At 45.2% G+C, this 70,430-nt stretch overlaps 2 protein-coding genes across 2 annotated transcripts; one reads left to right on the forward strand and one right to left on the reverse strand.

Annotated features, from left to right (window-relative positions):
• Positions 1-9,471: 9,471 nt before the first annotated feature.
• Positions 9,472-17,521, forward strand: PTCHD3 (patched domain containing 3). The gene is made up of 4 exons (XM_074900074.1): positions 9,472-10,306; positions 10,564-10,685; positions 12,259-12,404; positions 14,827-17,521. Exons 1-4 carry the CDS (start codon positions 9,575-9,577, stop codon positions 16,425-16,427), a joined length of 2,601 nt encoding a protein of 866 aa, XP_074756175.1. The 5' UTR covers positions 9,472-9,574; the 3' UTR covers positions 16,428-17,521.
• Positions 17,522-33,005: 15,484 nt separating this feature from the next.
• On the reverse strand, positions 33,006-46,869 carry LOC141957028 (phthioceranic/hydroxyphthioceranic acid synthase-like). Its single transcript, XM_074897967.1, has 6 exons — positions 46,809-46,869; positions 44,472-44,625; positions 42,466-42,626; positions 39,756-39,959; positions 39,471-39,652; positions 33,006-39,192 (listed from the first exon to the last, which is right to left on the reverse strand). Exons 1-6 carry the CDS (start codon positions 46,867-46,869, stop codon positions 33,634-33,636), a joined length of 6,321 nt encoding a protein of 2,106 aa, XP_074754068.1. The 3' UTR covers positions 33,006-33,633.
• Positions 46,870-70,430: the final 23,561 nt, after the last annotated feature.

The following is a 70,430-nucleotide window of genomic DNA, read 5'->3' on the forward strand; positions in this document are numbered from 1 at the left end:
ATATTAACTGTCTCACACTTAGAGTGCTCCTGTGAGACAGTTATGTTACAAGCACAAACAATACAAAACCTCTCCATTCTTGCTGTACCACAGCGTTGATACTGAAATATATCTAGAAAATGCACTTCCTCTCTTAAAGAGAAAAAACACAGAACATCAGACAGAAGTCCTTGATTTGAAGCACACAAGTATCTGTTGCTACTTAATTAGCAGAAGGATTTTAGAAGATGGGAGGCAGAAAATATGGGGGGTAAGGGAGATAAAAACTAACAGAACATCAAACTCTGAGATTTGTAAAGTGACTTTGTATTTGATGTGGTCATTCTATCTGACAATGTACTGAGCTGAGCTGAAAATCCTGTGCTTGTGCCAAACACATCACCTACACATTGTAGCCAACAGCCAGTCACTATGAGAAGTTGTGACAGGAGACAGAGCTGCACCACAGTATTTCCAAGAGAAGAAACTTATGCATATTAATTGAGGCTAAAAAGGAACAGTGAGCACAAGAGACCCAGGAAGACCTTCTGTTTGAAATCCAATACTGCCTAGGGACCTTCCTCAACTTAAAGTTGAAAATAAATGTTCCAGAGGATAAGTTCAAATGGGAGTTTGCCTCAGGAGGATTTTCAAGTGCTCTCCCAAGTTGCAGGAGTTCAAGAAGCTGAAATTCTCTACAGGTGTCTGGTATATTGTAAGTAAAGCAGGTTACTCAGTTACTGACACTTCTGCAAACACTCCAGCTCCCCAAAAAAGTTTAAATCCGTATGTCAATAAAAATATATAGGCATAGGCACAGATAGTCACACAAGCAGACTTCCATAGGTGCATCAGCAACAGAAGAAGATATTACTCTGATATGCACAGTCATATGAGATAACTTCTCTAACTTCCTGTTGGCACACAAACACTGACATAGAAATGCAATGATTACATTGGTTGTGTGGTTGGCAGAAATTTTCTGTCTCAGGGAAGTATAGAACTACCTTCCTGTAAATGAAATGGGGAGAGTTATGAAAGGTCATCCCTTACAGGGATAAAGAATAAATTCTCATGTTGTCCCCTTTGATATCTTTGCCATGTATCTGAGCTCTGCTGAATCAAAGTTCAGTTTGTGCTCAGATCAATATTCCCTGATACTGAAATATTCAAAATAATAAGTTAGTGTTTCAAAAACTACAAAGCCCAAACATACATTGGCTGATCAAAGTGAGAGTAAGAGAGAGGCACTACAGTTTTACTCTTTCTCCATGAATAACAGGCACTTACAGTTCCTGAAGATCTTCAAGACCTGACTGGCCATTTTATGAGGAAGCTTATAAACATGTATGTAATAAAAAAGCAGCCTACAAAGATAGCATACTCATTATTAAGACACTGACTAAAGAGGCAAACTTTTTACAGTTCTCATGGAAGTAAGTTGTGAAATCATTTATGTGCATGAAGGAAAGTGAAATGTTATGGATTTTTTACAAGGAAGTACAAGTACAAAAGCCAGTCAGGTTCTTCAGCAGCCTCATCATAGTTACATTGTACTCATAGCACTCCAGGGACTTAAAAGTATAATTCAGAGCGGTCCTCAAGGAAAACCTCATGATTCTGAAATCACAGTGGAGATAGGAACTTTTCTTTATGTCAGCTTGAAAAGAAACATTCCCAGAGCTAAAATATAAAATCTGGCAGCTCACCTTGCCTTTCTGGTATCCTACACTGATAAGCTGAAATTCTGTCCATCACTATAAAGTACAATAGAAACAGCGTATCATCCAGACAGTTAAAATACTTATGCAACTTCATTCTTCCTAAAAATAAAAAAGAAAACTCAGATGAACGTAGAAGTTCCTGAAAAGCCTCACACCAGGATGGCCTCAGAACATGCCTAACACATATTGACAGCTTGGAGACATCACGTAAGGCAGCAACAGCTTTTTGCACAACACGGCTGCCTCTGTGTTGACGTTGACAGCATAACACCTGAGGTTACCATATTCACAGCAAATACCAGTCTCATCATCAAGCAGAGGAACAACAGCCACTCATCCTGCCAGCGCCAGCAGATGGCAATTTCACAGAGTCACTGTGCACTCCCAAAGCAAGGAAGAGCAGACCTTCAACATGATTAAGTATCTGTTTGTTCTGCGTCCTGGTGCCAGAATAACTTCTGGGTTTTCTTTGGAATCATACATTCTAAAGAGATAAGCTTCCCTGGAAGAAACCAGTAGTACACCTCCCATCTGGCTCCTCTCATCACCAGGCCACACCCATTGTTCCTTTGTGGGCATTTTCACAAAGGCCCCAGGAAACAAAACTCTTTCTTGCACACTGGCTAGTGAGGGCACAGAGGGCACACATCTCCCAGCTGATAGCCCACAGCTTGACAATTAGGCTGTTCACTTTGGATGCAGGGGTTTGAAGCGCTGCATTTCCCATGTCATCTGCAGTCAAGTAACCATGTAAGGGCCACACACTGTCACTGCTTATCACAGGTAGCAAAGTCCATGCATGCAAACAGAGGCAGTAGCTAGGCAGCCCACACAGCACTCCTGCCTCATCCAGATGGAGGGAAACGACAGGGCAAGATAGGATAGGATAGGATAGGATAGGATAGGATAGGATAGGATAGGATGGGAGACAACTTCCCTGTCATTGTCGGGTGTTATGGTGGGCAGTGTAAAGAACAGGTTAGTCAAATTTCCTTCAGAAATGACAGAGGCATACCCCATGCTGCGTTACAGTGGAAGGATTGGCACAAAAGAATTTGTGATGTCACTTTTTAAATTTCAGGGTCCAGTGCATCTCAAACAATTGACAAAGCACTTTCCATGGGCAGCCTGGATACAGAAATGCCCCTCTGTCCTGGCATTCCAAAGAGAGGGGCAGAAATAAGCCATCTCTGCTCTGACTGAGAATTTGAAACTACAAGCATCTATCTCTGGTGTAAGCACAAAGCTCTACATTTTGAAATTAAAAAACACAGCGCTTGCTGATACTTGGTTGTGTCGCACTTCATCAGAGAGCAGGAGTCTACCACTGAGCTCAAAGACTTTATGACAGTAGATAAATTCAGTCCTGAGCTTTCTGAGAGACAATCTCGACCATACTGGCATTCGCAGGAGGCTTTGCCACTTTTCTAGACTACCTCTATAGTTGTAAGAATCAAATTGAAACTTTTTTACAGTGAGGCTTGACAGGTACTGACATAGGTTGCCCAAACAGGCTGCAGAGTATCCATCTCTGAAGATGTCCAAAGCTGGAATAGACAATGTCCTGAGCAACCTGCTCTACTTGACCCTTTCAGCAGGACAACTTGGACTACATCTCCAGACACCTCTCTAACCTGAACTGTTCTGTGAGCATGAAATTTATTTTACTTTACAACAAATTATGACATTCCAATTTCCCTAATTTTTTATGAAAGCAGACAGCTGAGAAATAAAAGGTAGTTAAAGAACAATATTAACATAACATAAAATAAAGCAAAGCAAAAATGTCACATCTCATTTGTAAGCTGAACATTCCAAAGAGTGGAACAATGATTATTTAGATTAGAATTTCTTTATATTAGAATTCTTGACAATGTCTTCAAGAAAGCAGGAAAACTTATATGGAATGCTATCTCATGGCATGCTATTTCAAATAACATGATTTTAAAAGATCTTTGAAGTTGTATATGGAAATTACTTTAGGCTACAGGGATTTCTTGAAAGGACAGAAATCACAGAGATATTTTCTGCCTAAGAAACACAGAGCAGATAGGGATTTTCATTAATGCAAGCTTGGAAACAAATACATGTTGCTGATAAACTAAAAGTGTGTTGACACCTCCTCCACCTTATTTCATAAGAATTTACACAGAAATTTTATTTTAAGTCTATATTCACCACCCAGACAAATAAGCATGAGTCAGCAGTGTATGAAAGTGCATCCACAACGTAATTTCGTGGTGGTGACGACTGACCACATAGTGGCCTGAATTAGCAAGTGTAGCCAGCACTTCAAGGGAAGTGATTCTCTTCCTCCATTCAGCACACTTCCTCCATTCCTCATCGGCAGTGCTGTGCCCAAAGTTGGAGTCCCCAGGACAAGAGAGCTATTACTGGAGTGAGAGCGGTGAAGGGCCACCATGGTGGTTGGGTCCTGGAGCACACAGTGTACCAGGCCAAGAGAGCTACATTCAGTCTGGAGAAGACCAAAGGTGGGGAGGATCTTCCTGCTGTCTTCAGCTATGTGATGGAAAGGGGCAGAGAAGACAGAGACAGATTGTTCTCAGAGATGCGCTGGGAAAGGACAAGGACCAACTGTCACAAGTTGTATCAAGAGAAATTCCAGTAAGATATTGTCAGCAAAAACTGTTTACTCATTCAGGGAATTTCCATGAATGTAATTTACTTGCCAATTAACAGGCTATTAATCACAGACTCTGGTATCAAAGAAGACCAAAACCAACCAACCAACCCCTGGAAAAAAAATCCCTGCTTCCCCTCAGACACCTCTTCCCCTCACCCCACTCTTTTTGCTCTTCACTCCCCTCACCACAGCTACACTCAGCCCCTTTGGTGAGGCAGCGGAAGGCGCAGGAGACTGGGGCCAGCGTGTGCATGGTGGTTCCTTCCCTGGCAGCAGCCCCTTTTGGGCTGCACCTCTCAGCTCCTGCTCAGGCAGCCCCTTGGCTCCAGCCCCTGCCCAGACATGGTCTTCTCTCTTTCCTCCTCCTGCACCAGCCTGGTCTTTTTTCCTGCTTCTCCTCTTGCTCTGGCCTTGTTTCTCCCTTTGCTTGGTGTTTACCACCCTTACTTTAAGACATTTTCACAGAGGTGCCACAGACTCCCCCAGGCATGGGCTCAGCCGTGCCCTGCAGTGGGTCCATTGGAGGCTCCTGGAAACGCTGTGACCTGCTCAGGGCAGCCCCTGGCCTCTCCTCACAGAGGCCACCCCTGCAGCCCCGCGACAAAACCCTGACATTTATGAGGGGGAAGAAATCACGATGCAGGTAGTCAAACACCAAACAGGTTGCCCGGTGGCTCTGGAGTCCCCATTCTTGGAGGTATTCCTAACGCAGCTGGACACAGCCCTGAGACACCTGGCCTAACACCCACGCCAGCCCTTCTCTGAGGGGCGCCTGGAGGAGAGGGGTGCCAGAGGGCCTTTCCAATCCAAATTATAGCGTGATTCTACAAACTTGTTTCAATCACCTCCAGTCTCAGTGAATGTTTGGAAAACAGAGGAATACAGAGATAGACCAGAACATTTGTTCTGTGCATTACTGAGGACAGCCTACCCTTCCAAATAAACAGTTATTCTGCATTAGGTTTGTGACCAAAAAGTCAGGGACACACAGGCAGAGCAGGAGATGGAGCCTGTACCAAGCAGCAGGAAATGGAGACTGTGGAGACAAACTGAAAAAGAGCTTTCTAACACAAAAGGTTGCGAAGCAGAGAGTCTCACCAGCCAGCCATACGTTGTTTCTTAATTTCAAAGCAGTGTGCAGAAAGTCCCACATGCTAGAAAAAGTGTTTGATCTCCCTGTCCCGCTGTCTCTTCAGCTGGAGTCTCTGGTTCAGCCCTGGAGCCGTCATGGCATTCAAGACGTGACCAAAGCCTCGTCTGCCTCTGCGAGCCTTCCTGGGCTGTGCCGGAGGGAGATCTGGGCTGAATTCTCCTTCTGCTTTCTCCTTGCTTCTTGCAGGGTACAAATGCCCCGGTGCTGGTCAGTGGCCCTGCTGTGGAAGAGAGAAGGGTCTGGCACCTGGGTTTGAAGGTGGGGTTGAACCCAGGTCTCCCACCCTCCTGGGAAATGGCCTGACCATGGGTGCTGTGGAACAGGGAGGAAACTCAGCCACCTGAAAGGGACCCGCTTGTGTGCTTGTTTGTCAGTTGGTTTCCTACAACTGCTCTTGACTGGTTTATGTGGGCCTGAAATAGAGGATGTACCTATGTTAGGCACATTCTGACACCATCTAGAGATGAGGCCACTGGGCATATTAGAAACGAATTGATTGTATTTCCGGGTCCCCACACATCTTGTCGAGATGCAGGAATAGCACCAGCTACACCTCTCAGCTCTCTTCCTGGCATGTCAGGTATATGTCTGCAGTGCTTGTGACCACTTCATTAGCACTGGGAAACACAAAGAACTGTGAATATTTACCTAGGTGGCAATATTTCCAAACAGTAATTGTCTGGAACCTCACTTTGAAATGTCCCTGGGCATTTCACAGCAAAGACATTGGCCGTGCTTTGTATACACACGATGAAATCACACCTGCATTTTATCACAGTCCTTGTGAGGCGCTTTCCACCTGTATTATCAACTTGTATCAAATCGATTTGAGTCTGTTTTCACTACCAAGAAAAAGATTGCAGCCACACACACCGTAATTCTGTTTAAACATCAGAGTTCAAAGATAGCCTTCCAACCAGGAAGCTCGAATTCTCAGATTTCCTATCTTTTCATCTTTTAATATAACCGGATCCAAGTCCCACGATTCTGTGCACACACAGAGAGAACCATCATGACTTAGCATCTGGCCTCCAAATCCCTTCTAAACCAGTGGGAAACACAAACTACCTGAAGAGCCAATGCCCCTATTAACCACAGCACACGCCCAGCAACCACCAACTGTATTATGAAAGGAAGAGAACAACAGTTGCTTTCTTTGAAAGCCTGGCAGTAAACGGTGGCAGTATCACCTGGGTATTTATCCAGTAGCCTAGCAGAAAACACCTGTCCATTGAAAGGGAGATCTGGGCTCAGCTTCCTCTTCCTCTTGAGTAGGCTTAGATCCCGTGAACACAACATAACTGCCAGGAGACAGGTTGAGCCTTCGTACACAAATGCAAGAAAAGCATGACTTGCCTGGAAGTCCAATGGTCCCATCCCTGGCCCTGCCCCAAGGAATATTTCAGACTTTATCCTATTGGAAGCTAATATTAAAATGCACAAAGAGACCAGGGAACAAGGACAAGAACCCAGATTCTTGGCAAGAAGACTGGCATGTACCTTCTGCTTGAAGTCCGCTCTGAGTTGAGACTTGCTGGAGCCGCCTTGCCACGCCATAAGTCAGCCCCCAGGCCTCAGAAAGAGTTAACCTGAAGGCACCTACCGGTGCCCAGTGCACTGGGTATCCTGATGGGGGAGCTCCTGCCACCAGGCCATTTCCTACCTCTGGATCATTACCAGAGCTTGTCTCCAGCTCCTGAGGAGCCAGAAAGAGACTGGCTATGATAAGTGGTCAATTTTTATTTTCTACCTTACAGAGCTTAAAAAAGACAGTAACCCCTTATGGCTGTTTTTTACCATGGAAGCATTTATCTGGACACCATATCCTCACATCTGCTGCAACATATGTGGATCATCCACAACTGGTCCACTGCCAGGTTATCCTAGAACTCTTCTTGCACCTGGCTATGGGGATAGGCGTCTCTCTGTAGTTCACTTCCAGACACAGTTCTGTTTTTCTCTGGAGTTATCTCCACATGAGAGAGGCTGTCTTCTTCAGCTGGGTCACTCCTGGACAAGAATTCACCAAGTGTCTACATGACATCAAATACCTTACCTCTTTTTTTCTGAGGACAGACTCCTTACTCTAACATGATGTAATCCCAGAACAAAATGGGGAAGATGCCACCAGCTTTGGGGTCTGATTCATTAAAAAGGTTGGATTTCAACAAGTTAGGAGCTAAAGGAAATAACTTCCAAGTGCCTGTCTCCCACAGAAAAATTCAGAACTGATGTACCTCCCTCAGTATATCTGTGCACAGAGGAGGGAATCACCAACCTGTACTAGATGCTGGGCACAGCGGGCGATCTGTAACGCTGCTCAGAGCCTGGCTGGCTGTTTTACACTCACAGGTAGCAAGCCTGTCTCCTTAGGATGAGAGAGAAGAGATACCTGCAACTTTTCTCTGCAAGTACTGGCAGGAAGGGGGTAAGTTGCTCCTTCCAAAGAAGGGCAAGAAGAAGAAGTGCCTGTCTGCGACGTTTTAGCTAATTGGCCAGACAACTCTCCAGAAGTGTCACATCTGAGCTTAATGTTCTCCTCAGCCAGAGGGCACTCAAATCAGTATCACTTACCTGTGTCCACATCGCCAAGCTGCAGGGTATTTTTTGGACGTGGAAAGATGCTTTCTGTCACTGTTTCTGCACAAATCTCTGGTGTTCCACACCACGGAGATGTCTGTGGCTTCCCATTGCAATCACTAAACCTTGTTTCAAAGTCCTTTATTTCTTCAGCTCTCACTTACAAACAAGTTTTGTAAACTTGTTTACTGAGACAGCAAACGCAGCAAGATGAATGTACCTTCTGTATTTTGCTCCCAGCCAGATCCTTAGTGGTAAAGCAACGACTGCAGCAGGTTTGGGGGAACACTAAAGAGCAGTGGTTCTCCACCTGTGGTCAGCAGACCCCTGGGGGGTCCGCGATGTCATCACAGGGGGTCCATGGAGGCTTAAAGCAGGGGTGGGGATCGTCCAGCCCAGAAACATTTGGTCTGGCCCACAGCAAGCACTGCGCCTTCCCTTCCCACAGCCCCCTCCCCGCAATGCTCCTCTCATACTCAAGCCCCCACCACCACCTGCTCTGACGCACTAGTACATTCCATGCCAGTATGGTTCATGGGACCCACTTTCACCCGGCAGTTTTTCTCTTCAAGACATTTCCTTAACCCAGTGGCCCTCTTTAGGGCCACAACGGGGCTGAAGTCTGTTCATCCAAGTGGTGGTGCTGGATCTGTAAATAAAAACGTATGGTGACTGAACACAGACAAACAAGTGGGGAGGTGAGAAGAATTGTAAAAGCTTGTCATCCAACTGTAACGTGAAAATTGGCATCAAATTCAGAATTATCACGTTAAAATACCATAAAATGGTCCATTTGAGCAAGATGAGTGCTGATGCTATTATTTTAAATCTATATGGAACCATTGCAATAAAGGTATTAGGAGCGTGTGCATTAACAGATTAACTTTTTTCCCCTTCTCTCCAAATCTGAATACCCTTCATGAGAAAACCGAAATCAGTATTTGATGCAGTCTCGTGCTTTAATTTGTGAATCAAGTCTTGGTGGTCTGTGGCCACAAAAGGTATTTAAAGGGGGTCTGTGGTGAAGGAAAGGTTGAGAACGCCTGCTCTGGAGGATTAATCGTAGGCTAAACAGGGCCTGGCTAGGCCGGGCCTGACTAAGCCGGGCCTGGAGCCTGCACCACGGGAAGAGCGCGGAGGCAGAGCGGGGCTGCGGGCAGCGGCCGGCACCACGCGCGCTGTGACGGCTCCGAGACCGCGCGGCGCAGGGCCGGGGCCGGGGAGGCGGCGGCAGCAGCTGTCAGGCCTCCCGCCCGCGCTTCCTCCTGGCCGACACCCGAGCCCGGGGCGCGGCGCGGAGGGGGGCGGCTCCTGCCCCCCCCTGCCCCGCGGCGGGAGGCGGCGGAAGCCCCGGGGAGTGGCAGCGGGGGCGGGCGCATCCGCCTGCCCCGCCGCTGTTAAACGCCCGTTCCGCGGCGGCGGCCCCGCTCCGGCGCAGGGAGAGACCGCGCCGCCGGGCCCCGGCGTAAGGCCGCCCGGGCCCCCGCCGCGCCCATGGCGAAGCCGCCGCGCCCTGCGGGCGACAGCTGCTGCCGCCCCACCGACTGCGTGGAGCGGCCGCTGAGGCGGCTCTTCGCGGCGCTGGGGAGCGGCGTGGCCGCCCAGCCCTGGCCCTTCGTGCTGGTGCCGCTGCTGCTGGCGGGCGGGCTGGGCTCCGGATTCCTCTTCCTGCCGCAGCGGCAGGCGGACGACATCGAGGGGCAGTTCACGCCGACGGGGGGGCCCGCCAAGGCCGAGCGCGACTTCGTGCGGCGGCACTTCCCCACCGATGACGCGGAGCGCTTCTCCGCCCCGCGGCTGCCCACCGAGGGCGCCTACGCCTCCCTCATCGCCGTGGCGGCGGAGGGGAGCTCGGTCCTGGGCCCGGGGGCGCGGCGCGACGTGCTGCGCCTGGACTCGGCGGTGCGCGCCCGCGGCTACGAGCAGGTCTGCGCCCGCAGCAGCGGCGCCTGCGACAGCCCCAACCCGCTGCTGCCGCTGCTGGGCGAGGCGGCCGCCCTGGAGAACCTCACCTTCCCCGTCTACGACGGCCGCTTTCTCGGGGCCGCGCTGGGCGGCGTGCGGACGGCGGAGGGCGGGCGGGTGGTGTCGGCGCGGGCCCTGAAGCTGGTCTATTACCTGCGGGAGGACGACCCGGCGGCGGCGGCGGAGAGCCGGCGGTGGCTGGAGAGCTTCCTGCAGGACGTCCCGGCGGAGCTGGCGGCCATGGGCCTCGCCTTCGTTCAGGTAGGGCGCGGGCGGGCGAGCCCCGAGGGGCCCGGGCTGCCGCGTCGCGGAGAGGGAGAGGAGAGGAGAGCAGGCGAGGCGAGGCGGTGGCGGGGCCAGCCCGCGGGTCACGGGGGCCACGGACACGCTGTCCGGCCCCCGGGGTGCGCTGGCCTCCGAGCCAGTGTGATGGTTGGTGTCGCCCGTGCGCGTGTGGAAGGCCCAAGCAGAAGGGGCAAAGCGCCTCAGCGTTTCTGGCCTTGTTGTTTTAACGGCAGGTGACTTACTTTACCTCGCTCTCCAGACAAGAGGAATTTGAAGGAAATGCCAAGAGCATCATCCCACTCTTCTCCATAACCTATTTCCTGACGATAACCTTTTCAATCGTCTCATGCCTAAGGTAAAACGCCTCCTAAGGTAAAACGCCTCCTAAGCTGTGGGTCACTGCAAAGTGACCGCTGCTCTGCTTCACCTTGCTAGTGTCAGTTTCTGCTCTTGTCAGGTGAAGCCATTCTTCAGGCTGTGGACTTCACGGGATGGGACGCTTAGCAATAGGCAAAATGTATTCCTTTGCTGTTTCTCTCCTACTTGTGCGTGGTTCCCAACTGCTTAAATTGGGTCCGTGACACGTGCCAGACAAATACCTGAACAAGCATTCAGTCCAGAGATGCATGGCTTGAATGGTTGTAGCCACTCATCGGTTCTCTGAAGCCATTGGCCATTTCCGTATCCCCCACCTCATAAGCATCCTCGGTGCAGCTGGTGGCTTTGAGACTATTTAAACCGCTGAAACAACCCCCTACCCTTTACCTTTCAAAGAGGTCTGAGATGCTGTAGCTTTGACACTGAAAAAGACTGTGCCAAAGGACACACTTTCAACGATGGAAGGGTTCTACTTTACCTTGGGTGGGAAGGGGACCAGAAGCGTGATCCAGCCAGCCTGGCAGCAGCAGAATTCCACACAAGATCTTCTGCTGAGTTAAACTCACTGGCTTAACTTGGCCTACCCAGTGGAAACATTCACCAAAAAGATGCATGAAAGTCAAATAGATAGAGACTAATTCTTTGTAAAGATCCGTTAAAAAGGAGAAGGAAGCAGGGGAGGGAGGAAGAAGGATACCGTGTTAAAATCTGTTTGCACTTTTATTCTGCCACCTGCTGAGTTATGTTACAGATGAAGGAGCACTAGCTTCCCAGATTACAGCAAGACTGGGTGCAGTTTTAGGTGTTCTGCTTGCTAGCAGAGCTGAGCCTCCCTGCTGTCCACAAAGAACTGAGCTCACCCTTCCTTGGTGCTGGCTACAGTCATTTGTGAGCACAGAAAGGACAAGGGTGGTTTTACCAACACATGCCTCTTGCCTTGGAAGCGAGAGGCTCTCAGAGTTCAGAAACGGTTGACAGCCTGGAAAATGTTACTAATCAGGCAAGAGGTGACTACCCCATCAGTATGGTGCAAAGTCTCCCCCTGGCAGCATTTCATGGGGAATCCTTGAGTCAGCCCTCGGGGGCGTCTTGGCAAATGGCTGACAGCCAGTCTGTCTGCTGAGAAAGCTCCTCTGCACAGCACTTGCTACCTGGGAGATGCTTCCCTACTACACTGATACGCTATGCCAAGACCCTGTGGTAAAGGAGCTTCTAAAATTTCATCATTGTGGGGGTCACCCTAACTCCAGCCTCTCACTGGTAGAGCTTATGTGTCTTCACTTTGGCAGCTCTCTTGTTACTGACGCAAGGATCAGTACACATCATCACTCCTATATATAACTGGCCAGCAGTAATAACGTGTGTAGCACCTTCCTCTATACATTAATCTTGTCCAGTGCTGCCACCTGGGAGCTGTCCTAGCAAATAGCAGCTTTCATCCCGAGTTCTCTTCACAGACAGGGTATTGTTGGTAGCTGTGCACTTGTCATGCCAAGCGCCTTGGTGAAATATGTGACATGTAACTAAGATATTCCTTAAAATATTTTCAGACTGAGCTGTATAAGAAATAATGTCTGGCTTGCATGCTGTGGAGTGGTTTCTGCCGGTTTAGCTGTATTAAGCAGCTTTGGATTGATGCTCTTCTGTGGAGTGCCGTTTGTGGTCACTGTAGCAAATGCACCATTTCTTATTCTGGGTAAGTAGAAAAAGCGACTCGGACTCAGATACGAAGACTAAAGCGGAGTTAAAACAAACTGACGGTGTCAGTCTTACGATGTGAGCATCAGCTCCTGTGTGGTCCCGTCCTGCAGTGAGGGGAGGAGACAGGCGGAGGTGCAGCCGCTGCTGAGCTCAGCTCGGCATCCCCGCACCGGGGCTGGAGCTGGGCTCTGGTGGAAGGGCAACTTCCCCAAAAAGCACTGCCTGCTCTAGTTGCCCTGTGATGGCATGAAAACTCGAAATGAGAGGGTGGTAGGGTTAGCCCTTCTGGCATTGTTCTAGCGACCCTGGTAACTTAGCCACGGCGATTAATCATTTAACTAGCGCTAATACTTGAGTTGAGCTCAGCTGGGTTCTGTCACTGCATTCCCCTGTGTCATCCCCTGCTGTTTCCTGAAGGTGTACTCTTAAGCATTTACATGTCTCATTAGCTCCGGATAAATTTGTTCACCCCAGACTGGTTTGTTGTTAGCACTGATCTGTGGGACTGCTGAATATGTCAGCAGCATAAGCAGATGCAGAGGTCTCCCCCAAAGCATCCAACCTTTGACCACCTCTTTTTGTGGTACAGTGAGTGCGCTCTACTTCTCTGCTGTTAGTCAGCCTTGGGGTAGCTCAAGAGCAGCACTGGGGATCATGTCCAGCGTGCAGCTCGTGCTACACTAGCACAGACTTCATCCAGCACCTGTCTTAGGAGGTGACTACAGGAAGTAAGTTACCGTAAGTTTTTGTATCCTGTTTTCCAGAGGGTAGTCTTTGGCCAGATAAAATTGGGCCTGAGTATAGCTTAAGCAATGAGCAGGACTGTCTGTCATTTCAAATAAGAAATCCATCTTGCTTTGTTAAGATACGAAATTGCCTCTGCAGTATAATGACTCTGTGTTTAACATCTCCTTCAGCTATATAACTGAAGTGATGCACCATTTGTGCAACCATCTCCCGCCAGAAGGCAAAGCAGTTAGTATCATTGCACTGCAGTTGCATAGACTGCCTGACAGGCAGTGCTGAACTTCCCAAATAATGTGAGGCAGTATTGCTGCAACTAAATTGCTGCTCTTAAAACCCTTTTCTGACCCCCTGTATGATAAATCTGTGTGATGTTTTCTTGATCTTGGTCCCATGCTGACGAAAGCACATAGAACTCCCAGGTTGATAGAGGTTCTGCATCATGCTAGATGTCTAATGCAAATGCTCATTAAGGCACACATGATTTGTTTCCTGCATAATTCAAATGCATTTTCTATTTGCTTTTGTTTGTTCATCAATTGTAGCGGCTCTGAATTTCAAAAGGACCTTTTTGTGTACCTGGGAAAGAGTTTAAGCCTGTCTCTTCAGGTCGTTATAAATAACATGCAGAGTTTTGTCTTCCTTGCATTAAAGCAAACAAATTATCAGTACATCAGATGAATTGCTTTGACCTCTGCCTCCTTTCTTGAAGCAGTCTGGTTCTCTGCCTTCCACTAGTACCTTTTGATGTGCTGCTTAATTCATCTCTGCATGTCTACTGGCAATTGCCCATTCAGACACCAGGTGGTGATTTCATTTATTCTTTTATGCTTAGCTATATGATCTATGCTTGCTCCTCCGCTCACATGGTCTTGCTTTCCCTTTTTGTGTGATTAAAATACCGTAAGGTCTGTGATTAAGGTCTCGAGAGATACCAGAGCTGGGAGAAGCACACTCGCTCTTCCTTTCTGAACTCTGGCTCACTTACCTACTCTTGCATCTTAGTGAAAACTCTAACCAGGACCCAGTCTTTCTGGCAGGGTTTCCCAGGACTCTGGTGGGTAATATATATTTGAGCGCATCAGTATAATGTGAAGATGAATTAATAGTAAATCATGAAGAAATGCTTGAAGATAAACTGGAGAGAAGTGGAGAGCAAAGAGCATTAAAAAGTGAACCACTGGAAAACTGGGATCGCTGTTCTCCCATGCACATAGCAAATGTTCTCTCTCTCTGCTGAAGGCAGAGCAAGAAACTATTGGTCTAATTTTTTGCAGTGGTGAAGAGAGAGTCCAGAGATAATGGGGGATGCTTCCAGTGATCAGGGTGGTTGAGCATCAGAATAAGGAATGTATTTAAATCACTGGATGCTGGGACAGCAGATACAACGCACTTGCCAGAGATGGACTATGTGTGCCCAGTCCTTTGGCAGGGTAGGGTGAACAACCCATCAGGTCACCAGAGTTTCTGACTCGTAATAATTTTCAGCTACACACAAAGGATTCATTTTCTTATGTCTGCTTAACTCTCATCAGTGCTAAAACAGTGTTAACAGCCTAGTTTGCTTTTTTGAAATGTTATGCCAACTTCAATGTGATTCATTTTGTACTTCTGTTGGGTGTTAGTGGAAGCTGCCATTTGCAATGCAGCATTAACTTTTTCTCCTCTTGCAGGAGTTGGTGTTGATGACATGTTCATCATGATCGCTTGCTGGGAGCAAAGTTCAAGAAGTAAAGAGAAATCCGATGTTAAATCTCTGCTGGCAGAGACTTATGCAGAAGCAGCGCTTTCTGTGACCATCACTACGCTCACAGATGTTTTGGCCTTCTTTGTTGGCACCTGGACTGCTTTTCCATCTGTGAGATCATTTTGCCTCTATACAGGCACTGCTTTTGTCTTCTGCTATATATATACCATGACCTTCTTTGGGGGAATTATTGTATTAAATCATAAAAGGGAGCAGGGAAACCGACACTGGCTAACTTGTATGCCTGTGGGGGTAGATAAAAACCAGGCAGAGAAATCCTGCTGGTACAATGTTTGCTGTATAGGCAACTGTTCTAGGCAGTCACCTCAGCCGGAAGGTGAGCACCCAATGAGCATATTCTTTAGGAAGTATTTTGGCCCTTTTTTTACAAATAAATGGGTCAAGCTACTTGTGGTGTTGCTGTACGGAGCATATTTGGGTGGCAGTATTTATGGATGTACTCAGATCAGGGAAGGCATCGATCTTCGAAATCTGGCAAGTGATGACTCCTACGTTATTCCATACTATGATGATGACAGCAAGTACTTCTCAGATTATGGGCCCAGGGTCATGGTTGTCATTACTGAAAGTGTAGATTACTGGAATGAGACTGTTCGTCTGGGTATTGAGAACTGCACCGAGAAACTAGAGAGCATCTCCTATGTAGATAAGAACTACACAGAGTCATGGCTGAGAGTATACACAAAAAGTGCCCAGAGTGGTTCAATAGATATAAACAATAAGACTAATTTCATTAGTAACTTGCCTGAGCTGTTCAGAATTGTTCCCAGTTTTGAGTGGGACATTAACAAGACTCAGGATAAAATAGAAGCTTCACGTTTCTTCATCCAGACTGTGAACGTGACCTCAGCTGTTGATGAGAAGAATCTTCTCAACGAGTTAAGAGAGACAGCCAAGCAGTGCAGTATTCCCTTAATGGTGTACCACCCTGCGTTCATCTACTACGACCAGTACCTGGTGATAGTGCAGAACACCATTCAGAACGTTGTCGTTGCTGCCGGGGCAATGCTCGTTGTCTCCCTTTGGCTTATTCCCAACCCATTGTGTTGCCTGTGGGTGACCTTTGCTATAGCTTCTGTTATTGTTGGTGTTGCTGGTTTCATGACATTTTGGAGCGTCAACCTGGATTCCATATCCATGATCAACCTGGTCATTTGCATAGGGTTTTCAGTCGATTTTTCTGCTCATATTTCCTACGCCTTTGTTACAAGCAGAGAGTCATCAGCCAACCAAAGAGCAGTCGAAGCTCTGTCCCTGCTAGGTTACCCGGTCTTACAAGGTGCTGTTTCTACTATATTAGGAGTAGTTGTCCTGGCTGCAGCAAAGACCTACATCTTTAGGACGTTCTTCAAGATCATGTTCCTTGTTATTTTGTTCGGGGCTCTTCATGGTCTTGTCTTTATTCCAGTGTTTTTAACCTTTTTTGGAAAATGTGGCATATCATCCCACACAACAGAATCTAAAAATCTAGAGCTTAGGTTTAGAAATGATAAAGATTGTCCGTGACCAAGTTAAGTGTAATATATTATTTATTTTATGTAGCTTAAAATGCACTGACTTTCAGGGAATATAAGAAGAAAATGAAGGACAGAAAATTAAATACAACAGGGAAGCAAAGGCTTCAGAAAAGCCAGGCCTGAAGAATAACAGAAGAAGAAATGAAAATGCACAGAATGGATTTGCATTTCTCATTTTTGTCTGCATGACTAACACCTGAATGTTGTTAAATATATTTTTTTGTGACTTGTTTACTGAATGTATTAAAATTACTATAAACACTGACCATGGCCTGAGCTTAATGAGCTGGGTTACAGGTTTGTCAGGCAGTGCATAGAGGAGGGAAGAGTAACTCCCCCTGGCTTGCATTTCCTGTCTGTTTACCTTGATGCTGTAACTCAGCCCAGCACAGAACCTGAAGACAGTTTTCTCCCGAGATGCTCAAACCTGTTGGTTTTACAGCAAGATTACAAGGGGTCAGATCTGCCTTGTACTGCAGGGACTCCCTAAGCCTTCAGGAGCCAAAGGCAGCTTCAGCTCCTAATGCAGCACCCTCAGGGAAGACAAACTGACTCACATTTTCTGTTCAGATCTGTTTTCTTGGTGTCCCATTTTCTCGTGAAGATTAAACATCATGTAGCTTTAAGGAGGTTGTGTGTAGCTCCTGCTGGCTGCAATTTGTGAAGGGAGATGCTGTGGGTGATTGAACCTGTGTGGACCTCCTGAGTAACCACTGTGGAAGATGCTGTGCCACAGCATGACAGGGCAGGGATTCACTGGAGAGAACCGGGCCCTGACTGAGGACAAAGTGAAAAAGCAACTTGGGTTTCAGCCAGTCAGTCTGAAAATCATAAACCCATAAATTCTGTTGTGTTCATCAGTGACACCCCATCCTGTGATGCGTTCATAGAGCAGAGGAGCCTTCACTGAGTAAGAACTAAGAATATATGAGGTTGTCTTTTAACCTGTAAGGACAAGATGCTGCATGAAAAGTCAATTTGTAATCTGTTGCCAATTTAATGAGCTACTTGTTGAAGATCAAATGACTGATGGTAACTGATGTGTGTCATTTTGGAAAAATTGGTCTAAGAACTATTAAACCATTCAGCCCAAATCTGCAGCTATGGAGTGTTTCTTCTGAGAGATGCAGGAAGTGCGACAGAGCCAGGGTCTGCCTCTCTTCCATGGGGATTTCTGACCAGTTGCATGAGACCAGGTAGACAGGGCAGAATCCTTCTGTTTCCTTCACGATGTCTCTGTTTATGGAGACAATGGACTGGAAATCAAGTCAAGGCCTCAGTGGCAAATAAACATCAGACTGTGAATTAGAAAAAGAGCATTATAAAAAAAAACCAAACTAAAACAAAGCAAAAAAACCCTCAACCACAAAAAAAACAAGCGAGCTACTAGCAGCTAAAATGTTTTCAGGAACTGTTACCTGGAAGCAGCTTCTCCTACACCTTAGGCCCAGCTAACGGCTCCCAGCACCGTGCTGGTGTGAGGAAGAAGAGGGAAGGAGCCCACCCGCAGTGCAGAGCGAGAGAGTAAACAAGGTGGCTAAAGTTTAGGGGGCCCCGGCCCCTCTGACCCACTGCAGCTCCAGCTCAGCCCTCACAGTCTCGCGTCACCTTTCCTGAATGATGAGCTGGGCTAAAAGCCTGTTCCTGCCCAGGTTTTGTTTCATCATGGATAGTGACCTTTATGCCATTATCAAATCCAAAGAAAGAGTAGAGGGAGGAGAGAGGAGGTGTCACTGGAACAAAAAACGGAGAGTGAAGGCTAACGCTGAGAGCAGAAGGAAGACGAGGACTCCCAGCCATGCAGCTGAGACATCCACCCACAGATCTTCCCAGGCAAGCGGGCTGGAAGTCAGAGATGGCTTGAACTTTGCTTAACATGGCTCACAGTACAAGCTGGTCTATTGGCCTGTCTTTCTCTGCTCTCAAAGACCCACCCTGTTAGTGCATTTTGAACTTTTCATTCCGTGGGGTTTGTCCTTTGCAAAGGAAAGCTAGCCAAATGCATTTTAGACAGATAATCAGCATATTAAGTCTTGAGATGCAAAGCAGGTTTTAAGAATTTGCCCTTCCTTGCAAGACAGTCCAGAATCATGCAGGAATTAAAATCTTGCAGTGCCATGGGGACTATGTGAATTCCAGGGCTGCCAGAGTAATTTTCCTTGAGGTTTCTGGGCAGTTTTACTGACAACAGCTCGGCAGAAAGTAGTTCACCAGCTGGTGTCCAGGAGAACAGCAGAAACCTACAGGATCTCCCAGGGGAATGATGGGAATCCTCACAGGTGGAAGGGAAGGCGTGCATGGTTGAGCACATCACATTATGCTCCTTTTATATTCAGGGGAGAGAAAGAAGACTTCTAGTTTCAAACCCTCCACCTATTTCCATATGTGGACTTGATTTGTGGTTAGTTGCCATAGAAGTTCCTACCTCTCCTTTGCCATGAAGGCAATCTGGAAACCTGGTTCAGATCAGATGTCTGTGCTCTTAATCAGATGAATCCATCAGGCCCAGGCAAATGGGTGAAATCCAGGTTCACATCCACACAACAGCCCCAGGAAATTCCTGAATCGCATTGAAGATAGCTTTTTTGGTGTAGATACTAAGGGAGCTGACTCGGAAAAGCGCTGCCCTAGATCTGTTGTTTCTAAATAGAGATGGTCTCTTGGGTGATGTGGTGATTGGTGGCTGTTTTGGCCACAGTGATCGTGAAACTGCCAAGTTTAAAAACTTTGGTGATATGGGAAAAGCTGTCAGCAGCGCTACTACCCCGGATTTCAGATGAGCAGACTTTAGGCTGCTTGAGGAACTAGTTAGTAATGTCCCCTGGGAATCTGCTTGTGAGGGTATTTGGGTGAATCAATGCTGGTCAGGTTTTAAGAGCCATCTTGTAAGAAGAGTGTGGGAACGAGCAATTCCAGTGTGTTGTAAGTCAAGCAAGCGGGGCAGCAGGCTCGCTGGGTGAACAGGGATCTTCTTCTGGAACTTGGTGGGAAAAGAAAATGTATGGACTTTGCAAGCAAGGTCAGGCGACCCAGAAGGATTACAGAAACGCTGATCACCACTGTAAGGAGAGAAGGGATATGTAAGGCAAGAAGCACAGGAAGAGCTGCTGGCTCTGGTCACATCCTGGGCCAGAGTAGCCCACCATGCACAAATGCCTTTCCCAGGCTGGCCTGTAGGAACCCTGAAAGCCTTGGACTTTGTAGAATCATAGAATCATTTAGGTTGCAAAAGACCTGTAAGATCACTGAGCCCAACCATTAACCTAACACTACCAAGTCCACCACTAAACCATGTCCCTAAGCACCACATCTGTGCATCTTTTAAACACCTCCAGGGATGGTGACTCCACCACTTACCCGGGCAGCCTGTTCCAATGCTTGACAACCCGAATTTCGGTGAAGAAATTTTTCCTAATATCCAATCTAAGCCTCCCCAGCCACAACTTGAGGGTGTTTCCCCTCATACTATCGCTTGTTACGTTGGAGACGAGATCGATACTCACCTCGCTACAAACTACCTTTCACAGGAGAGCAATAAGGTCCCCCCTGAGCCTCCTTTCCTCCAGGCTAAACAACGCCAGTCCCCTCAGCCAGTCGTCACAGGACTTGTTCTCTAGACCCTTCACCAGCTGCGTTCCCCTTCTTTGGACGTGCTCCAGCACCTCAACAACTTCCTTGCAGTGAGGGGCCCAAAACTGAACACAGTAGTCAAGGTGCAGCCTCACCAGTGCCAAGTACAGGTGGACAATCAACTCCCTAGTCCTGCTGGCCACACTATTTCTGATATGAGCCAGGATGCCATTGGCCTTCCTGGACACCTGGGCACACTGCTGGCTCATATTCAGCTCACTGTCAGCTGACACCCCCAGGTCCTTTTCTGCCAGGCAGCTTTCCAGCCACTCTTCCCCAGCCTGTGGTGTTGCATGGGGTTGTTGTGAGCCAAGTGCAGGACCCGGTACTCAACCTTGCTGAACCTCATACAATTGGCCTCGGCCCATGGCTCCAGCCTGCCCAGATCCCTCTGTAGAGCCTTCCTACCCCCCAGCAGATCAATGCTCCTGCCCAACTTGATGTCGTCTGCAAACTTAGAGAGGGTGCCCTTGATCCCCTCATCTAAATCATTGATAAAGACCTTAAACAGAACTGGCCCCAGTGCTGAGCCCTGGGGGACACCACGTGTGACCAGCTGCTAACTGGATTTAGCTCCATTCACCACAACTCTTTGGGCCTCACTGTCCAGCCATCTTTCATTTTGCCCAGGGAGCAGTACACCATCCAAGCCATGAACTGCCAGTTTCTCCAGGAGAATACTTTGGGAAATGGTGTCAAAGGCTTTTTTAACTACTTGTGACCAAGCACTGAGTCACGAATGAGCCTGCATGACTAAATAAGTTTTATCTGAGGAGTTTGTCTTCTGCAGCCCATTGCTCAGCTCTCACAGAGAAGGGAGGAACAGCTGAGGACACGCGGGGGATGCAGAGGGCTTGGGGACACTCATGGGACGAGGAAGGAAGACTGAGGGTTCAAAGGCTTGGACAGTATGCACAGACCTCATGCGGTCAGCAGAAACAAGGCACTGCATCCAACCCTGGAGACAGGGCAGGATGGGCAAAGGGCTTCCTGCAGGGATCTGCCCTGCACAGCTGCACACCAGGGTGCATCAGCCTCCGGAAAGCGCTCACGTGCGGCAGGCACTGCTGCTGAGAAATGGCTCTGGGACTGGGAGCTCCCCACTGAAACAAACAGGGAAGATTGATGCCTTTAGAGGAAGAGCAAAACCCACTTCCTTGTCCTACCCTTCTACAGAAATGCCCTAAATACAAACAAAGATACAGCCCCCACCCATACTGACTGGAAGAGAAGTGACATTTCTTTCAGCTTTGCTCCTGGGCATGGCCCTGTGCCATGCCCAGCGGAACCGTGTCCCTGGAGTTTCACAGTGCAGACCCCAGCACACCAAGTTAACCTTCGGCCGGACACTCCTGCTCTGCCTCTTGTCAGCGCCTGTTCATATTGTCGTGTCCATCAGGTCTAGCTGCACTATTCTGTGAACACAGAAAAAATTTCAGGGGGAAATAAAATTTCCAGGAGACAGATGTAGGTGACACTACAATTACTGGCAGTAGTCTCCATCTTCGGGTTTTCACTCTGTTCCGTAAAAACATCCCTAACTGTTCAACAAATTTCATTTTACTGCTCAGATGTCCTTCACCTATTCTTTTTCTTTTTTTGGCAAATGTAGTAATGGAATTTAAGGTGAGCAAAGTGCCAGGTTCTTATTTAGCTTTTGTATTTTTGCTGCTGCAGCCTCTGCCTTTGAAGTCCAAAACTAGCAATGAAAGAGCCTCTGACAGTTCAAGAGTCAGCACTTCTAGCAGCAGCAATGTCCAGTGCGCAAGGAGGAGTAATCCTCCTTTTCTGCTCTCTATTACATATCACTTAACCTCTCTTTGAGGACATGTTTCTACAAACTCTTGGTTTTTCCCCTATTTCTGTGCTATTCCTTGCCTATAAACTACACAGGCTCAGGTTTTTTGTGTGTTCCTCAGTGACCTTCTCTGCAGAAGCCACCATCCCAAGCAGTGTTAAATCCACTTCTGTTGGTTTAAATTCAATATTTTTTCCCCATGTTTTCTAGTACTGGATTCAAGCTGTGGAACACAACCTGGACAGTTCAAAGATGAAGACAGACATTTGTTCTGCTGAGTGCTAAAACCAGTTCTTTCTGAAACGCACTAGCAAACTTGGCATTTCTACAGACAAGTAACCTGGCAAGTCCCAAGAGAACAATTGATTTCTTGCATTCAGCTGCTCAGCTGTGTTTTCCATTGTCAATTTGAGGTATTCATTTCAAGTGCAGAAAAGATAAATAGTTCCAGTACTCCTCTACAGGCAGGAGCCCAGTGTTTGCATAAACCATGTGAGACCTTGTTTCCCCTAAACCTAGTCCTGCTCAACCCCTGTCCTGCCCCAAACTCACCAGCTGCTTCTCATTTGCATATACTGAAAATAGGAGCTTTCACTTCTTTGTAACTCTGCCACGCACCTATTTAAGGAATGCAAATATTGAACAATCTCTTCACTGACGCGATGTACGCATCCTGAGGAGCAAATTTAATTAACCCCAGTTGATTTTTAACCAGGTCAGCCTTCAAAGTAAGCACTCGTGAAGACCGTGCAACTGATGAATGGTCGTCAAGTTGATAAATAGAGCAGAAGGAGTTTTCTTGTTTGTAACTGAGCTGGGTTTGCAACCAGAGGATGGACCATCTGTCCTGATTTGCCACACTCATATTTATGGTCATACACAGCCATAATACTACTCATTCAGAAATGTCAGTGAGAATTATCAAAGCTGTTCCTACCATGGTGGCTTTAACTCTGGTGTTCATCAACTCTAGTGTTTCCATAGATTTTGATTACTTCTGTGTATCTGAGGGGGTACACGTCTCAAGTTGTAAAGAACCTCTGGCTCTCACTCTGAGACTCCTGACTTTATGACCAAAAAAATATTTGGATCTGTATGTTTGGACCCCATGTCACAAATTCCAAATGCCTTGCTGCTACATGTGTGAAAAATACATGACTTCTGCAGTATCTTCTTCCCACCAGGGTGCCCTGGGAATTGCTGCATACCCATTTCTAGTCTAAACACCAGCTAACGAGGAGCTCGCCATGGAGTCAGAAATCCCTTTCTGAAAAACGTAACCTCATGTTTGAAGACCTGGGCTATTTTACACACTATTCTACGGCTGCAGCAAATACCTTGTTGCTAATCACAGGCCAGCTCTTGGGTTTTTAAATCTTAGGAGCCGCCCCATGAGTGATTACTCCCACTGTTAGCTGTGAGTAAAAACCTGTTAGCTTCAGCAGGTCTGCTCAGTTTAATAAAGGGCTTCTGTTTGCTCTACTGCAGCTTCAGGCAGCAAACTGTAAACAGATTTTTCTCTAAATAACATTTAGGGCAACTTAAGTCTGTATTCACTGAAATTATTTGGAACAAATTTTTTTAGCAAAAATATTTCACATTAAGTATGGTACATAGCCAAGTATGTGTACATCTATAGGTGTGCACACCAACACCCACCTTTAATTTTTAAAGAACTGCTTCATTTTAAAGTAGGCTCACAGCTCATTATCAGCTATATTCCTATCTTGAAAACTTCTCACAACCAGGTCTTGCCTAAGGCAATGCTGGCACAGCAACTATGATGTTGGTTAGAGGTTGACTTCTTGATTTGGAAACAGGGTTGCAGCATCAGCAAGTTAAATGCAAATTTGAACAGTTTCAGAATAAGAACATTCATTCTGCTGAATCTGCTCTGTGTGATCCTGGCCACAAAGGGGCTCTCTGCCTTATCCCCTTAGCCACACCTAGCCACAGCAGCCACCGCAGGAGGTGAAGGTACAGGTACAGTTGCCTTGTGCCCATCTGCCCTTGTAACGAGGCATTTTTCAAATAACTGCTGAGAAATGTAGAACTGGTAATCTGGAAATGACAGTAAAAAGAGATGTGGAAAGTTTCTAAAACAAAAACTGTCCAGGTAATTACACAAGTGATACAACCCTGCCATCACCGCTGCTACCTATGACACTTCCAGGATTTAAAGCCGAGGAGATTTACCAGACAAAGCATGGGTTAAATTCCTGGAAGCCTAAGGGACAACTGTCTCCATGCTTACCGGGCAGGCTTCTACAGCTCATGAAAGCCAATGTTACTTACTTCACAGAGAACAAGTTTAGAGTCTCCCTGTATTGTGGTTTAAACACAGCTGGCAGCCAAACACCCCGCAGCTGCTCTCTCACTCTTCCTCTGCCCTATTGATGGGGAAGAGAGAGAAAGAGGGGTAAAGGTAAGGAGACTCATAGGTTGAGATAAAAAACAATTTAATAACTGAAATTAAATTATAATAATAATGATAATAGAAAATACAAACAAGTAATGCACAATGCCGTTGCTCACCACTCACCAACTGACGCCCAGCCTGTTCCCAGCTAGCAATTCCAGAGAAGAGAAAATCCTGAAACTGCAGTCCTAGAAAGAGAGAGCCAGCTTCCCCACCCTCATCTATATACTGAGCAAGACATTGTATGAGATGGATTATTCCACTGGCCAGTTTGGGTCCATTGCTCTAGCTGTGCTCCCTCCCAGCTTCTTGTGTACCTGCACACTGGCAGGACATGGGGAGTTGAAAAGTCCTTGACTTCTTAACAACAGCTAAAAACATCAGTGTATTATCAACATTCTTCTCATATCAAAACCCATGCTGAATCCACAAAACAGCACTGTTCTGGCTACTAAGAAGAAAAATTACAGAACAGTATCCACCTCTTATTCCATAACGTTTACATTATGCTCAGGTTCCATGTTTTCCAACACATTCTAATTAGTTACCATTACTTTTCCTGGTTTTTGATACTTACTGATTTGAAGTTTTAGATCACAGTAACAGACTTACTCATCAGGTAGACTGTTCACACTGTGCACTTTTTCCCCTGTGTGCATAACATTTTGATATTAAAATCTTTCCAATGAATTTTGTCTGCTTCCAGAAATTTCAGTTCCACAACCTACTGGCTTCATTACTTAAAAAACAGAATAACCAGCTATTTTCAGTTCACATATGGAAGCAAAAGTACATTATGTCAATATGAAACATGGCATTCTTTGGATTTCCTAATGGTTTGGCAATAAATTACATCAATGACAAGAAATTAGAGTTCTGCACAGGAGCCTCTTCTTCATGTTCTGAGTACTGAAAAGAAACCCACCATCTGGATGGAACCTTCCTTTCCATCTAAACCAGTACTGTGGCTCAAGTGGTTTCATCAGTTGTCATCTGTGTCACAAGCATAGACAAGCTACTCTTCTGCTGAGGCACGATTCATGTAGACTTGACATGAGTAACTAATGAATTTTGTCTGACATTTCCCATACTCAGCCCCCTGTCCAGTTGCACACACTTCTGCCAAATATAGGCCAGATAACTGTAGGATGTAGGAAGGAGTTGTGTGAATATTCAACAAAATCAGTTCAGCTCTCTCCAAGAGAGCACTGTGTGAGCTAACTGCTTTGGATTCCTCCTGCTGCCAGTGGGAAAGCAGGTATTTTAGAGGGGGAAGTCATGAGGCCTCATTCAAATTTATTTAACAGGTTTTTCTTGGATAGGTGGTTTGTTTTTGGTTTTTTTTGAGGGGTTGGTGTAATTAATTTGCATTGAGGATGTCACTCTCTGCTCAATCCATCCTTGATACAAGAACAGGTCAGCTTCTTTCTTCCAGAGTCACATGCTGTTGTCAAAATTGTCAAAACTAACATTGCAGCAGAAACAAGCAGTCTGCTCTGTGAGGTGTGTCAGCTATTCTCAGCTCTGCTAGGGATTTAATACAAAGTACTGTTCTCACCCCAGACTAATCTAGAATTATTTGGTCTGAGCTGAAGAAACTAACTGAAGAGGGTCTGTGTTTGAAGCAGTAAAGACTGTCACCTCTTGATGAATTTCAGGTGGTATATAAAGTCACAAGTAATGACCACATGCATGGAAATTGTATTCTGTATTTGATGCATAGTATTTCCTTTAAATTTGCAATAGAAAATGCTTTCTTAGAAGTATGAAAATGGTGTAGTCAGATTTGAAACTGAATACAATGCTCTGACTTTTAACCAAATTCTTTTACAAGTATGCTAGAATTTGCAGAATTGGCTTACTGCTGCATAAGTATCATTAAATTTGTCTCTCTGGGCACTTCTTTCAAAAGTGTGGGGTAGATCTCCCCATAGAACATGAAGGATGGTCAAAAGGGATGTAAGGCAGAAGAGGGTGATCAGTCACAGGCTTCTGCATTGATCACTTTCTTTGATGAGGCTCTCTTTAAAGTGGTGTTGTCCATTGCTCCCCAAGATTTGAACTGATGGAGATGATCTAATCCATCTGCTGATGGATTTCACAGAATGACAGCACAACTGAGGTTGGAAGGGCCCTCCAGAGGTCATCTGGACCAACTCCCTGCTCAAGCCAGGACACCTCGAACCTATTGCCCAGCACCATCTCCAAGGAGGGAGACTCCACAACCTCCCTGGGCAGCCTGTGCCAGTACTTGGTCACCCTCACAATAAAAAAGTGTTTCCACATGTTCAGAGGAAGCCTCCCACGTTTCAGTCTCTGCCTGTTGCCTGTTGCTGGGCCCCACTGAAAAGAGCCTGGCTCCATCCTCTTTTCACCCTACCTATATACATTGATAAGATCCTCACCGAGCCTTCTCTTCTCCAGGCTGAAGAGTTCCAGCTGCCTCAGCCTTTCCTCATATGTGAGGTGCTGCAGTCCCTTAATCATCCCAACAGCCTCAGATGTCTGAAGAACTTTGCGGTAGCTCTCCAAGGATCCTGAAAAATATGTGTCATGTTTTATTATTAATATCACCATTTCTTATAACTGTCTCTGACGTCACAGGTACAAACACTAAGTACCAGAGTCAGGACTACATTTCATCAGCACCATAGGAACAGCCTGACAAGTAAGATGTGTCTTAATCTGTTGACTATATTACTTAAAACATTGACATGGATCCATTTAGGATACAGCATTTTTTATTTTACAGGGATAATCAATGTTTTGTGCAGTAACAAGGTATGACTGAGGGAAGCCATTATCAGCAATATTGCTGCTATCAGCTGAACACCTACTTCTCTGGGATATTATCTGACGAAGAAAACAGAGGTTGACTTCATAAGATCCTGGTATTTGGCTGCCTGGGCTCAGGAGTTCAGGCTGGGACCATGGCAGGAGGTTCCCAGAGGCTCTGCTGGGAGGCCATGGCCACAGCCAGCCCTGGTCTTGGGGAAATGCTTGTAAGCTGAGGCTCCATCACCCTGCCCCTGCCAGAGCTACACCACTGTGTCCTGGTCCTGCTGCAGCCTGGCTGTTGCCCCTGATGGAGGTGCAGACCACCCCTGCAGGCCAACATGTGTGTTACCATGCATTATGTGATCCAGGCAAAACAAGAAACAGACATCGGTTTACTTGCAGGAAAATGAAGTTAGTTCAGCCTGCAAGCTTCTTTTATGCAACAGGGGGATGTTTTCATCAATTGCCTGAGGCAGAAAGCAAAAAGTACATCCATGAGCACGTTTTCCAAAGAAACGTTAGGGCTCTTTGTCATTAATTCTGTATTTATGTCTCTGCTGTTTAGAACATATCTGACTAATCGCATTTATGGTTGTACGCAGAGAGGGGAAGACAGATGTTTTAGCAGTTTGGCTAAATGTTGTATCGCTTAAAGCTCTGACTGGAAAAAATAATAGTTTTCCAAGTACTGTGCCAGTCTTATTGCTGAATCTTATCTTATTGCTGAATATGCATCCCACTAATGGGATCCTTCCTCTGATAATAGGATTGAGAGTTTGGAGGCTGAGAGCACAGAATCTTTAAAAATATACCCCATGTAGTTAACTCTATCTGAGATCAGTTGCAAAGGCCAAACAACATTGTCAGTAAAAGCCTTCTGTTAAACATAGATACAGATTTTTTTCACAAGTAATTTATCTAATTATAATTCAGATTTTGAGCAGAACATCATTTTTCAGGAGGAAATGACAGCTACAGCTTTCTTCAAACAGTCATGATTTGACAGAAGCTGATGGAGGAAACAAACCCTTTTAAAGCCATTCAGAGGCATAAGCAAGAACTGCAAGGTCCTGTTTATGTGTTCCAGTTACAATGTTTGGTAGTACACAAACAGCACTCAGGACTCTATCACTGCTCCTACAGCACTGCAGGTTGCTTCTGTGTTTTTGCAATCCGTTCTGTTGCTTGTGGGTAACTTTTCCTTCTCCTCCAGCTGGTTGCTGCTTTCAGGACATCAAATGTATCTCTGAGCTAATGTGTCATCTGTGTGGATTTTCCAGGCTAATTTTCTGGTCATACATCCTATGTATTTGTCAGACTCAAATGAAAGAGTAGTCAGTGCTCTGCCGTTGCTCTCTTACCCTGTATTGTACACTGCTGCTGTCAGAATAGTCAATTCTAATTGCCCTGGCTGCAGCTGCAACTTGCTTTGCCAAAGCATTTTTCGAGATTAGGTTTCTCATTGTACTTTTAGGGGCTGGCAATGGTCTTATTTTTATTCAGATATTCTGGGCTCTGGGACATTTATGGCAGATCCACAGAAGCAGTCAAAATCAAAACACATGGAAATCATGAGTTCCTTCAACAATACCTCAGAATGCAAGCGCCATCAGTAGATTATGATAATCCAGCTTTCATGGTGCTAGCAGAACAGTGATTGCTTTGGCAAGAGAAAGCCAAAGAGCAGCACTGGCTGCAGCCACCCCAAGTTGGTGCTTCGATCTCACAGAATCAGATCTGTCTTTGTTAAGACTAAAATCAATAGGCTGAGTTACAACTGCACAATGAGAAGATGTATGAGAGATTCTTAGGTCTACTTAACAACACAACTCAGCTGCCTACTTTCATCAGCTTCAGGATCTGGGCGTGCAAGCTCTGGAGTCATCCTGCTTTGCATGACCTGGTCAAGCTCTGGCTCTTTTCCTTCTCCCTTCTCCGTTTCTCCTCTAGTTTCACAAAATCATTTCCATTTCTGCTTCCATCAGCATAATGCAATAGTGGCTCAAAAAACACAGGGAGGACGACTTTGTTTCGGAGTGACAACAGATTGCTCTTTCAAACGTAGGACATCATCAAACAACATCATATTCAACATTTTAAAGCAATAGTAAAATCATTTATATAAAAATTGTATGTAAATTTCCAATGTGCTTCATGTGGTTATGGCTTAATTCTTGAATTATCAGAGAAAATATCTGGGCAGAGTACAACAATCACAATACTAGAAGATTACTGGGCAAATAAAAGCGTGTTTAGAGAAATATACCTAATGGCCTTCAAATATAAAAACTTGCCTTTAAAAAAATCTAAACAAAATATTCAAAAGTCTGGAAACTAACAACAGGTTTGAATATATATTTTTTAAACTACATAATAAAATGCCTCCTTATGTAGTGCAGTCATCAGCCTTCAGCTGCTCTTTAAACATGGCATTTCTGTGTCTCAGCCAAAGCTGTGCCTTTCTGAAATCCATCAGGCAGGAAAGCCCACCTCCCACTGATTCTTTTCCTATGTCTGGTGTCAGCAGCTTGTGGGTCCCTACGGGGACTCCTCCCCACCACCTGCCTGCCCCATGGACCTAACCACTGGCTGCTCCATTCACACTGGGCCTCTTGCACGGACATCTGTCACTGTGTTTTCCCTGGGACACCCCATTCCGCACCCATGAGGCGTCCCAAGGCCAAGCAACAGCCCAGAGCTGCTGTGGCTTCTCTCCTGCTGCTGCACCAGCATTGAGCAGGCTGGCAATTCCCAGCCAGCTGCTGGGCAGATGCAGGCAAGCCATCGGCAGACACCACAGCTCACTGCTTGGGTTTTTGCATTGCAGAATACGTCTGCTAGCTTGAGGTGAGCTCTTGTTGATGAGTTTAGGAGTGGAGCAGGTGTTTTCAGGAGCTCAGCTTGAACTGTTTCTTTTCCCAAATGATATTCCATCTTGAGAATAGGCTGCTTCACAATGGCCATTTTTTTAAGAGGGGGATTCTCTTTCTGCAGTCCCTCCTCCCACAGCTGTCCTAAGTAAGAAAACAGTTGCCCTTGTTTTGAACTTCCACACTGACAGTTTGTCCTGGGGTGTTGAGTCTCCTCATGTCTTCCACATCTGCTGCTTTGCTAGGAGTTGACATAGATGGCTTTAGCATGGCTCAGTTAATACATGTGTAGCAGCTCTCTGTAATTTAGCTCCAGTCTCTGTGAGGTCAAAGAAGCCACTTTTGAGTTCAAATTGTCTTGAAGCAGCAGTGAAGCTCTACTGCACTATCTCCTTAAAGGGACATGTTCCTTTGGCTCAGGTATCGTGCTGAGTTCCCAGCACTTCAGTGACCATGTGTATCTCCTCAGCAGCAAGAAGAGCATGTTGAGCTTCCTAAAGCCCATAATGAAACTTTTGATTCCACCTTTTTCTTTGCAGACTAACGTGACTGCAGAAGCTCAGGGCTTTGCTCTCCTCCTCTCCAGAGCACTGGACACGCTTTTGTGGACTTGCTGCCATGTTTTTGCTGTTGTCTGGCACAGGTTGGTTCTTTGGAAATGGTTTATGGGTTGTGTTTGTAGTCAGGCCTGATTTGTTGGAAGCTGGAAAAATACTCATTAAGATTCATAGCAGAGCTGTAATCTGTAATTTCTCAGTAATACTTGGTCCTGCAGTGCTTGCTTTAACAGCTGCTGTATTATGAGATTGAAATGTGTCTCACAATACAAATTTAGTAAAAGTATAAATGTATATGTCATAGATCTATCCATGTATGAGGCACAGCAAACATAGAAGCTTAAGCAGTGTGATACCTCATGCAGGTGATAGATAATACACCCACATATGGCAGGAGAGGTGACATGTTAGTAGTCAGTTTCTCTCCTCTCTCTCTCTTTCAGGAGAGATTTTCTCAGCCTTTCCTCATAGGAGATGCTCCAGTCCCTTAATCATCCTCATGGTCCTGCCTTGGACTCTCTCCAGTATGTCCATGTCTCTTTTGTACTGAGGAGCCCAGAACAGGCCACAGCGCTCCAGGTGTGGCTTCAACAATGCTGCATAACAGTCAGGTAAAAAGTTTGCTGTTTTGCAGGTGGGATGCATTAGTTACTGACACAAACATTATTTCAGATGGTGAGGATGACACAGTGCAGTGCCTGTGGTATTGCTGCCTTTCGCAAGTTGGGCATATGGTGTAGTACAGGAACAGTCATCTGAGGCAATAGAAGCTTCTGCTTCCTTCTGTTACAGCGCTACACCAGCATGGACATTTAGAGCAACTGCTGCTCACTTTGGTTACTTTCCTGGTTCACACATCATGCTCATCAGCACAATTCTTGTGGCTGTGTTTGAATTAAGGGCAAGTGGCCTTGGCATCACAGTTTCCAAGGTGTGTCACTCAAGCCATCAAATGACAAGGGACTGATGTCCTGAAGTGTTTTCCAGCCTCTGTATCATAGTTACAAGCTTTGTGAGTTGCCTGGCTACTGGCCAGGTTCTGCCTTACCGGAACCACTCTGGATCTAAAATCCCCCCTGTGCCTTCCCTCATATGTGTATGTCTATGTATATATATAGTTACTCGCTCCTCACGTCATTACCATGCTTCCCTCCAAAACATTTGGTCAAGGTCATGGGGATCTCTGCCCATACAGAATCATAAACACAGAATGATCCAGGCTGTAGGGGACATGAATGAAGAAGTGGTTGGAAACAATCAGCATGGATTTTCCAGAGGCAAATGATGCCTGACCAGCCTGATTACCTTTAAGAATGAAAAGACTGGCTCTGTGGATGAGGAGACACAGAGAATTATCTTTCATCTTGATTCCACCAAGGCTTTCAGCACAGCCTTCAAATGCATCCCTGTAGCCAAATTGATGCGAGATGGACTGAAAGAGAGGACTATAAGCTAGGCGGAGTATTCAGTGGACTGCGAGGACTAAACGGTGATTTCAGCAGTGCAAAGTCCATCCAGCAGCACCCCGCAGGCTCTGTATTAGCAGCCTAGTCAACAGGACAGAGTCCACTCTCAGCACATCCATGGAGAACATCAAGTTAGGTAAGACCACTCAACACTTTGAAGGGAAGGGCTACTACTCAGACAGACAAATAGCTTAACAGAATCTTCATTAATTTCAACCACGGTGAATGCAAAGCCTTGCACCTGGGATGCAATAGCCCCCTGCACCTGTTCTGCACATGAAACAGAATAAGCCGCACAACATTACAGGCTGGGGACTAACTCACTGGGGAGCAGCTTATGTGAAAAGGACCAGAGGGGGTCCTGATGGGCAGTGAACTAAGCACGAGCTCACCGCACACACTGGCAGCAGTGAAAACTAACAGCCAACTGGGCTGTATCAACAGGAGCAGAGCCCATAGACCAAGGGAAGTGATTCTTCACCTTTGCTCATTATATCACACTGGTGGTGTAATGTTCATCACAGGTACACCACACTTTACTCATTACACCACACTGGGAACCCTGGTACAGTTCTGGGCATGCCCGTATAAGCAAGATATCGATAAGCTTGAGTAAGTTCAGATGAAGGCCGTCAAGATGCTTGGGGGCTGGAGCACCAGAGCTATGGGGAGAGGGTGAGGGAACTGGGATTGTTCAGCCTGGAGAAGAGATGGTTTCAGGAGGACCTCATAGCCCATGGATACTCCATGTACTGGAGAATACTGCCAGAGCTGCAAGGGACATCTCAGAATTAATGATAATTAGATATAAAATGGAGAAAAAAAAAAAACCAAACCAAGAATCCTATTCCCATAATAAGAGACTATAAACAAAGTTTCCTTCAGTGCCTTTGAGCAAAAGTCTATATTTTTTCACAGGAGTAAAATAAAGGCAGGTGTTAGGATTTAGAGAAATTAAACTAGGAGAGCGGGTGAAGAACAAAAAGTTAAAATAAGACAAAGATACACTTTGGGTTTTGCTTTTTAAACTTCTTTCCTATTCTTGTTTATTTGGCTTTTCTGAAAAATGGTTAATTAATAAAGAAAAGCAGTTGCTTTACTGTATGCTTAGCATACAGTAGAGTTTCAATATTTTTGCAGATATAAGGAAAAAATGTTTAATTTCTTGAGAAGAAAAATTTGAAATGCACAACATCTAGAAGACTTTCAAAAAGACGCTCGTATTTATACACATTTCATAATACTCAAAAAATAATACATTAAGAAGAAAATAATGACAAAAATGGTGATAATCATATGTGGTTTTACATGTACATTCATCATTTAGAGGCATAAACATAACATTTTCATCAAGTCTTCAACATGGTTTTAAAAAATGTCATGTGTATTGAATATGAAAATTTACTAAATAAAAATGTGTATGTATTGACCTATCTATTTCCAGTTGAAAATATTGAAAAAAAAAGAAGGTAACAAAAATGGAAAGTAACAAGTCAAACAATTGACCAAATTTAACGCAGCTAGCGCAATGGCAGAAGAACCTGGTGTGGGTTTTTCTGGGTCAATGCAGAAGAGAACATCACCAGATGATCTACCCTGTCTGCAGTGACTTATTCTGAGATACGACAAAGGGTCCAGGTATCTTCAAAGTTGCACAGTTCCTGAATGAGAAGACTCCTATAGCCAGCTCCCATTTTCTGCACTTTCAACCGCAGCATTTTTTGTCTCAACTATTCTATTTGCATTGCTTGTTTCTTCTAAAACTACTACTATACTTGACAGAGTTGTGTGAGGATCAAGCAGTTTCAGAAGAGGTATGTCCACCTTTCTCTCTTGAAACACACGGTTCTGAATGGTCATGGCTAACATAGAGTCTATGCCCAGTGATGAAAGTCTTGTATTCATGGTTAGTTCATCTCGGTTCAACCCGGTGAGGTCACTCACCAGCGAGGTGATGTAGTCTTCAGATTTGATTAAGGCAGTATCCTGGTCTTGAGTTTCCTCAGAGGTTTCAGGCAGGTTCCTGAATTCTTCTGACAGAAGTGACACGAAGCGACTTTTGAGTGCAGTAATCCGAGAAAACACATGATGCAATAAAGCTTGAAAGTTTAATTTGGTGACAGCTTGCTGTGGGTTATTCATAAGCAAGCTTTTCCTGAGATACTCATGAATTTCATGCACTTGCAGAATGTCTATGCCCTTGGATGCCAGAATGTTCTGAATATGTTTTTGATTGAGCAGTATACCAAGGTTCAAAGCACCCCAGTTAATGGATTGGCCCGAAAGCCCACAGTTCCTTCTGTAGAGGCAGAAGACATCCAAGAAAGAGTTTGCAGCTGCATAGTTTGCCTGGGTGGAATTTCCCAGAAAGGAAGTTACAGAGGAGTAGCACACAAAGTAGTCAAGCTCCTGGCCTCTGGTAGCCCAGTGAAGATTTAGGGTCCCTGCTACTTTGGGGCTCAGCACTTTCTGAAAGTCAGATAAGGTCAGAACCTCAAGGTGGCCATCGTGCAGAACGACCGCACTCTGAAACACACCTTTGATGGGACTCCCTGCAAAGATGTTCGCAATGGACTGGAAAGCTTTCTCCACATCACTGGTTGAAGTAACATCGCACTGCACGGACACTACTTTGCTCTCTTTATACTGATGCTGCAAAGCCTTCATCTCTTGTTGCTTCTCATTGTCTGGAATTTTCCTGGAGAGTATTGCAATACACCCTCCTCCATTCTCAGCTATGAATTTCACCGTTTCAAAGCCAAGTCCAGTGAGCCCCCCAGCTACTACATACACAGCGTTCTGCTTAAACATCTTCTTCTGGGATTCATATAGCGGTATATCTGAAAGCATGCTGACGTCCTTCTGCCTTCGCAGTACAGCAAGCGGGACGGATTTGCAAGTAAAATAGGACATTGCAGAGTTTATCCTTTCAAAGTTCTCAGTCTGCTGAAGAACAGAACCTGATAGATGTCTGAACTGTTTCATGTCCATGGCGCTGATCCATGCGTGCACGGTCTTTTGCAATTCCTTTAGAAACGCTTTCTGGAAAATGCTGCTAAGTGTAAGGATATGAAAGCTGATGTCTTCATGATCAATTCCACTGACGTTCTGGATACACTCAGACTGTCGATTGCCACATACTATCACCACATCTTTAAGAAAGTACATGTGGGCCAGATCGTCCTGAGACAGTTTGTTTACTGGAGGAAGAACAACAAGGGCATTGCATAAATTTATATGCTGGAACTCATCAGGAGTGGGCCTCGCAAGTACTGCTCTCCAACCCATCTCTGCTGCTGCAGCAGAAAGAACATGGCACAAAACTGATGATGGCTCTGAAGAAATAATACCCAGTGTTCTGCCATGTTTCCCCTTGGGTAACCTCTGATTGAAGATTTCCCATGCAATGATAAAGTATGACACACAAGGGACATTCTGAAAGCATGGGAATTTCTTGACATTGAAACAAACTGCTCCTGGGATCCGAACTCTGGATGACGCAGCAGCTGGATAACATGCCACCACGCGATCTCCCACTTTAACTTTCTTCACATCAACGCCTGTCGCTGTTACTGTGCCACTGAAATCCAGAGCTAAAAGCCCGTGTTTGTCTATTGCTTGTGAATTCCAATACAGTGTATTACCAAAGTTACGACTGGAAACACTAATGGGAAAATAATCTTCTGAGTGGAGACATATTTTATCCACTTGAATTTCAACACTTTGTTTATCAAGCTGAGTAGCAGTGCTGGTGGCTAGTTCAGCAGACAAGTCTTTCGCTGTGTATGGATCAGACGTGTACAAAGTGAATGTTCCTGACTTCTGGAGAGATCTTACAGGCTGTCTGTAATCTGCATCTACGAAAAGTGTGCGTCTGATTTCAGCCACATAAATTCTTCCCTGGCTGATGCAAACTTCTGGATAGTCCACACCCTTGTATTTGACAAGAGCATCTGCTAGCACTGAGATGTCCAGGGAACTTGAAGAGCTGAGGTCAATCATCTGAAATGTGATTTCTGGAACTTCAACAACACAAGTTCTGGTCATGCCATACAATGCAAACCCACAGTTAACATGGTCTACGTATCTTTCTGTTGTTCTGTAGGTGATCACTCTGACTGAACAGGGGGACGTTTTCTCTCTTAATGCCACGATAACTTGGCGATAGGCTTCACAACACTTTGCCAATTGGTCTACCACTTTGCTTGGGAAATATTCGTTTAACTTTTGAATTCCCCACAGGAACAGAATTTCATCATAATCCTCAACCTCTGCTCTCATTTTATTCTGTGTGTGGCCTTCCAAGGGGGCTTCCCAGTCTTCATACATCACGTATCTCGAATCAGGATGCAAATATTTTCTGAGCTGCTCAGCTATCCCAAATTTGTCAGCAAACACTAGGACTCTGGGCATAGCCCCCAAATGTCCAATTGTCTGTGAAAGAGAAAGTTCTTTCCACTTGTTTTCAAACATAAACTCATTGTCTCTAGAAGATGCTTCCTTCATGAAAGTGATGGCAACGCGCTTGAGTTCAGCCAAAACGGAGCCACGTTTGTCCATAAAGCATCCACAGACCTCTAGGCAGTTCCCAATGGATTTGCTTGTTCTCATATATATCATCATTTCTTCCTCCAGCGGTCGGAGCACCACCAGGCTGCCTATGCCTGAAGGAAAGCCTGCTCTGGACCGGAACGTCCTCGAGGTCATGACAGCGGTCATCTGCAGAAAACAGTCGAGCAGCACTGGATGGATACAGTAGTTATACATCTCTCTGACGGTCTCCTTGTTCACCTTTATGTTTGTTATAGCTTCCCTGAGTTCCTGGCAATAATACACATCACTGAGCTGCCTGAATATGGAGCCGTACTGAAAGCCAACCTGAGACAGTGCTTCGTAAACCTCCTCTCTGCTAATCACTGACCTGCATCTTTGATAGATGTCTTGGAAGGCAATGGTGCTTTCTTCCACCACAGCTTCAGACCCCTTTGTAACTTGGCCTGCAGCATAAACTGCGTTGGAGGAAGAGACTATCTCAAAGCCTGTCACTGCTTTTTGTGGACTCAGCTTGACACTCAAGACTTGGGAACTCTGTGTGAGAACACACGGTGCAGAAAACCTGATACTCATCTGGCAGATACTCAGAGGCACTTTAGGTCTTGAACTGCTCATCACAGAGGCCAGACCAAGCTCCACATAAAAAGCACCAGGGACTAAAGCCACGCCATTGTTCTTGTGCTCATATAAGTATGATGTCGTGTCCTGAGACACCAGGCAGCCAAACTCCATGTTGTTGTTGTTTACGCCATAAATCAAAGGATGGCTGGAGCTGACACCTCTTTGGTTTGCTTGTTGATGGATATCCAGACAGGCCATGAGCTTTTTGCGATCAAACTGATACCGCGGAATGGCCAGTGGAACACTTTGATACCCATTATAAAGGTGCTGCCAGTTGGGATTACAGCCCAGTTCAAACAGATTTCCTACCAGGGAAAGGAGCGTCTGATACTCTGCACCATTTTGCAACGAAGAGAACACCTTTGTGTCTTGTCCTAGAGTTTCCTTTATGCTTCGCTGCAATGCTCGGTGGGGACTGATTTCCACAAACACCACATTTTCCCTGTCTCTAGCTGCAGTTCTGATGGCTTGACTGAAAGCAACAGGCTCACGGGTATGCTGGGCCCAGAATTTGCCTTGAGCAAAGTCACTTTCAGAAGCAGCCATCCCAGTCAGCGTTGAAATCACTTCAATTTCCCCCTTGCGTTTTTCTACAGGCTGTATGTTCTCTTCCAACTCCCCAAGTATCATATCCATGCTGGGACTGTGGTATGCAGCTGGGACATTTAAAACTTGAAGGAAGATGTGTCTCTGGCTAAAAGCCTGAGCTAAATCCCTCTGGACGGCATCCACAGAGTCTGAATTCCCAGACAAGGTGCAGGAAACGGGGCTGTTGAAAGCTGCAATGCACACCCTTCCCAAATAGGGATGCAGATATTCGGCAATCTCTTGAACAGGGATGTTTCCGACCACCAGCATTCTGCCACGCGCAGTCTTTGCCTGCAGCCTGCTGCGGTGATAAATCACTTTGACTGCATCTGCCAGGGAAAGGTACCCAGCAAAATGCGCAGCAGCCACTTCCCCTACCGAGTGGCCAACAGCAGCAACTGGCTTGATACCCCAGTATTTCAGAAGGGAAGATAAGGCAACCTGCAGGGTAAAAAGGAAGGGCTGGGAAAGCTCTGGATTCAACAGATCCTTTGGGCTATGACCTCTTCCTGGCAGGAGGCTGATGGGAGCGTGTTTCTGAAAAAGCGCTTCTACTTCCTCACACTTGTCTCTGAACACTGGCTCTGAGCTCAGCAGTGCCTCACTGAACTCCTTCAGCGTTACGCCGTTGCCACAGAACACAAACACCAGCTGCGGTCCCACCTTTGACATGGCCGCTTCAGCGCTCGCTGCCGACATAACCTCTTGCTGCAAGTGCTGGAGAGAATTTGTGACAAATGCTTTTCGGTACCTACAGTTGGCATGGCTTCTTCTGCAGGCAGACGTATAGGCCAGGCTTGGGAGAGTTATGGCGTTTCTTGAGCTCAGCTGGTCAGCTGTATCAGCCATTGTCATCTGAAGGGACTTACTTGATGCTGCTGACAGCAGAACTAGCTCAAGGGGCCTCTTAAAGGCAGGAAGAGGCTGTAGCTGCTTAACCTGCCTGACTACAACGTGAGCATTGGTTCCTCCAAAGCCAAAGCAGTTGATGCCAGCTACTCTTCCATACTCACTGGATTCTTCCCAGGGCTCTACAGTTGTGGGAATTGCAAGGTTTAACTTCTCTGTATCGATGCTGCTCATCTCCTTTGAGTAATGCAAGGATGGAACAATCTTTCCATGATGCATCATCAGGAGCACTTTGATTAACGCTGCTGCTCCAGCAGCCGATTCTGTGTGGCCAATATTTCCTTTCACTGAACCGATTTTCAGAGTGGAAGCTTGTGAAGACCTGTTTTTACAGATGACACTACCCAGGCTTTCAGCTTCAGTAGGATCTCCAGCAGCAGTTCCTGTACCGTGTGCTTCAATGTACTGCACAACTGAAGGATCAACATGAGTTTCATAAATGCTGCGCAATAACTTCTCTTGCTCTATTTGAGATGGTCTTGTGATTGGAGTCACAGACCTACCGTTCTGATTTACTGCGCTGATGTTTATAACACCCCAGATTTTGCTGTAGTCTTCCTTTGCCTGTTTCATAACAAGGGAGAAATATCTTTATTACTCTCATGCTTCTCTGTATAGAGGAGTACAAACAAACTAAAGCCAGGACAGAGAGAGTATAACACTAACTTCCAGATGCGTGATCCCATCCTTACGGTAAGGAAAGTGCATAAATGCTTAAGAAGTGCTTCATTAATCTTAAGCTTGAATTGGGAAATCTTTTCTGGACCAATTATTAGAAAAGAACATACAAAATACAGGTAAGCAACCCATCTTATTTTAGGCTGTGTCACAAGCAATCTTACCTTTTTCAGTGGTTTGAGGAAAACAACACCACAACCTTCTCCCCTTCCATAGCCATCTGCCTTTTTGGAGAAGGGTTTGCTTATTCCCTCTGGAGAGATCATTTTTGCTTTACTGAGAGATACAAAGGTGCGGGGATCTATTATGCAGTTCACTCCACCACAAATTGCTGCCTCACAGTCTCCTGGAGCAAATTAGAAACATGCTTGTGTTGAGATGGCCAGGATACTAGACCGAAAAAGCAGCAATCCCTATCGCATTGCTCAGCATCTCTTCAGTCCCGTTACCTGATTTAATTGCTCGCAAGGCGTAGTGCAGAGCAAAAAGAAACGATGAACATGCAGTGTCGATAGCCAGGGATGGTCCAGTCAGGTTAAATGTGAATGACACCCTGTTAGCAGCAATGCTCATTGCTGTCCCGGTACCATCATAATGGTTTATTTCACTCACGGCTCTGCTTGTTACGATTTCATAGTCTCGATTCATAAGACCTGTAAAAATATCAAATACGTGTCACGTTAGCCCAAGCAAAGAGAAGGGATGTACAGCTCTAGACCTGATAGCGTGTTTTGGTTTTCTGTTTTAATGGTAAACTACGTGGCCTCCGTGCTCCTATGGTGAAACTCGGCTCCACTGCAAATCAAAGGCAAAACTCCCAGCAATTCCCCTGGTCCCTGCTTATACAAACTACCTAACACTTGACATTTCTACCTGCACAGTAAATGACGGGCCTCTCCTGATGTCTGAGCTCCTTGTATGATGCAGTTAAGATCTGTGTAGCCTGCTCAGACCCCTGTATCTCAGTTTGAGAGTGGCTGATTTGGTTTTGCTATGGGAACATATATTAAGTAGCTACAATAATATTATTGTACAGGACATTAGCTTCAATTCCTCAGATGTTCCATGTTAAAGGTCACAGCTGTATCCAATACTTTTTACTTATCTTTGGGTTGCTCACTGTGATCCAGTAACACAGAAATAGAAAAGAAGAACAGGGCGTGTAAGAGGAGTTGGGTCCTCTTTCTGAGAACATATATGCTTGAAATACAGTGGATCCCCAAGTCTATAGGCATGAGTGGAAAATGCAGTACCTCTATTCTGAGAGCAAGGAACAGTCTCCTCTGAGAAAGAGCAGGTCTCAGACTTAAAGGTAATCTAAACAGATTACCCCTATGGTTACATCAGCCTAAGTATCTCAGAAAACTTCTCTTAAAAAAGACACAGATTACACCAACAAAAATGTGCTGTTATTCTAGATACTTGATAGAAATAGAATAGAATGGAATGGAATGGAATGGAATGGAATGGAATAGAATAGAATAGAATAGAATAGAATAGAATAGAATAGAATAGAATAGAATTTCAGTTGTAAGGGACTTACAATGATCATGTAGTCCAACTTCCTGAAAAATTCAGGGCTCCCCAAAAATTAAAGCATGTTATTAAGGGCATTGTCCAAATGCCTCTTACGAACTGACAGGCTTGGGGCATTGACCACCTCTCTAGGGAGCCTGTTCCAGTGTTTGACCACTCTCTCGGGAAAGAAATGCTTCCAAAGGTCAAGTCTGGACCTCCCCTGATGCAGCTTTGTGCCATTCCCACGCGTCCTGACACAGGATACCAGGGAGAAGAGATGAGCACCTCCCTCTCCACTTCGCCTCCTCAGGAAGCTGTAGTGAGCAGAGTTTGCCCCTCGGTCTCCTGTTCTCCCAACTAGACAGACCCAGAGTCCTTAGGCCCTCCTCACAGAACATGACTTCCAGCCCTTTTCACCAGCTTTGTTGCTCTCCTCTGGATGCCTCCTTTATAAATTGTGGGGCCCTGAACTGCAGAGAAGACTCGGGGTGAGGCTGCACCAATGCCAAATACAGCAAGATAAAGACCTCTTTTGACTCCCTGGTTATACTGTATTTATTACACCAGATCCCTGTCTGCAGGGCTGCTCTACAGCCACTCCTCTCCCAGTTTACACTTTTGCCCAACATTAATCAGTCCCACATGCAGAATCTGGCATTTGTTCTTGTTCAATTTCATGCCAGTGAGGATTGCACAAGGCTGTGGTCTATCTAGATCCCTCTGCAAGGCCTCTTGTCCCTTGAGAGAGCCAACAGCACTTCCCAACTTGGTATCATCATCAAATCTACCAACGGTGCACTCAACTCCTGCATCCAGATCACTGATAAAAATATTGAACAGAACTGTCCCTAGAACTGAGCCCTGAGGAGCACTGCTGTGACTGGTTACCAGCCAGATGTAGCCCCATTCACTAAAACCCTTTGAGCCCTGCTTTCAGCCGGCTCTTCACCCAGCGCACCGTGTACCTGGTCATCTCACAGCTGGACTTGTCCAGAAGGACGCTGGGAGGGACAGTATCAAAAGCCTTACAAAAATCCAGAAAAACTACATGCACTGCCTTCCCTTCATCCACCAGGCGGGTGACCTTATTGTAGAAGGATGTCAGATTAAACAGAACTTTCCCGTTGTGAACCCATGTTGACTGTGCCTGAGGATTGTATCATCCATTAAATGTCTCTCAACAGCACCCGGCATAATCTTCTCCCTAACTCTTCCAGGTACTGAGGTAAGCAGCTGGACAAGTGCACCTTGGTAGCACACTAATAACTACGTGAGGATTTCTCCTGATTTAACAGGTTCTTAACCCCCGCAACACTTTAACCAATGTTAAAATGGAAAAAAGTGTAGGCTTGGCTTGAGGGTATCATTCCTGGGAAGGGTTGGGTCGAGTAGACAGTTGAACTGCCTTCTGCTTCAACCTCCGTGCCCAAAGACACTAAGAAGAGCCCCTAAAACAGATACGTAAATTATATCATGAACTTCTCGAGCAGCCTAGGAATCCTTACCAAAAATAACCAGTAGTGTCGTAGCACAGTAGCCTTAGATCTCCAGTGCTACATATGTATGTAAAGTTTATGAAGGAGAGCTCCAATCTTTGTGAGGTTCAAACGTACTTTCTTCACCATGAAATTTTCATCTTACCAATAAAAACACCTGTTTTGGTGCCACTGACAGCTTCTACAGGGACTCCTGCATCCTCCAGGGCTTTGTATGTGCATTCTACCAGTAACTTCTGTTGTGGATCCATGCGTTCAGCTTCCATGTTATTAATCCCAAACAGGTGGTTGTCAAATGAATTAAATCTAAAATACACAGACCAGAAAATGGTACAATAGATATACATCAGGGATTGACATCTAGACTCAAAGTAAACATTCTTTGTGATTTCGTGAAAACCAAAGCAGTAACTGCTGTTTAGGCTGCAGTCCCCACCTATGAAATTCAGAAGAAAATGTTTATAGGCCAAGGATGTTTTAGGTCTCACCACAAAATATCTATTTTTATCAACCATTCTGCATTTCAGAGTTACGAGCCCGCTCCTACAAATTTTTACTCTTGTGGTTATTCCACTAGTACCAACAGGACTGTTCAGATTACGAAAATCTGCAGAATGAGACTCTCTCTGCTGTAATGTGGTTGCCACCAACAAGTTTTAAAGAAATATTGTCTTCTAATTTATTTAAGGCAATATAGACCAAAGTTTTACAATTTAAAACCAGTAAGTAGAGAATCAGCTCAGATGTTTCCAAGAGATACCCATACTTCTCTAATAGTAAATTCAAAATATTTTATGTGTGTATGTCTGTGTTTATCTTGAAGAAATCTTCAAAGCAGGCCCATGCTTACAAAAGGCCAAGCCCAGGCTTAATCTTCTATCCCAAGGTCAGATTGGTATGCCTCCCATCATTTCTTGATTTCAGTGAAGAATTCAATATCTGACATGGGACTACTCACTGAAATAATTCTGGGTCCTATGATTCAAACCTGCTACATATTACTCTCAGGAGGCAATAAGATGGCTTCTGTGCATGTGAACTTCTTGTTTGAATGAAAGTCTACAGCCTGAGGATTTAAGGTGAATGTGGATTTAAAATAAAAGGCGCTGACATTGATCTTACTGTAATTTGCTATTCTTCACATGAGTCATAGCCCCCATGTAGCTGCACCCATATCTCTGGGATAACTTGACATGAGACATAGAATCACAGAATCATTCAGGTTGGAAAAGACCCTTGGGATCATCGAGTCCAACCATACATGAAGACACAAGCAAAGGGATACATGCTGCACTTTGCTCCTCCAGATCTTCTCTTTACACTTGTATCTTTACCTGACACTTGTACATACATAATCCCTCAATATTCTGGAGAAGTGACTCAGAATAAAGAAAAAGGTGGGTTTTTTTAAGACACAACAATATAAACCTAGGGCAAAGCAAGATTATTATGAAAATTATGAAAAGCTCAGGTCTACAAGCAAGCATAACACTCAAATTAAACATAAAACCCCCTTCTTGATTATCTTGCAAAACCAGACTTCTGTACTTTGTCTCTAAATTGTCACGCCAGCACCTGAATTAGAGCTACTTGTCCCCACAAGCACAGGATTAGGTCCTGAGGTCCAGCAAAGCTGGCTAATTTTCAGGCTGACATTGGAGGAGCCTTAGTAAGCAGTTCCTACAGCTCAGACTCCATACTCCACCACCTTCCTCTGCAGTCCATAGTACTACAGGCAGTGCAAATTATCTGGGAGGCTGGAGCCCACCTCCCATCCAGGATATACCCCCTCATGCATAAAGCCTGTGTACTGCTGTACACCCAAAATGCAGACACCCCCATCACGTGACAGGTGACATCTCAACACAGGGTGAGTATGTACCTACATGTTGGATTATGTAATCGAGGTCACATGTGTTCCCAGCCATGAACATACGTGCTTAACGTGGCCTGCAACTTAGTTTGTTCAGCAATGTCACACACCAGCAATTCCTGCAGTTTGACAACGGCATGTTCATCATGTGAGATAAAAAAGAGTCAGTTCCTAGGTCCTATTTACAAGCTCTCCCTCTGCCTTGCACCCTCTGAAAGGATGGACGCGTACACCTGAGTGCGGAAAAAAACGGTGGCACAGCAGAGTACCAGACTCACTCATTGAGAAGAGCAGCTCGCGTTGTACATATTTTTCCTGGCTTGTTGTCATCTGGATCATACCACTCTTTGGCATTAAATCTCTCAGGGGGGATTTCTACTGTGCAGTTTTTGCCTTCCTCCAGGACCTTCCAGAAATGGTCAATTCCATCACCTGTTTTACAAAGGTTTTAAAGTAGATTAAATTATGTGCTCCCCGTCTCCCCATGCAGACTCAGAAATGCACACTCTGTCACAAGCAACTCCCACCTATAAATCTAGGTTGCTCAGGTAGAATCCCCAGAGAAAGGAATGATCGTTCTTTGGTGAGAGGAAAGGGAAAGGCATGACTCATCCCTTCACCACCTGCTAAAAGCAAAGGAACCCCACCAAATCCTTAACCTCTTCTGTCCCCATTTCCCTGCCATCTCACTGCATCTACTACATACACGCATCATGTCCTTAATCACCACACAGGTATGATGGCGTCTTTCTGTATCTGTACAGCACCACTCCTCAGGCAGCTCCACTGGCAGCAAAAGGTCACCTCTGGACATTATTAGCTCTTTGAAGGCAGACTGAGCTTACAAATACCAGGGAAATGCCAGAGGCATTATCTTTTGTCCCTAACGTCAGCAGGGCATCTGAATCAAACGTAAAATTCTGTGTATGTTCAACGCTGACAGAGCCCAGCACCTCAGCAATAGATTGTGAGGGACCCTGTCCTTACCGGTTGGGATCCAGAGCGCCAGCTCCAGGCAGGGAGGATTTGTCTAGGCCCTCTTCTTAGCCCTGAATCCGACTAATATGGCATCCACACAGTGGCCCACATTTCTCCTCCTCCCAGCTCCCACTTCCCCCAGCAGACGTAGTGGCCACATCCACATGCTCTGGAAACAGGCCCTTGCAGGTGCTAAGCTGTGGCGTGACCAAGCACTGACCACGAGAGCTCCACCAACGAGGCCAGCGCTGGGATGGCGACTGTGATAGCAGTCAGTAACGGTGATCACAGGACAGCATTCCCACCTACACCCTCCCATGGTCTGTCCATCGTCACAGACACGGTCTCAGACACTAGCCAGACACGGGGTACTTTAACAGATCCCATCGCTCAACGGCTCCTTTGAGGCAAGTTGGGAAACGCAGTTCTGAGCGTGCACAGTGCAGGATCAGGACACGTTTCACTTCACGGCCAGGTAATTAAGAACATCTTTCCCCAAGACAGTCCCTTTGCTGGCATGTCTGGACCAACCAATGGCTTGCACCAAGTTAGTAATTAATGCTCAGGCAAGAGAATTCTCCTGTGTATTTACTAGCACTTTACTAGATTCAGAACCATTCATGTTTGCTCACAGTTCGCTATGGACCACACAGTTATCGCTGTACCACATATACCTATTGCATCTTGGACAAAGGGAGGCCAGGAACTAAAACGTGGTGAGGGCAAGAAAGAAAACAAGGAAAGGGAGAGACTAGCATGATCACCTCTAGGTCTGAATGCCAACTTGCAAGGGCAGAACTGCATTCCACTCCCTGGATTACTTCTGGATTTTTTCAACCCGTTTCTATCTAATGGAAGGAGTATGGACAGTTTGACAGCAGCAGCCAGATCCTAGAAATCTCTCACAGCTCTTTAAAGGTCTCCACCCGTCTAATCTCAGTCAGCCATCTAACCTTGGAATGTGAAGTCAGCCATCACTTTCATAAGGCCTAATGGTAACTAAGATTGTAAATATGAGACTACTGTAATACAAGCTGCTGTCTTTTGTTAGGGGAGGCAATTATCAGTTCTTTACTGAAGTCAGCTTCCCATCTTGTGCAAGAGGCAGCATTTAGGTGCGTATTTGTATGAGGCAGAATCTGACTAGAGACAGAGCTGTATTTATCTAGCTCTGCTCTCCTCTGGGACCGTTCAAAGTCAACACTGTCATAAAGCAGGAAGCTTTCTTCTAGGAAGACCCAACCTATTTATACTGCAGGCAGAGAAGACCCTCTGTATAGGCCCTCGATCTGTCCTGTCCTGATGGGTGCATCGTCCTGCAACAACACACAATCGTCCGGCCAGTGCACATGCAGAAAGCTCAAATCATCCCGAACCCACCCGGTTCATTTGTATATGTGTGCCCCCCAGTGCCCTGCCCACAGCCAGCACTGCAGGTCTGTCTGCCAGCGGGCAAATTTGAACCACTTACTTCCCACCACAGCATGACCTTTTACAAAGTTCCTACAAGTAGCAAAGCAATGAAGTCTACAAAAGTAAGGGAGGAACGTGTCATTTTCCTCCACCTCAACGTTAATGAGCAACTGTGCTTTTCAGTGTTCACGCAGCAGCCTGCTTTGCTTTTACACAAAACTCACCTCCAGGAAAGTTGCATCCTATTCCCACAACAGCAATTTCATCTCCAGTCTCTGTCTCCATCTCCTGGGCTGCACAACACAGGTGTAAGTGTCAGACAGCTCAAACAATTATGCATTTATCATTAAATAAATATTAGGTTAAAAGATTAACTTCCCACAAACACACATACTTGTTCAAAGCTTGATTAATCTTGGGTGGTCTATTTTTGGTTGTGGTGGGAAATGACACTTCCCAGAGGTGACCAGAGCTCCGCTGTATTTTGCTTGTTGCCTCTACTCTTAGAGGAAAATCCCTGACTAATTGTCCAGGCTCCCTCATTCACAGACATTTCCTTTCATCTGTTTAACCTCTGCTACTCCTGCCACCAGCTGATGTGCTCTTGAGCCCCTCCCTAGACCGGTCCTGCTTCGCTTCTTGCGGACAGAAATGAGCACTGCATTGACCAAGGCACACTTTCAGCTCTATCATCTCTATCCTATTCACAGAGCAGATCTCCCAGACAGACTCTGCAAATTACCAGTTAAAATCAGACCCCCTAAACAGACAACAGACGATCAAGTAGCTGAAGGGTCAAAAGAAAGTGCCTGGAAAGACAGACCTCGTTCAGAGCTCTGCTTTGCTGCATCCCAAGGCTGCTTAGATTTTGTCTAAATCAGCCTCCTCTGTAGTCAGATGTTAACCCCCACAGACCATACACAAAGCCACCATCAGCCACAAGATCCCTCTCTTCCCGACAATGAAGTCTCCAGGAAGCCCCGCTACAGCCATACAAATAACTGGTCTTTCAGCTCATTTGCAGCTTCACAGGGAAAGCTTTTGTTGGGAAGCAACGCAAAATAAAATGCGAGTTTTTTCCATCATCTCGATGGCAAAGAAAAAAATGTTTGGAATCAAATTAAATACCTCAGTATAGAATTGAAAGCTGATTTTTTTTCCTTTATTCTGAGAAGGGAATTTGGTGAGATAAAAATCAGTTCAATTCAATTACTTGGAACTCACTAGGATGCCCACCTCAGAACCCTTCAGTCCTCCTGGACTTGCTTCAACCCACAAAGAGGAGAAGATTCACACTGAAAGAGATTTGGAGGATTCTTGGCAGTGGTGATACATTCTCATCCCAGTGACACCACATCCCAAAGAGCCCTTCTCAGCTATGGACTGACAGCAGCGAAGCAGAGATGAGGCTGTTTTACAGCCCCACACATCATTCATAGTTACCATTTCTTAGAGGTCTGCTTTGAAACGTGAAATTAAAAACAACCACTGAGATTCACACTGTGAAAAATTTACTTCATGGTTTATTAACTAAGACAAACAAAGTTAAAAGGCCACCTAGCAGAAAGAAGGAGATCAGAATCTGGATTTCTAGGAGTAAATTTGATTTTACCAATAACACAAATTCTAAAATGCTATAAAAATACTTTTCTTTTAGTTCTTTCACAATTGTCTATGCTTCCTACGTTTTTTCTATTTCAGATTTTAATTTCATTGCTGCAGATAATAAAACTGCAAAGCCCAACAAATATACTCTTATCACAAAGCATTGTTCCTAAATTAGCACTTGAATAACATATAACAGAAAAATAAGGATCTTCTAACTATAAAATACAATGTCTTTGGCATCCGTAGAGTTACCCAGTGAGCTATGTAAGTCTTACCTTATATCTTCTCAGCAGGGTGTACTAATACACTGTGTCTCTGGAATGTGTTTATATAGGATTCTGTGAGGTTTCTTATTCAAATACGCATGCTAAAATGTGATGACAGTGTTAACGCCTTTCAGAGGCAAAAAAGCAAATGACTCATGTGGTTTGGTCACTGGTCCCTGACTAAAGTTCAGAACTACTTCCCTGAAGTAGTAAATTCTTGATGAAATCAAGGTTTTACACCAGGGCAACAGTAAAATCTCTGTCTTATCTAACTTCTTACAGTTAGTAAAACAATAAATTGGAGATATCTTGCCATGAAATAGACCATAAAAAAATTATGAACTTAAGAATATGAATTAAAAGACTCTAACAACTCAATTTGGTTTGCTCTTAATATTAACAAATCTGAACTAGGGTTTAAAGCCCCATCTATTTCTGGGAGGCACCTTTTGTGAAAACTAACCACAAACCTTTTGTAAACTTAAAATCTGAGTTTCATTCTTGATTCCACGGCTGCATTCTTTTACTGAGCAGGAGCATTTAAATAGGCAAGAACAATATCCTTGTGGAAAGACAAGTAGTCTCAAAATATTTCTGAGATCATCAGGACATTAAAACCAATATTTAGCTTTCCTTCTAAAAACTGCCATCTTCTTAAAAGCAAAACAAACAGTAAAATATCCAGAAGTAACCTCTGAAGGGATCTATACCACTAGTCTCTGCTAGACACCTCTTTAACTCTTCCCCTCCCCCACCTGATTTCACCCCAACCACCCAAACTCATCTTTTTCCTCTTCTGACTTTGTAATGGAAACACAGTGTTGGATGAGCCAGGAGAGTTCATACATGGTTAACATTTTCCTGGTTGTGGCACCCAACTCTTTCAAAAAATACAGTAAAAAACCACTATGGTGATTATTCTGCCACTGAAGAGCTTCATAACCTGCTCTGAAAAGCTCAGATTTTGCTCTCCATTTCATAGGTGTAAATCTCAGTCACTTTTCTGAATTCTCAGGTTACTGAGAGTTATTTAATGATTTCTTTATCTAAATTAACCCACTTCCCCACTGTTTTTACTAGGTTGATGCACAAGATGGCTAGTCTGAATCTGACTTGAGAATCCCCATATTTTACATGTGTCTTAAGAGCCCTCTTGTCAGTCCTGGTACCATTAACACCCCCTGGCAGAGCAGAATCTGGGTTGATCAGGTGAACTAGGAATGCACTGTTGAACCTCCATTATGTTTTCACAATTACCATCTGAAAGCAATAAATGCAAACCCGTATTTCAAGATATTGATTAGGTGTTGGAAAGAATACTGAAATGAACCCTGCACAGCTGTGGCCATTCATTCCAATACAAGTCAACCCAAACTGAACACCAGTGAACCAAACACAATATGAACAATACAAACACTAGAGCGGTACTAAGAAAGTGCTGTTAATGTCATTGGTTCAAAAGGTAAGACTGGTTTATTTATATTTATCAGTGTGTTGCCTGGGTGTTGGTGACATGCACTAGTCTTATCACAGTTGGAGTATATTCATAAACCCAAAGTAAAGCAATGATTGCTCAATCTTGCTGAGCAATGCTGGTAACAGAAGTATGAAGTATGAAAGCACATGTAGCAATAACGGATTGAGTCTGCTATTATTAACATAGACAGCCTATTTATAACGGAATTATAAGAAGTTGGTTTGACATCAAGTTTATGACACATTTTATCTAAATTTGAAAGTCAGAATTTCAAAATGAAAGCAATGAAGCCCTGTCATATGGGAAGCACTGAATTTCCTTTGTCTCTCATGTCACTACAGTGTCCACATCTAAACCAAAACTTTGGTTTGTTCTAACCAAACCTATGTCTGATAATTACAAGAGGACAAATAAAATATCTGTGCATTTCCCAAGGTTTTCAAACCAACAACTACATACTCCCAAAACTCAGATACAGGAAAATAGCTATTCATTTGCCTAGTCTTCATAATTTCAACCAAGTTTTTCCTGCCTTCACTCATGTGAAGTTCCTGTGGGACTGGATTTATTTCAGAGACAACACAGAAAAAAGGCAAAGAAGAAAGTCTTCTGAAAAGTTTTTGGTTCCAAGTTCATGTTAGGACAAAAATACTTGTGGGTTCCCTGCTTTCATCAGGACACTAGAAAGATTACTATTCAGATCACTAGAAGTTGTTTCTTCACTGAAGCTGTGCTCCTGCCCAAGTGGCCAAGAAGGCCAATGGCATCCTGGCTTGTGTCAGCAATAGCGTGGCCAGCAGGGACAGGGAAGGGATCTGACCCCTGCACTCAGCACTGGTGAGGCCGCACCTCGATTCCTGTGTTCAGTTTTGGGCCCCTCACTACAAAAAGGACATTGAATGACTCGAGTGTGTCCAGAGAAAGGCAACGAAGCTGGTGCAGGGTCTGGAGCACAGGTCGTACGGGGAGCGGCTGAGGGAACTGAGGGTGTTTAGTCTGGAGAAGAGGAGGCTGAGGGGAGACCTCATCGCCCTCTGCAGCTACCTGAAAGGAGGTTGCAGAAAGCTGGGGATGAGCCTCTTGAACCAAGTAACAAGCAATAGGACAAGAGGGAATGGCCTCAGGTTGTGCCAGGGAAGGTTTAGACTAGATATTAGGAAGCATTTCTTTCCAGAAGGGGTTGTTAGGCGTTGGAATGGGCTGCCCAGGGAGGTCGTGGAGTCCCCATCCCCGGAGGTGTTTAAGAGTCACATTGACAGTGCTGAGGGATCTGGTGTAGTTCGGAACTGTCAGTGAGAGGTTAATGGTTGGACTGGATGATCTTCAAGGTCTTTTCCAACCTAGATGATTCTGTGACCAGCTAGGAGATGGCAACACAAATATCTCATGCTGCATTATCATGAAAACCGAGTAAAAAAAGGCACTGGCTCTTGGGCAAACCAGTTTTTAATGTCAAATCTCAGAAATTAGCTTCATACATAATAATTAATGGTTATCTATGTGTTATTGAATGAGGGAGCAGTATTTACCTTTTCATTCTGCATCTGTGAAGTTTTCTAGTACATTATTATTGTCGTTGTTATTTTTATAGCATTGATAATGACACCAAGTATAGCAGGGCTCTCCTATGCCAAAAGCTATACTAATCCATAGGGCCTCACCACAAAGAGTAATTTGCATGACAACTCCTAGTTCTTTTTATTAATTTCCAGTGCTCTGCACTATGGAGATAGTCAGGAGGAACAGGAGGAAGAGCAGCTTCTGGCCTCTAAATTATTTGTCTTGGATTTTATTTTTTCCCCACTTTAATAGTAATCTCATCTACAATTACAAAAGCAAGCCTTCTATATTATAGTAAATGATGCAAAGCTGCCTGCATTAACTTGCTGAGAGCCTGAAACAATAAAGTCTCCAGGCCCTGCCCCTTTCAGTGTAACTGTGGAAAATCTAGTGCCGTTGCTGATAGTTTGAACATGGACAAAAGCAACTATTTTCCTGATGAACAACAGGTAGAAGAGAAGATGTGACATCATAAAGTGAAGCTGTTTGCCTAATTTTCCTAAAATGTGGATGATAAGGGAAGGTTAGAGTACAAGAGGATACCTCTTCATTTCCTAGAGGTGGAATCTGGAAGCTATATGCATTGCATAAACTCTGAATCTCTGAAGGTCACTGAGTTATATTAATTGAAACAGTCAAACACGAACAAAAACGGCTCTTAACACAGCTTTTGTGCATCAGGTGAACTCTGTTGCTCCAGGCCACAGTAACAGTCCTATTATATATACTTTCTCCAATCATATGAGAACAATATTGCTATTAATAGTGATAATCACAGGGAATGTGAATATGAAACAGTAAAAACTGAGCAGGAAAAAGTTTGGGAAACTTTTATATTTTGTCTTATAGATCTGGTGTTCCCCAAGTCTTGAAAGAGCAGAATCAGCATCTGCTCTCAACTAAGAATACTCAGACTGAAGACATCATTCCAAGACTGTCAAAAGGAATCACAGAATGGTTGAGGTTGGAAAGGACCTCTGGAGATCCTCTGGTCCAACTCCCTTGCTCAAGCAGGGACACCTAGAGCTCCTTTCCCAGGACCATGTCTAGGTGGCTTTTTAATATCTCTGAGGAGGGAGACTCCACAACCTCCCTTCATATATTTATATGCATTGATAAGATTCCCCCCTCAACCTTCTCTTCTCCAGGCTGAACAGTCCCAGCTCTCTCAGCTTCCTAAGAAATGCTCCAGTCCTTTAGTCATCTTCATGGCCCTTTGTTGGACTCTCTCCAGTATGTCCATGTCTTTCTTGTACTGAGAAGCCCAGAACTGGATACAGCACCCCAGGTGTGGCCTCACTAGTGCTGAGTAGAGGGGATGGATCACCTCCCTCAACCTGCCAGTAATACTTTGTCTAATGCAGCCCAGGATACCATTGGCCTTCTTCGTCATAAGGCCACACTGTTGGCACATGAATAGGGTTCATTTCATTTAATCTAAACTACCTAAATGTTAGGCATGTAGTCTATGCTAGCCATCTAGCTTACTTCTTCAAAGACAACAGACAACAAGCCTGCAGTGGGAAAATAAGACCAATTTAGGTGGCTAAATGTTAGATAAATCCATTTGCACTGATGAATGCAGTAGAAGCATAACTTCCCTATACCTACTCAATATTCTTTTTTTATGTAGACAGGGATGCCATTAATTCTTTTTACCATACACTTAATCTGAGATCTGAAATAAACTGGTTATCTAACAAGACTACCGGTTTCTTCTTCAGAATAACAGCTTCTCAGACGGAAATACCATATCCTGTCAAAATCCCCAACTTTCTCTATTCCTCATTCATGACGTTGCATTTAGCTATTTCAAAATATTTCCCTGACAATTCTACTATTGAGTAATAGCATCTGATATCAAGGCTTAAATTGAGGTCTTTAAACTGTTATTTTTTAAAATAATAGAACATAACTGTGCATAAATAGGTATACTTGGGGAAAAAAAAAAAATAGCCTTGAATCATTGCGAAAAGCCATGTGTAGCCTTTACAGTAAATACTAACAAGCATTTTCGTAGAATCATGGAACACCAAGTTGAAAGGGACCTCAAGGATCATCTTGTCCAACTTTTCTTGGCAAAAGTCCAGCAGTGCCTCATTCCTGGTTGGCACATCTATTATTTGTGTGAGGAAACAGTCCTCTATCATTCCAGGAACTTGACGGATGATGTGTGAGCTGCTATATTCTTCTTCTAACAAATGTCTGGATAGTTGAAGTCACCCATAAGAACCAGATTCTGTTGACCCAAAGCTTGCTTAATTGACCCAAATATTGCTTCATTGGCCTTATCATCTTGGTTTGGAGGTCAGTAGCAGATGCTTACTGTAATATCCCCCTTGGACACGACCCCTCTGATCTTGACCCAGAGGCATTTTATAGGGCTTCCACAATCACTGTAATTGATTTCTATACATTCAAGGTTCTCCTTAACATAGAGCACCAGTACTCCTCCTCTTCTTCCCTGTCTGTCTTTATGAAACAGCCTACAGTCATCCATCGCAATCCTTCAGTCATGTGAGCTGTCCCACCATGTTTCAGTTACTCCTATGATATCATAACTTCCTGACCAGGCACGGAGCTCCAGTTCTGCGGGAGCTACGGACACGCACACCACCAGTATGATCAAGCAATGCCAATTTATTGAAGGTAAGCAAGCCCTTTTATAGGTTTCTCCTGTGCACGGGAACGGTACATGGTGCAATCCTTATGACTGGACAGTTAGCTTTGTCCACGCGCTTCAAGCCTTCTCACGATTGGTTAATAAGCGCCACTCTCAAATGTCTATCTCCGCCCAACCCATCTCCTGGAGTTGGTTGCTGAGTTCTTTGTTCTATGTCCTTGCCAAGCGTGCACATGTGTAGGATTGCTCACATGTCCATTATCTCCCAACACAGTTCCTCCTGCTTGTTCCCCAGGCTGTGTGCACTGGTGTACATGCACTTTAGGTGGTTGGCCTTCTCATTCTCATCTTGGGAGGCAGCTAAGGAACTTTTGTCGCTGCTCTGGTTGACCTCACTTATTCCTCAGTTGCTTGCAGTGGTGTGAGCGTTGCCACTTTGGACCCCATTCTCGAGTGCTTCAGTTTAAAGCCTGCCTTACCAAGTTGGCCAGCCTACTGCCAAAGATTCCCTGCCTCTTCCAGACAGGTGGATCTCATCCCTCCCTAACTGGCTATAGACATCAAAGAAAGTCCCATTGTCATAAAAGCTGAAACCCTCATGACAGCCCCAGCCACAAAGCCAGAAATTGATTTGCATTATACATCTATTTCTGGCTGCACCTTTTCTCCAACTGTTAAAATGGAAGAAAAGACAACTTGTGCACCGTATTTTTCTCTTGCACTCCCAAGGCTTTGTAGTCCTCCTGGATTCTGCCCAGGTTCTGGCTTGCAGTGTCATTCGTGCTCGCATAAAAAAGTAGCAATGGATAGTAGTCTGGGCTCTTGACAAGTTGTGGCACCCTCCCGGCAACATCTTTAACCTGAGCTCCTGGAAGGCAACATACCTCTCATGACTCTCTGTCAGGCCAGCAGATGGGGACCTCAGTGTCTCTCAACAGAGTCACCCACTATGAGCACTCAGTGTTTCTTTTTGCAGTATCCATTCTGTGCTGCTGGTACAGTATGTCCTTGAAGACCTTGCTCATGAGTGTCTACAGCTGTTAAAGCTTCATATCTATTTTTGGTTGTAATGCTGGAGGGTAGGAACTGAAGCATTGTCCTGCTTTTGTGGGTCACCAGGGACCAAAGTGCCTCATTCTCTGTAGTGTCTGCCACAGGAGCATGGTTCTGAAACCACTTATCTACCTCCATCCTGGTCCTTCTAGTACTGCAAGGCCTTTTAACTGTTTTCTGCAACTCAGCCACCTGACGCAACAGATCATCAACTTGTGCACATCTTTTGCGTGTACTTACCTTTTCTCCAGGAGAAGGGTCTGGGCACTCGTTGCAACCTACCATCTGTACTGAAGTAAGTCTCCTTCCTTACCAGTTCCATCTATGTGGAAGCATCAGATACCTCAGAGGCTTTCTCTGTGGAAACACTGGTTTTAACTCTGAGGCAGGTGCCCACCATTATGGCAGAGACCTAGAGCACTTCTCCAGGCCATGGGACTACAAGTAGGGTGCATGGCCTTTCTCACACAGATGGCTGTGCCCTCTCAATCCCTGATCACAGTGCTCCCCAGGGCTGTTTCAGTCTCCCACGGTTGCTCCTGGCAAGGCACAAGCCGCATTAGCCTCTCTCATGAGAGCTGCTGGATCCTGGGGGGGGCTCTGCTCTGCCTTGGGTGTTCCTCTGGCTCTGGGAACACCCCCATATGCTCCTCAATCTAGTGCTCAGCCTCAGGACTTACCACTGCTGCAGCTGCATGCCTTGCCAACTTAATATTCAAGAGCAGTGTCCTGATAATTTATACTTTTCCTCAGCATTAAATTATTGAACAATTGAGATTTTAAATGCAAAAATAAATCATTCAAATTTACATCTAGCCTGTAACCAAAATAGTAATAACATAAGTACTACGGAAGCTCTCCATCTGACAGTTAACGAATTGTGGCCTGAGGCCTCAACAGCTCAAGCAACTGGAAACTGTTTCTTTAAGAAAAAATGGTTTTCTTACTGGTTCCTATAGACCTGTTAACAGTCCTCAGTTTGAGAGCATGTAACAGCCATAGCAGATTGGCAGGCTGTTACAGGATTACAGATGACAAACAAGCTTTCACAGAAATTGCATCTTCTGGCAATTCATAAGGGTCTTACACAAGTAGTGAGACAACCATATAACTCTGTTTAAATATACATATGTATTACCAAAGGGAGTTTCTAACTGGCCAAATACACGGGTTGCCTTGCCAGTCTTGTAAGCAATCATATTTCACTATTTCAAGAAACTTCACATACATTCACACACAAAACATACACAAACATCCCAAACATATACCAGCTCATGAAGTGCAAATGGCTAATGTTAGCTAACAGAGAGAAAACTAAAGTCAAAGGAATTAAATAATCCACTTGCAGTATCTAAGGTACACCAAGTACACACATTCGTATTTACAGTTAAAAAAAGCAGTTGGTGAACATATAACTAGGCATGTAGATAAACATTCCACTGCAGAGATACCTCTGGGACTAAGAAGCAGGCAGAAAAGAGATGGAAATTCTCACTAATAAAAGAATTCCTAAGAAATGTTATAGGCTCCTAGCAAAGTAAACTAAGATCCACCTCAGACTTTTGCAATTCAGGGTACACTTCTAGCCTTTATTTATAACTCTTAACAGCACTATCTCCAACGCAACTCTTCTGCTTACCTGTGGGCATGCCTCCCTAATTACTTGCTTCCCTGAAAGCATGACTATGTGGCATGTCAACAAAAGATGTGGGAAATGCACGTTTCCGTAGAATCAAAGAATGGTTCATGTTGGAAGGGACCTCTGGAGATCATCTCATTCAATTCCACTGCTCAAGCAGGGACAGCTAAACTTAAAGCTAGTCAGCAGATCTGTGAAACAGAAAAGTAGAAATGAAGCTCCAAAACACAATAGCAATGAGAGTAGAACAAATTTGACTTAACTAAAAAAGGCATTCCATGGTGTAAATGCCTGCATGCAATGACCCTTTTACTTTCTATACTCCTTGCTGAAACTACAACAAAGATTACTTTTGATTTCTGATTAAAAACATCATACGAAGCATGTGTTCATCTACCGTTGTCAACAGAAACACAACACAGACTGGATCCAAATAAAGGCTTCATGAGCTACCTCAGGATTTCAGTGAATGTTCGGCACTTAAAAGAAAACTTGCTCACCCAGCAGTCATCTAATCTGGGAAGTGTACTGACAAGTTTCCTCTATCTTAAACTTAAAAGATCCCTAAGCTCCTGTTGTTGCCATCGTTTTCATACCCAAAAGTTCTGTGGGCTGAAAAAGTAAGCAACACATTCTAGACAAGCCTACGAGGTTCTAGACAGACCCACTACACACTCCTGTGAATTCCATCTGATCAGCAAGCCCAGAGCACACCTATCTCAACCAACATGAATGGACCATTTCAAAACACAGCACTGCTAATGTTCACTTAACTTTGTTCTGGTTGGCACTGGTGCTGCTGATATGCATTTTCAGCCATTACCCAGAGCTAATTAATCGTTCACACAATGAGGCTCCAATACATCTGTCCTACGATGCTCCTCTAGGCACCAGGGAATCACTAGAAAGAGTTTGTACCTACTACCCTGGATTATTTTGCTATTTGAGTCCGTTTCAGACAAAACCCTTAGTCTTAACTGGGAAACAGAATCAATCATTTCCACCTCCCAAATGAACACCCTAGCCTCTAGGCTGCAGAGCCAAGCTCCTTTGTGTTTGCCCTCTTGGTGTCCTCTTCATGCTCCTTATGCAGCCACCCAACTAAAGGGACTCATACCCATGCTCTACCCTTCCTGGATGGGGGCCATAACCAATGAGATGCTATCGAAGAAGTTGGCACCTCTTTACCTGGTTGCTGTTCACTTCTTTTTAACTCCAGGTACACAGAAATACCCACCTGCAGCCTCAAGTTAAGTATTCAAAACATGAGATGATTGGTGACACCCAGAGTTGTCACTTCCTCTTCTTTACTGATAGGTAGAACTTCTTCCCACTCTTTAATCTTGCATTCGTTGTTCAGCCTTCTGAGGCTTCTGTCTCCTCATCCCACCGGTGGACTACTGCCATCTACCTTTAGTTTCTGGATTTGCAGCTAAAGGCTGTGACCTACCCGCGAGGTGAGTGTCCACCACCCAAGTCTTCAAGTGGACCTACCCACCGAGTGACAGTTCATCTCTCTATCTGGCTATAGTCTTCCTTATAAATCCACAGTTCTCTTCAGCACGCAAGGTCAAAATGACACAGGTCCCAAAGGTTTTGATTTACCTTTCCCTTCTCCCAGTAGAGTCAGTGGGGGTCTACCAACAGAATTCAGACAGTGCTGGGATTATCTGGAAATTTCTACTGTGCTGAGAGAAAACAAAGAAACAGCACACTAGAAAAGGAGGCCTGCAATATATCCTTGCTCTACAAAAAAAAAAAAAAAATTACCCCCTTGCTGACTCCACACCAGCCTAAGATGACTGATGGTGCCTCCAAGTCAGCTGTTTCTTCCTGCAGGGTCCAAAGTGCAAGGCATGGTTATGTGCTTCTGCCCCCCACACAGAGAAGCTGTATGCAAATGGATAGAGGATGCTGATCGGGTACAGTTAGGGAGCAGTTTCCCCAAAAATTCCCAGTTCACCCAGGATAAAACCCAAAGGACAAGTGTTCCATCTTCCTCACAAAGGTTTTTAAGAAAAGACTGGTAAGTAGTAACTTCGGTTTTCTTCAGAAATGGCAGACACCGTTCACCGTACCCTGTGGAGAACAGCAGACTGCTGACCTTTCAAATTTCCTTCTGATGCTATGACAATGTCACAGACGTCTCTGTACCTCACAGAAGAAACTTACCACTTTTCAGAAGTAAAACACAATGAAGAAAAATCTCTCTGCTAGATTTCCAGAGTGGGCAGCAGAGCAGAAGTGGCCCAGCTCTGCCCCTCATCATCTGAAATTGCAGAGATCAATTCTTGCTGCCATGGCAAAGCCAGACAGCCGTTTTTCTTTGTAACTGTGTAACTGTGAAAGCCTGCTGCGGATTGACCCCAGCCATCAGCTAAGACCCCACCCAGTCACTTGCTCACTATCCACCTAGTGGGATGGAGGAGAGATTCAGAAAAAGCAAGTGAAAGAGTTTAATAAGTGAAGGAAAAGGAAAGAAAAAAAACAGGTGATGTGAAGGCCATCACTCGCTGCCTCCCACCAGCAGATCGATGCACGGCCAGTCTCCGAGCAACTGCTACTTTGGAGAAACTCCCCCCAGTTTTATTGATGAGTGTGGTATGAAATATGTCTTTGGTCAATTCAGGTCAGCCGTCCCCGCTGTGTCCCCTCCCAGCCTCTTGCTCACCTCCAGACCATTGTGAGGGTCACAGTGAGAAACAGCACTGCTCAGCAATAACCAGCCCCTGGTGGTCATGAATCTAAAACAATGCACCATATGGTCTGCTGTGAAGAAAATGAACTCCACCCCAACCAGACCCAAAACACAGCCACACACACGTACAACGGGCCAGCACAGCATAAAGGTCTGCCCCAGAGCATAAGGACTTTTGGACAGAAGAGAGATGGGTAAGCAAAAGGCTGCATGCAGCCTTGAGATAAGTAGTGAAGGGGAAATTCTAGGTGCCTCCCTGTTTGTACGTGTAGCTTGGCAGTCCCCCTGAAGTGGGTGGTCAAGGGGTCGCAGGCAAAAGATGCAGCAGGTCTGCAAGTTCAACTTTTGGCTTTGTAGGCACAAAAACTCTTACAGCTCAGACCTCAGCTGATACCAGTGTTTTTCTATATAGTATACCCGTAAAAGAGAAGAGCCTATGGCTTCCCACAATGTCAAAAATTCACTGGCAGTTTTGTCTCCCAGTCTGTGGTGGGGCTCATGGTTATGGATGTGACAGAGGCTGGGTGGAGGTCAAGGACTCTCTCTGCTGCATCCATTAAACACAGATTATGCTGCCTTGAACACCCACGTCTGCCCTTTGTAAAAAATAACTTCCTCTTTGAAGGTAAAATAAAGTTGTACCACACTTTGGTTTGCAAATTCTGTGGGGCATACCCTTCCAAAACATTCACCACATTCCATGTTGATACAGCTAGTTTTAAAGTGCAAAATATCATAAACTTACAATTGTCTATGACCGTAATTACAGACTTTATACTGAAGTCACATAAAATATATGAACTTCCTGAAAAGATAATGGATTATTTCCCCTTATTATATGAAAATATTGAGCAAAGTTCAGTTTATGATTTCTTCTGAAAGGTGTAGAAAATGTTCAAAGTGTCAAGTGAAATAGCAATAACTTGTCATAGAAAATTAACCCGGAAGGAATCATAAATAATCTCTGTCACCTGCAGGACCTAAAATAACACCAACAAAAAAATTAGGGGAATCAAAAATACCCATTTAAACCTTGAAAAATCACAGACAAGGTCCCATTCAGAGACAGATACCATGTTGCTCCAAATGAAAGCGCAGGCAGTGAGTTGCACTTGGCCCAGTATGCCCCTAAGGGAGAAATACCTTGCTTATCCCTCTGCAGGGCACTCCCCACTTGGGTTATGCTATCTTTCATGACAAGAACAATCTGAGATGAGCAATCATGAAATTCAGGAAGGAAGATGGGCAATTACAGATGTCCAAGGTGACTGTGGGAGAGGATGAGCAATGTACTGCTGTGCACTCCTTCTCCAGAGAGTTGGTCTGCCTGCCTGTCTGTTTCTGTTCCACACCAATATAGTCCCCCCTATTAAGGAAGAATGGGTTGGTTTGTTGGTCTTCTGTTTATTGATTTTTTTTTAACTCAGCCCATTCACAATAATGTATGAGATATAAAAGGGATTTGAAATAGTTCCAGGCAATTTGGCTCTTCCTAAAATCTTTTTCCTGTAATCTTAAAATGAGCCACAAGAATCTGGACAGCCTAACTTTTGCTTTATAAGAATTACTAATTATTAACTTTTACTTTGTAAGAATTATTCCTCTAAACAGACTTCATGGAAATGGCAGACAGGCAAGTGAATGTGAGGGGGCAGTCAGCTGCAGATTTAAACACTAAATGTGGCACACATAAATTGAAGCATCTTTACCTAGAAATGCCCTCCCACTCTAGATGGTGGCAGATAAGCATCTACTTACACTGGAGATGAGTGTCAAAGCACCTTTTACAGTTTATGGAGGCCTGGTCAACAAAGGCAGAGGAGTATTGCCGAGAGTTGGCTGTTTGACCAATGCAGGTGATCACTGCACGCCCACTCCAAGAAGAAACAATTAATGTTAGAGAAATAACCTGGGAAAGGAAGGAAAAGGACTCTTTCAGTTAGAGAATAACGCAAGCTTGGAAACAAATACATGTTGCTGAGAAACTAAAAGAGTGTTGACATCTCCTCCACCTTATTTCATAAGAATTTACACAGAAATTTTATTTTAAGTCTATATTCATCACCCAGACAAATAAGCATGAGTCAGCAGTGTATGAAAGTGCATCCACAACGTAATTTCGTGGTGGTGACGACTGACCACATAGTGGCCTGAATTAGCAAGTGTAGCCAGCACTTCAAGGGAAGTGATTCTCTTCCTCCATTCAGCACACTTCCTCCATTCCTCATCGGCAGTGCTGTGCCCAAAGTTGGAGTCCCCAGGACAAGAGAGCTATTACTGGAGTGAGAGCGGTGAAGGGCCACCATGGTGGTTGGGTCCTGGAGCACACAGTGTACCAGGCCAAGAGAGCTACATTCAGTCTGGAGAAGACCAAAGGTGGGGAGGATCTTCCTGCTGTCTTCAGCTATGTGATGGAAAGGGGCAGAGAAGACAGAGACAGATTGTTCTCAGAGATGCGCTGGGAAAGGACAAGGACCAACTGTCACAAGTTGTATCAAGAGAAATTCCAGTAAGATATTGTCAGCAAAAACTGTTTACTCATTCAGGGAATTTCCATGAATGTAATTTACTTGCCAATTAACAGGCTATTAATCACAGACTCTGGTATCAAAGAAGACCAAAACCAACCAACCAACCCCTGGAAAAAAAATCCCGGCTTCCCCTCAGACACCTCTTCCCCTCACCCCACTCTTTTTGCTCTTCACTCCCCTCACCACAGCTACACTCAGCCCCTTTGGTGAGGCAGCGGAAGGCGCAGGAGACTGGGGCCAGCGTGTGCATGGTGGTTCCTTCCCTGGCAGCAGCCCCTTTTGGGCTGCACCTCTCAGCTCCTGCTCAGGCAGCCCCTTGGCTCCAGCCCCTGCCCAGACATGGTCTTCTCTCTTTCCTCCTCCTGTTATCCAAAAAAAGGGTTCTTTCACCCAGTATACAATCCAATACGCACAGGGTCAAGCTATTTCTTTTATTTCATGTCTGCACAGAGGTGGGTGCTAGGTGGTAATTCCACAAAGATAGCACACTGCACAAAAGAACTTCAATGTATTTCTACACCAGACTACATGGATGCACTTTTACTGTAATGACCATTGGTTAGTTTCTTATCACTTTGTCCCTCACTGATTAGTTATATTTAAATTAGCCTCTCTTGCTATATAAATTAGCACACATGATCCTTACAGGTGTGGGGGGTATCACATCCTGCTCAGACAGGGGAGACAATTAACTTAGATTCGTAAATCCCCAAGAGTGGACAATGATGAGACAAGTCTCAAAGTCCATACATAGACATTTATTAATATCCCACAATGTACTAACTGGATACACAATAATTGGCTGAGTATATAGTGAATTATGGCAAGAGGTATGATATGCCTTTCATTACTTAATGATAACAAGGAAAAGGAGGAAAAGAGAATAAGAGAGATAGACAGGAGAATAGAAATAGAGATCACCAGTCTGGGTTCCTGCATCAGTCCCACCAATGAGGGTTCAAGGATGCATCCATCTTCTTTCACTTCACTTCTGCTTTCTTTCCACTTCTCGCCCCCCCTCAATTTATACACACCTGCCTTGGATCTCTCCCCTAGGTCGACCTACATATCTATGTATTACATGTATGGGGAAGAGTAAGGTGCTTCGAGGGATGATGTAACTAATGTGATCTTGTTAATCTTCATTAGTATATGCAGGTGTGTCAACTTCAGTATGCATTTTGCAGATAATGAAGCAAAGATCATTCACCAGACAGGTGGCCCTTGAAATTTTACAAGATGCACCAGTCCAGAACTGTCTTGTCTCCACAGGGCTCCCTCCTCCATCTGCATCCCATGCTACTCAGGCAGTCTTTTCAGCTCCAGGCTCCACATTATCCACAGCATGACTATAGCTTCATTACTTGCAAGTGTTTGAGACATTCCTCAATTAGGAGGGCAAGCATTCCCCACCATCCCTTTTCTTTACCAAGGCTTGTCTCTCAATATTTTTTATGCTTCTCTCAGGCTGCTTCTCTCAGGCCTTGTTTTGAGGAGTTACAAGTTGTCTCTTACAGCGGGGCAAGTCTTTTTGATCTTGAATTGAGTCAGTGGATGTGATCTCCCCCTGCCACCTTTACCTTTCCCCTAGTTACTACAGAAAGTGCTAAGTCCATGCCTTGCATCATTCTCTCTTTTTGGTTATCTTTTCTTGTAACAAGATGTGTTCTTTATCAACCCTTGAAGTTCATCCTCTGAGAAAAAGTGATTAGCAAGGTATGCAAGGCCACAGAGGAGGAATATCTGTCTTTGGCTTATCACTCCAGCTCCAGCCTGGTCTTTTTTCCTGCTTCTCCTCTTGCTCTGGCCTTGTTTCTCCCTTTGCTTGGTGTTTACCACCCTTACTTTAAGACATTTTCACAGAGGTGCCACAGACTCCCCGAGGCATGGGCTCAGCCGTGCCCTGCAGTGGGTCCATTGGAGGCTCCTGGAAACGGCTGTGTCCGGCTCAGGGCAGCCCCTGGCCTCTCCTCACAGAGGCCACCCCTGCAGCCCCGCGACACAACCCTGACATTTATGAGGGGGAAGAAATCACGATGCAGGTAGTCAAACACCAAACAGGTTGCCCGGTGGCTCTGGAGTCCCCATTCTTGGAGGTATTCCTAACGCAGCTGGACACAGCCCTGAGACACCTGGCCTAACACCCACGCCAGCCCTTCTCTGAGGGGCGCCTGGAGGAGAGGGGTGCCAGAGGGCCTTTCCAATCCAAATTATAGCGTGATTCTACAAACTTGTTTCAATCACCTCCAGTCTCAGTGAATGTTTGGAAAACAGAGGAATACAGAGATAGACCAGAACATTTGTTCTGTGCATTACTGAGGACAGCCTACCCTTCCAAATAAACAGTTATTCTGCATTAGGTTTGTGACCAAAAAGTCAGGGACACACAGGCAGAGCAGGAGATGGAGCCTGTACCAAGCAGCAGGAAATGGAGACTGTGGAGACAAACTGAAAAAGAGCTCTCTAACACAAAAGGTTGCGAAGCAGAGAGTCTCACCAGCCAGCCATACGTTGTTTCTTAATTTCAAAGCAGTGTGCAGAAAGTCCCACACGCTAGAAAAAGTGTTTGATCTCCCTGTCCCGCTGTCTCTTCAGCTGGAGTCTCTGGTTCAGCCCTGGAGCCGTCATGGCATTCAAGACGTGACCAAAGCCTCGTCTGCCTCTGCGAGCCTTCCTGGGCTGTGCCGGAGGGAGATCTGGGCTGAATTCTCCTTCTGCTTTCTCCTTGCTTCTTGCAGGGTACAAATGCCCCGGTGCTGGTCAGTGGCCCTGCTGTGGAAGAGAGAAGGGTCTGGCACCTGGGTTTGAAGGTGGGGTTGAACCCAGGTCTCCCACCCTCCTGGGAAATGGCCTGACCATGGGTGCTGTGGAACAGGGAGGAAACTCAGCCACCTGAAAGGGACCCGCTTGTGTGCTTGTTTGTCAGTTGGTTTCCTACAACTGCTCTTGACTGGTTTATGTGGGCCTGAAATAGAGGATGTACCTATGTTAGGCACATTCTGACACCATCTAGAGATGAGGCCACTGGGCATATTAGAAACGAATTGATTGTATTTCCGGGTCCCCACACATTTTGTCGAGATGCAGGAATAGCACCAGCTACACCTCTCAGCTCTCTTCCTGGCATGTCAGGTATATGTCTGCAGTGCTTGTGACCACTTCATTAGCACTGGGAAACACAAAGAACTGTGAATATTTACCTAGGTGGCAATATTTCCAAACAGTAATTGTCTGGAACCTCACTTTGAAATGTCCCTGGGCATTTCACAGCAAAGACATTGGCCGTGCTTTGCATACACACGATGAAATCACACCTGCATTTTATCACAGTCCTTGTGAGGCGCTTTCCACCTGTATTATCAACTTGTATCAAATCGATTTGAGTCTGTTTTCACTACCAAGAAAAAGATTGCAGCCACACACACCGTAATTCTGTTTAAACATCAGAGTTCAAAGATAGCCTTCCAACCAGGAAGCTCGAATTCTCAGATTTCCTATCTTTTCATCTTTTAATATAACCGGATCCAAGTCCCACGATTCTGTGCACACACAGAGAGAACCATCATGACTTAGCATCTGGCCTCCAAATCCCTTCTAAACCAGTGGGAAACACAAACTACCTGAAGAGCCAATGCCCCTATTAACCACAGCACACGCCCAGCAACCACCAACTGTATTATGAAAGGAAGAGAACAACAGAACAGTTGCTTTCTTTGAAAGCCTGGCAGTAAACGGTGGCAGTATCACCTGGGTATTTATCCAGTAGCCTAGCAGAAAACACCTGTCCATTGAAAGGGAGATCTGGGCTCAGCTTCCTCTTCCTCTTGAGTAGGCTTAGATCCCGTGAACACAACATAACTGCCAGGAGACAGGTTGAGCCTTCGTACACAAATGCAAGAAAAGCATGACTTGCCTGGAAGTCCAATGGTCCCATCCCTGGCCCTGCCCCAAGGAATATTTCAGACTTTATCCTATTGGAAGCTAATATTAAAATGCACAAAGAGACCAGGGAACAAGGACAAGAACCCAGATTCTTGGCAAGAAGACTGGCATGTACCTTCTGCTTGAAGTCCGCTCTGAGTTGAGACTTGCTGGAGCCGCCTTGCCACGCCATAAGTCAGCCCCCAGGCCTCAGAAAGAGTTAACCTGAAGGCACCTACCGGTGCCCAGTGCACTGGGTATCCTGATGGGGGAGCTCCTGCCACCAGGCCATTTCCTACCTCTGGATCATTACCAGAGCTTGTCTCCAGCTCCTGAGGAGCCAGAAAGAGACTGGCTATGATAAGTGGTCAATTTTTATTTTCTACCTTACAGAGCTTAAAAAAGACAGTAACCCCTTATGGCTGTTTTTTACCATGGAAGCATTTATCTGGACACCATATCCTCACATCTGCTGCAACATATGTGGATCATCCACAACTGGTCCACTGCCAGGTTATCCTAGAACTCTTCTTGCACCTGGCTATGGGGATAGGCGTCTCTCTGTAGTTCACTTCCAGACACAGTTCTGTTTTTCTCTGGAGTTATCTCCACATGAGAGAGGCTGTCTTCTTCAGCTGGGTCACTCCTGGACAAGAATTCACCAAGTGTCTACATGACATCAAATACCTTACCTCTTTTTTTCTGAGGACAGACTCCTTACTCTAACATGATGTAATCCCAGAACAAAATGGGGAAGATGCCACCAGCTTTGGGGTCTGATTCATTAAAAAGTTGGGATTTCAACAAGTTAGGAGCTAAAGGAAATAAATTCCAAGTGACCGTCTCAGAACACCTGCACACAGAGGAGGGAATCACCAACCTGTGCTAGATGCTGGGCACAGCGGGCGATCTGTAACGCTGCTCAGAGCCTGGCTGGCTGTTTTACACTCACAGGTAGCAAGCCTGTCTCCTTAGGATGAGAGAGAAGAGATACCTGCAACTTTTCTCTGCAAGTACTGGCAGGAAGGGGGTAAGTTGCTCCTTCCAAAGAAGGGCAAGAAGAAGAAGTGCCTGTCTGCGACGTTTTAGCTAATTGGCCAGACAACTCTCCAGAAGTGTCACATCTGAGCTTAATGTTCTCCTCAGCCAGAGGGCACTCAAATCAGTATCACTTACCTGTGTCCACATCGCCAAGCTGCAGGGTATTTTTTGGACGTGGAAAGATGCTTTCTGTCACTGTTTCTGCACAAATCTCTGGTGTTCCACACCACGGAGATGTCTGTGGCTTCCCATTGCAATCACTAAACCTTGTTTCAAAGTCCTTTATTTCTTCAGCTCTCACTTACAAACAAGTTTTGTAAACTTGTTTACTGAGACAGCAAATGCAGCAAGACGAATGTACCTTCTGTATTTTGCTCCCAGCCAGATCCTTAGTGGTAAAGCAACGACTGCAGCAGGTTTGGGGGAACACTAAAGAGCAGTGGTTCTCCACCTGTGGTCAGCAGACCCCTGGGGGGTCCGCGATGTCATCACAGGGGGTCCATGGAGGCTTAAAGCAGGGGTGGGGAACGTCCAGCCCAGAAACATTTGGTCTGGCCCACAGCAAGCACTGCGCCTTCCCTTCCCGCAGCCCCCTCCCCGCAATGCTCCTCTCATACTCAAGCCCCCCCCACCGCCTGCCCTGAAGCACTAGTACATTCCGTGCCAGTATGGTTCATGGGACCCACTTTCACCCGGCAGTTTTTCTCTTCAAGACATTTCCTTAACCCAGTGGCCCTCTTTAGGGCCACAACGGGGCTGAAGTCTGTTCATCCAAGTGGTGGTGCTGGATCTGTAAATAAAAACGTATGGTGACTGAACACAGACAAACAAGTGGGGAGGTGAGAAGAATTGTAAAAGCTTGTCATCCAACTGTAACGTGAAAATTGGCATCAAATTCAGAATTATCACGTTAAAATACCATAAAATGGTCCATTTGAGCAAGATGAGTGCTGATGCTATTATTTTAAATCTATTTGGAACCATTGCAATAAAGGTATTAGGAGCGTGTGCATTAACAGATTAACTTATTTCCCCTTCTCTCCAAATCTGAATACCCTTCATGAGAAAACCGAAATCAGTATTTGATGCAGTCTCATGCTTTAATTTGTGAATCAAGTCTTGGTGGTCTGTGGCCACAAAAGGTATTTAAAGGGGGTCTGTGGTGAAGGAAAGGTTGAGAACCCCTGCTCTGGAGGATTATGCATAGGCTAAGATGGGCCTGGCACCTGCACTGCAGGAAGAGTGTGTGACAGAGCGGGGCTCTAAGCAGCACCCCACACAATCCACTCTGTGACTTGCTGCCTGGGAGATGCTTCCCTACTACACTGATACGCTATGCCAAGACCCTGTGGTAAAGGAGCTTCTAAAATTTCATCATTGTGGGGGTCACCCTAACTCCAGCCTCTCACTGGTAGAGCTTTCGTGTCTTCACTTTGGCAGCTCTCTTGTTACTGACGCAAGGATCAGTACACATCATCACTCCTATATATAACTGGCCAGCAGTAATAACGTGTGTAGCACCTTCCTCTATACATTAATCTTGTCCAGTGCTGCCACCTGGGAGCTGTCCTAGCAAATAGCAGCTTTCATCCCGAGTTCTCTTCACAGACAGGGTATTGTTGGTAGCTGTGCACTTGTCATGCCAAGCGCCTTGGTGAAATATGTGACATGTAACTAAGATATTCCTTAAAATATTTTCAGACTGAGATGTATAAGAAATAATGTCTGGCTTGCATGCTGTGGAGTGGTTTCTGCCGGTTTAGCTGTATTAAGCAGCTTTGGATTGATGCTCTTCTGTGGAGTGCCGTTTGTGGTCACTGTAGCAAATGCACCATTTCTTATTCTGGGTAAGTAGAAAAAGCGACTCGGATTCAGATACGAAAACTAAAGCGGAGTTAAAACAAACTGACGGTGTCAGTCTTACGATGTGAGCATCAGCTCCTGTGTGGTCCTGTCCTGCAGTGAGGGGAGGAGACAGGCAAAGGTGCAGCTGCCGCTGAGCTCCCACGGCCGGCGAGCCGCTCACGATGTCTATATTTATGGAGGCAATGGACTGGAAATCAAGTCAAGGCCTCAGTGGCAAATAAACATCAGACTGTGAATTAGAAAAAGAGCATTATAAAAAAAAAATAAATAAAACAAAGCAAAAAAAACCTCAACCACAAAAAAAACAAGCGAGCTACTAGCAGCTAAAATGTTTTCAGGAACTGTTACCTGGAGGCAGCTTCTCCTCCGCCTTAGGCTCAGCTAACGGCTCCCAGCACCGTGCTGGTGTGAGGAAGAAGAGGGAAGGAGCCCACCCGCAGTGCAGAGCGAGAGAGTAAACAAGGTGGCTAAAGTTTAGGGGGCCCCGGCCCCTCTGACCCACTGCAGCTCCAGCTCAGCCCTCACAGTCTCGCGTCACCTTTCCTGAATGATGAGCTGGGCTAAAAGCCTGTTCCTGCCCAGGTTTTGTTTCATCATGGATAGTGACCTTTATGCCATTATCAAATCCAAAGAAAGAGTAGAGGGAGGGGAGAGGAGGTGTCATTGGAACAAAAAACGGAGAGTGAAGGCTAACGCTGAGAGCAGAAGGAAGACGAGGACTCCCAGCCATGCAGCTGAGACATCCACCCACAGATCTTCCCAGGCAAGCGGGCTGGAAGTCAGAGATGGCTTGAACTTTGTTTAACATGGCTCACAGTACAAGCTGGTCTATTGGCCTGTCTTTCTCTGCTCTCAAAGACCCACCCTGTTAGTGCATTTTGAACTTTTCATTCCGTGGGGTTTGTCCTTTGCAAAGGAAAGCTAGCCAAATGCATTTTAGACAGATAATCAGCATATTAAGTCTTGAGATGCAAAGCAGGTTTTAAGAATTTGCCCTTCCTTGCAAGACAGTCCAGAATCATGCAGGAATTAAAATCTTGCAGTGCCATGGGGACTATGTGAATTCCAGGGCTGCCAGAGTAATTTTCCTTGAGGTTTCTGGGCAGTTTTACTGACAACAGCTCGGCAGAAAGTAGTTCACCAGCTGGTGTCCAGGAGAACAGCAGAAACCTACAGGATCTCCCAGGGGAATGATGGGAATCCTCACAGGTGGAAGGGAAGGCGTGCATGGTTGAGCACATCACATTATGCTCCTTTTATATTCAGGGGAGAGAAAGAAGACTTCTAGTTTCAAACCCTCCACCTATTTCCATATGTGGACTTGATTTGTGGTTAGTTGCCATAGAAGTTCCTACCTCTCCTTTGCCATGAAGGCAATCTGGAAACCTGGTTCAGATCAGATGTCTGTGCTCTTAATCAGATGAATCCATCAGGCCCAGGCAAATGGGTGAAATCCAGGTTCACATCCACACAACAGCCCCAGGAAATTCCTGAATCGCATTGAAGATAACTTTTTTGGTGTAGATACTAAGGGAGCTGACTCGGAAAAGCGCTGCCCTAGAT

Source organism: Athene noctua, chromosome 2 (assembly GCF_965140245.1).
Source record: "Athene noctua chromosome 2, bAthNoc1.hap1.1, whole genome shotgun sequence".
NCBI lineage: Eukaryota > Metazoa > Chordata > Aves > Strigiformes > Strigidae > Athene > Athene noctua.

Coding starts and splice junctions, on each gene's coding strand:
- LOC141957028 (XM_074897967.1), bottom strand. CDS start 46,869: ATGGAGACAGAGACTGGAGATGAAATTGCTGTTGTGGGAATAGGATGC. Junction 44,626..46,808: donor AGGATGCAACTTTCCTGGAG/GTGAGTTTTGTG, acceptor TTTGTAAAACAG/GTGATGGAATTGACCATTTC. Junction 39,193..39,470: donor TCCTCAAACCACTGAAAAAG/GTAAGATTGCTT, acceptor GTTATGAAACAG/GCAAAGGAAGACTACAGCAA.
- PTCHD3 (XM_074900074.1), top strand. CDS start 9,575: ATGGCGAAGCCGCCGCGCCCTGCGGGCGACAGCTGCTGCCGCCCCACC. Junction 10,307..10,563: donor TGGGCCTCGCCTTCGTTCAG/GTAGGGCGCGGG, acceptor TTTTAACGGCAG/GTGACTTACTTTACCTCGCT. Junction 10,686..12,258: donor TCAATCGTCTCATGCCTAAG/GTAAAACGCCTC, acceptor AAATATTTTCAG/ACTGAGCTGTATAAGAAATA.